Source organism: Lissotriton helveticus, chromosome 6, assembly GCF_964261635.1.
Source record: "Lissotriton helveticus chromosome 6, aLisHel1.1, whole genome shotgun sequence".
NCBI lineage: Eukaryota > Metazoa > Chordata > Amphibia > Caudata > Salamandridae > Lissotriton > Lissotriton helveticus.
This window is the reverse complement of record NC_136067.1, coordinates 1,503,036,935-1,503,109,023: the sequence shown is the minus strand read 5'-3', so window position 1 is coordinate 1,503,109,023 and position 72,089 is coordinate 1,503,036,935.

The following is a 72,089-nucleotide window of genomic DNA, read 5'->3' as shown; positions in this document are numbered from 1 at the left end:
GGCGCTGAAGAATTCCACAGACCCCTGTTGTACAGAGCCAGGTCGTGTTGACCCACCCCTCTGAGATGTAGGTAGATCTGTTGTCTACTAGTTCTCAATCCATCTGACCTGATTACAACAGGGAATTCAATTTAAAAGGCAGTGCAAACGTGAGTTGCAAAGAGATTGGAGTTCTGAATGGGTGAATTCTCTTCTCTTCTATTCATGGCACTTCTAAAGCGCATTGATACCCTAACTGGCCTCCCAGCGCTAAGCAGGTGTACAGGCGCTGTTACGCCGAGAATTAGACTAACAACCAGGATTCAATTGCTTTCTGAAACGCTGTTTCTCTTCCATCTTGCGTGGTCTAACATGCAAAGAATAATTGTGGCACCTAGGAAAAACCTGCTGCAGGTTCTCAGAGGAAAAGGGCAGAAAAAAAGATCAAAATATGTGGTTTTCGAAAAGAAAAATATAAATATTGCATGTTATGCCTCATTTCCAGGGCCAAAACTCAGACTAGAAGGTATCTTAACACACTCAGCAAATACCTCAGGGTAAGAGTAGTCACTGCATGCGGTAAAGATTCCATCACATTCTGACATTCTCATTAAGTGAAACATAGTATTCCTTTTTTGCCACACTTGCAAGGGCTCCTTTTGGTACTCTTATTTGATACTGTCCATCTTTAGTTGTTCAGCCAATGCACAAGCAGAGGATGAAGCTGACTGCAAATGTGTGTGTATTTGTGTGTGTATTTAGAGTTGATTCTGGACAATATTATCACATCATCTCACAATGCATGACACGAAATGCAGGGAGATGCAATATTCCACTGTGGATGTGTGGTTTCATTAGACCACAACACAGGCCAAAGTAACTTATTATGTGACAGAGCTGCGCATTTTTTCAAAATACACATGCATAATATACATGGACCATAACAAATACTCATGCATGTCGACTAAAGCTGGGGCGATCACATGTATTAATAAAAATGTGCATTACATGCAAATTGGTATGAGATGTCCCTCATACAAATTTGTATGATTACACAGTAAAGTGAGTGTTTGAAAATACCTTAAACGAAAACATCAGACATATTCATGCATTAGTATTGCATTGTACAGAATGATATACTGTAGCACTTCAACTAAAAAATAAGAATATTTCTCCATGTACCATGGGTTTGTGAAGAAACTGAAACAGAAATATTTGTCATGTAGTGTTGCTTGGTGTTTAATATTAAACTAGGCGTGCATCAAATGCCGTTGTCATATGAGCCATGATTTCTAGGTCATCATTATTTACTGCTGCAGTATATGTTCATGTTGAGTAGAGTTTTTTTTGTAAAAACAGAACTATACTTGTCATAGCATTCCATTACTGTAATAAGCTGAACAGGGTCTTGTGAGTCAATCAATCAATCAATAATCCTTTATTCGGTACTTAAAAAACACCATGAAAGTTCATATTTACACAATTAAAATGGCACCATAACAAATACAGTTCATAAACATCACATGCCCACTACAGAATAAAGTAAGAAAGCACGAAATTCAGTCAGCACAACCCTCTTGTGTTCCTCAGCCTTAAAGCAACCTTGATAAAATTCATAACACAAATCAGCAAGAGGGGGTCATTAGCCCTTTGCAAGAATAGTCGGGCAACCTTAGCTTGTCGAAACTTGGCCTGTTTTAAAATACCTATTAAATATCTTCGCCTAGGTAATACATAAAATGGACATAATAATACAAAATGAAGGGTGTCCTGCAGAGACCGATTGTCGCAGCCGCAGACACCCTTCTGCTCAACAGTTAAAGTAAAACCTGGTGGGTCAACCAGTAGATGGTGTAAAAGGTTGAGCCTAAAACGGGTGATTAAAAATCTATCCTGGGCGTTAGGCATAAGAGCGAGATAAGGTTCCATGCCCTCCCCTGTTTGAACCAGGTTATACGCGCAGATTGTGGGTTTGCCTCCTTCCAGTGCTGCCCTACGTGAGGCTACCTCCTCCAGGAATATTCGCTTAACTCGGGATTTATCTTGGGGGACGATTTCCACTGGGTTTGTGAAGAGATCCTCACAGCCAATTTTTTCAAAGGATTTTTTTACGTACATTAGCCATGGGATTCTCATTCCCTTGTCCCTACCAAGACAGTCTCTAATAATTTGCCTACTCAGGTCAGCCTCATCATTTGTCCAGATCTTTAGCCAGGGCATTAGGGGTCTAACCTTAACCAGGTCCTCAATATAGGGCCTGCCCAGTTCCTCATGAATGATCAGGGCCGAAGTGCTTTTTGGGGTTTGGAGTACCTTCCTCAAATATTTGTTCTCCTCAAACCTGTAGTTGCTGTGTGTTAACAAAACCCCAGACTTCTGACCCATAGGTCGCTTTAGAGCAACATACTGAGCTATACAAATTCATAATTTGCTCTGGTGACCACCTCCCCAGCCTCCGCCCATAGTTCATTATGGCCCCAGTCGAGGCCACTAATGTGGAACATCGCTCTACAATTAATGTTTTAAAATTTAAAAATCCATCAAATAACAGGCCGAGATAAGTGAAGGTTTGTACCTGTCCTATTTTGTGTGCACCTATCTTATAGGAGAACTTCTTACATGGTTTAGTACCAGCCAACATAACAAAGGACTTAGAAAGATTGACCGATAGATCTAGGGTGTCCATAAACCTAACAAACCCGTCTATCAGACACTGAAGTCACTTGGGGGTGCGGGCTAGCAGTACCTCGTCATCCGCGTACAACAGCACCGGAACAGGTCGAGTATCTACTTTTGGGGAATCCACCTTTAGTTTGCTTAATGCCTGGTCTAAGTTATTTAAATATAGCGAGAACAAAAAGGGGGCCAGGATGCATCCCTGTCTAACCCCACTATTGCAGGGAAAAGATTCTGTGGTGCCCCTTCCAGATTAAACCACACATTGGCAGAGGTATTCCAGTGCAATGCTCTCAAGATGTTTACCAGACCCTGGTCTACTCCTAGCCTAATCATCAGGGTCCATAACTTTTCTCTGTTTACGTGGTCAAAAGCTGAGGTAAGGTCCATGAACCATGGGTATACCGCTTCGTTGCTAGCTATAGTGTACTTGGCCACCAGCAGATAAAGGTTCAAACACTGGTCCGTCGTTGATCTCCCTGATCCAAATCCGTACTGGACGTCAGTAATAATTCGATTATCTTCCGCCCAGTCTGTAAGGCGCATTAAGATCACCCTGCCCAGAATTTTGGCCGACACATCTATCAGTAAGATAAGTCGGTAGCACTGGGGGTTGTCCCTGTTCCCCTTCTTGAAAATTGGGACTATTGTAGCAGACGACCAAGAACGCTGTAGGCCAGTTGCAAGAGCCGCGTTTATCACCCTTGTAAGAATAGGAGCCCATGGCTCCACATTACTAAGGAAAAGGTCCGGTGGTATGCCATCTGGACCTGGTGCTTTGTTTTGTGATAGGCCCTGGATGGCCACTGTAATTTCTCCCAGAGAAAATTCTACGGAGGAAACCCACTGACCACCCCGCTGTATTAGAATTATACAAGCCTTTAAAGTGGTTGTACCATTGTTCGTGCTGGATCGTAGTGCCAATTTCTGGGGTGTTATTGTCCTGGAAACACGGTTTATTTATTGTCTTCCAGAAAGCAATCATGTCTCTTCTCTCTGCTGCATCCCTTAAGTCTTCCCAGGCTTGGAATTGGAGGGAGGTTTTCCTGATTTTAATCGCCTTTTTATAGGCGCTCCTACACTGTGCAATTCTGATCATGTCCCGGGGATGGCTTTTGAGACAAATTTTTAAATCCCTCTGTGCTCCGGAGCAGTCTTTATCGGGTCGTGTGAGTCATTGATAACATCTTATGCTCTATTACATATGTTTTTGTGCAGCAACCTTCAGCTTAGGTGCACAAAGAGGCAATTTGCAATGGTCAATTTCCACTCCTGATATATAGAATAAGTATTGGCAGAACGTTACCCTCACAAATGGCTAATGTATACAGAACTACTACAAACTCATTAGCTCAGAGCATGATGACCCAAGTGCAGCTCCTGGGCCATACTTTGGGGTCCATTAGGATGTCAGGCGGATCACCACCGCCATGCGGGCGGTGGCGATCCGCCCGACATCCACCCAACCACGACATTCACCCATTTCCCCCCGCCATATTACTATGGCTGGGGGGAGCGTGGAGGACGGAAACACCGTCCACCGCTTCTCCGCCCCGGTCACCTTGCGGCCGGGGCGGAAAAGAGTTTATATGGTGGCAGTGTCTATCAGACACCGCCAGCCATATTAGGATGGGCTGTTGCAGATGCCTTTCCGTGGCGGCAATGCTGCCACGAAAGGCAGGCAGGAATTGCTTGTGGGGGCATGTTGCGGGCACCCAAGGACTCCAGGGGGTGGGGGGTCCCCTTATGGCGGGTGGTCCAGATCACCGGTAGGATGCCCGTCATCCTAATGGCCCCCTTGTATGGTTGCAGCCCCATGCAGGTAAATTCTTCACCCTGCCATCCACTGGCTGTTTATTGAATCTAATATATCAAATGTATAATAGATCAACATGAATTTCTAAATCTCACACTGTATTTTTCGTTTCCTATGCCATGGTTCTCTCCTTCTCCTCCTTGCCATGTTACCCATCTCTGTTCATTCTCTTCCCTGCTCTTCTCCAACTCTCATCTTTGCCCCACCTTGGAACCTATTAGAGCCTCCCACTGCACCTCTGCTCCTTATCAATGTTCATCTGTTTTCTGTTCCACATCTAATTCTCCAGTGCAAGCCTTGTTACCAGCTCGTTAGTACTGATTGTGACAGACATGACATCACAGATAGTGAGTACATTGATGACCCCTGGTGATGTGCTAAGTAGCAGAGCCACTCAAAGGAGCTAATATTAATGAATTATTGATAAGCTAAACCAGCAAATAAAAACGGGCATATCAGTATCAAAATACACCGTTCTTTGTTTTTTAGGGGTTGATGTGAGGGTATAGGACATAAAGGGAAGCTAAATAATCTTATGCTCAGGGAGAAATCTCCCTGAGCTGACATGGGGACCATGAACCCTTTAATCTCTAAAACAATTTGCTTTCTAAAACTGGTAACATTACTCTCACCTGACTCTGGATTTGGGGAATGTTTGGCCTGTCATGGGACAGTGGTTATGCTCTGCCCTATCTGTTTGAATGCATAGCAGATTTTGGCAATTCTGCGATTCCAGTTTGCACTTTTCTGACAGGCCTAGAACCACTAGTAGTAATGCAGCCTCCTCTATTACCACCATCACTGATCCTCATAGTTTTTTCTTTCCAAAGTGTGTTTCTCTATTCTGCTGTTCAACTCCTCAGTTCATCTCATCAATGGTGCCAACTTATCATGAGAACTTTTTCTGAGAAGCACAGGTCCCCTCTTTCCTTGAGCACAGGACCAGATCAGTCCAAGAGTGCCATGAGCCCTAGTGCAAGCTAGGAAAACAGACTTCTCTACCTTCTGTCTGAATGTAAACGACAGACTTTGGGCCTAATTACGATGTCGGTCGGAAAGGCTACTAACGGCATTCGGAATTTCCTAACCCGTGTCGGAACCCATGTTTCCAATCGACTCAGTAACATTTCTGACCGACCAATTAAGATAGAAGGTAACAGTTAGGTCTTTCCGAATCGGTTCTGATCGGCATATGGAGACTCTGAGTCACATGGAGCCGAATCATGCAGGTCTATAGACTGTGTATCTGACCGATGTATTACAATGTGGAATCCGGACAGACTTTCCAAATTGGTCAGTCTGACACAAAACAGCTGTCGGAAACTGACTTTGGGGGCCCATAGCAGGCCCCCTTTTACCTGGAGGCTTCCGGTTGGGGTCCTGGGGGTTCCCATGGGACCCCTCTTTACATACCATGCACAGTGTGGCAGGAACCATGAAGTGCCTCCAACAGGGTGCAAGGCTTTCTGGAACCACCCTTTTTTTCAATGGGAGCCTGTGCTGCCAGTCGGAACACAGATTACGAATAATGAAATTAAGAATAATGAAAATAATATAATGAAAATATATTTGCATTCTGTTCAATCAGCAGTCAAGCCAAAACACATCTCATCACAGTGTCACAACAAATAATCATAAACATTTAACATTCTCTATATGCTGCATTACAAATATAAAAATACAGTAATATAGTGAACCAGTTGATCGACATATCAATCATATTAATTTACATTATCTTAAAAAGCATATACAGGTCCTGAAATCGTTATGTCTGACCCACTTGTCTGTGATAACTTTTCGCCTAATCTGCTTCCAAGTGTTAAATTCTAACTGCCAAACCCCAAGGAATTTCTGAGGAAATTAACAAAAATATTGTTCAGCCCTACTGCATTGATTTCCACTATTAGAGAAACTCGACATTAAAATTCTGAAATATAGCTAAATATTTTTTTACCAGAATTCTTACTGATTTCTGAAAGCAACACCCTCCCAACTTTGATAAAAGTCATGCCATTTGATTCAAATCTCCAGGTGCACTGGCCACTATTTGCAAACAGCATCGAACTGGGGAGCATTTTTTTCATCTTCATGAGGCAGTAATAATACAAAATAAAACAGAATGTAATGGAAATCCAAACTCTGAACCTCAGATTGAATTTGTATTTCTACATTTTTATTCTGGTTGAAATATAATTTCCTCTGGACCTGGTATACTGTAAGAAGCACCCATGTCCCAATTCCCTTCATTAGCGGCATCAGTGAAATAATGCATATATCAGTGAATTTTTTTTAATTGCCACATTCTTCAGGACCAATTTCCTCAGACCAGAAACACAGTTGGTTGAAGAAAAGAGAGGCAATGTGTGTAATAGTCCTGTTCTGCCTGTCCTTAAGCATACTGACTCTTCTCAGCCACCTGTGTATCGGTTTGTGATTGACCTTCGAGAGGTCAATAAGATTGTTGTCCCACAGTTTCCTGTTGTCCCAGACATTACTGTTTTATTGACTATGATCCCTGCCTCAGCTGCTTGGTTTTCTGTTGTTGATCTGAAGAACGCTTTCTTCAGTATTTCGATTGCTGAGGAAAGTAGGGATATTTTTAGCTTCTCTTTAGAGGTAGCAGTTTCCGGTTTAAACGCGCTCCTCAAGGTTATTGTGAGAGTCCCTCCATTTATAGTCAGGATTTGAAAACTCAGCTTGATACTTTTGCATTGCCTTCTGGTGCTACTCTTATCCAGTATGTTGATGATCTGTTGGTTGCTGCTGATGATGAAGAGATTTGTAAAGAGGTTACGCTTTCTTTGTTGCGACACCTGTCTGACCTTCATCATAAAGTGTCACCTTCGAAGTTGCAGTTTTGCCGACAAGAAGTGACCTACTTAGGTCCTCTCTTGTCGAATGAGGGAAGACGATTGACCCCAGAGCGTATTCAAGCGATTGCCCAAATGACTGTGCCATGCACACAGAGAGAGATGCGTGCCTTCTTAGGTATCACCTCATATTGTAGACAGTGGATTCCGAATTTTTCTTTGTTAGCGAAACCTTTGTTGGCACTTACTCTTAAGGACACACCACACCCTCTTCCTTGGTCTGACGAATGTCAGAAGAGTTTTTCTGAATTGCGTGATGCATTGTGTTCTGCTCCGGTGTTGGGTACCCCCGACTATAGTAAACCTTTTACACTTTATGTACACGAGAGAGAAGGTTGTGCGTTGTCAGTGTTGACACAACAATTTGAAGAAAAGCAGCGCCCATGTGCGTATTTTTCAGCCACTGTAGATCCGGTAGCTAGGGCATTCTCTAGTTGTCTAAGAGCTACAGCGGCAGCGGCTGTTTCCATTCGACAGTCTGCTGGTTTGGTATTGGATAATACATTGATTGTGATGGTTCCACATGCAGTGGATACCCTATTGAACAGAGCAAAGACTCAACATCTTACCAGTGCACGTTTGTCAGGTTATGAGTTGACGCTTTTGGCTAGTCATGTGCACATCAAGCGGTGCGACACATTGAATCCAGCTACATTGTTGCCAATTTTTGAAGAGACAGATGCTCAGGAACAGCATGACTGTTTTCTCCGGACAGAGGAGGAAACGAAGGGTAGAGTTGATCTGAAAGATACCCTATGGGTAGATGGTTCATGCTTTAAGCTTCCGAATGGAGAGACGACTGCAGCATATGCTGTCACAACTTTGTATACGATTGTTGAAACAGCACGTATTGCACAGAATTCAGCACAGGCAGCGGAGTTGATAGCATTGACTAGAGCGTGTGTGTTGTCAAAAGGAAAGAGAGTGAATGTTTTTACTGATAGCCAATATGCATTTGGCGTGGCTCACAGTTTTTGTCGTTTGTGGAAAGAGAGAGGATTTCTTACTTCCCATGGTACGAAAATTCAGCATGGACAACTAAACGAAGGGTAGAGTTGATCTGAAAGATACCCTTGTTCTGTGCCACCATTTTGTGTTGCCCTCACGTAGGTCTGTAAAGGTAACCTGGCGAACGAAGTGGCCTGGCCTTCTTAGTTCATGTATACATTGACTAGGTTTCTCTTTGACTCTGTAATGAACTGTAAAAAACTGACCTCTTCACCTGAAACTGACCTCGCTAAGCCAATTTCCCTGATCGATCTTTTATCTGAGATTGCCAATCAATGTTCAGGACGTCGTTAACTTTTTAGTTTCCTTGCACGTGCTTATCTTGTTCAGTATCTGTTACTGTTTCTTTTTTTATGTTTCTTCATTACATGGGTTATGCTTTCAATTATAGGTTTGTCCGGCTTGTGGAGATTGAATTTGGGACATTCCTAATAATTCACTTTTGGGTTGGGAAACTGTAAATTGAGTTTTTGCTATGTGATATTTGTTTGAAAATGGATCTTATTGGCTAGAATTTCTGTGCAGTGGATGTACATTTATAATGTGAATATTGGGTATAAAAGGAGACGTCTCGCCTTAGTAAAATGAGCAGTCTCCTGAGTATTTGCACCGTGATGTATTTCTAGGATTACTGTTACTAGCTGCAGCTAATAAACTTGGTCTCTGACGCCATCCAGAAGTATTGTGTGTCTTTGAATACCAAGATAGGTGAACTCGAAGATCTTAGGCGTGCCCCTGACGCCGCTGGGTTAAACCCCAGTTCTTCATTACCTCAGCTATTCCAAAACAGCTGATAATCATTCCATTAGAGAAATCCTTAAACTCAGCACATTCATTGGGAAAAAGTTCAACATGAATGCTTGTTCAATTAAGCATATGTGTGCTCTACTATGGATGCCCAGAATAAGAAAGAATACATTTTGAGGCAACCTAAACTAAAAAACAGTCTCAACTGAGCATGCTCAGAATCACCCAGTCTGACTCCCCTACTGAGTATGCTATTGCGACTAGTGTCTATTCCCTGGGCATTATCAGTCACTCGAGCCAAGACTGCACATTCCAGTGCTGTTGAAACATTTGTACCTGTCAGGATTCCTCAATGGTTATTTGTAAGGGACGGTGTAGAGCCCCTCTAAGTTCTGTGTCATTTGCTCTTTACTATTCTTGTGGTGCGTTCGAAATGTAATTATTTATTGGTGGTGTGGTATGTTAGCTTTGCTATGGATCAATTACATTGATGTATTGTAAATGTGAGTTGATATAAATAAACAGTAGTAAAGGCAATATACCACTTAAATAATGTGTATCAAATTTATTGTTTGTGTATTTTGTATACATAAGATATTCCTCTAAACCTCAAGAGAGAACAGGGTCAAAATGTTACTCTTAAACCCCTATATTAATTATATCAAACAATCTTTTGTTGTTTGATATACATAAAATATTCCTATCTTAAGAAATGTACGTTTAAAAATCTAAGTTTGTAATTTTTATTTACATATTTTACTATAGCTGTTTGAAAATGTTTATCTAAATATTATTTATTAATTACAGAAAAGAAAAGAAATTATTAAACTATTATTTTTGAAAATATAAAAAATAATTAGTAATTTCGTAATAACGAAAAAAACATAATTATTCCTTTTCTTGCATGCAAATTTTATTTTAGAATATATAAATCTTTTTTAATGTAATTACATGTACACATTTAAAATGATTCCTACTTACATAAAAGAAACTAAATATGTTGAACTCAAACCCACACCATCAAATAAACTATTTAATTTTGAGAAAACCATGATGGAAAGTGTTTGATTTTGGGGAGTTCAAATTGACTATTCTGAATCCAACCAAACTGCCATTATGGAAGTGTAAAAATTGGTTCAGCGTAGATTTATTATTCTCACTCTAAATCGTCTGCAATAGAGGAAAGACATTATTTTGGGGGAAATTTTATTAACTAGTCTAACTCCAGCCAAGCACCCATTAGGAAAAGGGTACATTATTTGTTGAGAGCAGTTTTTCTATTATAAAGCCAATCCCCAAAAAATTGGGGAACTTTTTTAATTTTGTGGAGTGCAGATTTATTATTCTTACTCCAACCCACCTACCATTGGGCAAAGTGTTTTATTTTTGCAAGTTTGCATTTATTGTTTGAATGCCAACCTAACTACTATTGGGGACATTTTTTTAAATTAAGGAGTGCATATTTACTATTATTACTCCAATAAAACTGCATTCTTGAAAGTCTTTATATTCGGAGAATATGAGTATACTATTGTCACTTCACACTAACACTGGGGAAAGTGTTCAGATTTTGTTAAATGTATGTTTAGTATTTACAACTCAAACCCACACCAACTGTAAAATAAATACTTTATTTAGAATAAAATCTGTTTTTTAATCCTTCAAATATTCAAAATAAGAAAAATTACTAGTTAATTAATTTATTAGTTTTACAATTTTTAATTTTTTATTTATTAATTGTAAAATAATTTTAATTAAATATATAACAAATTAACATTAATACCAAAATAAAACCTATAAAAATAAACAGAATGTAATTGTCTCAAAAAAACACAAAATATATCTTTATACTGTAAAAAACATTTAATAATAAAATAACACCTATAATATTTTAAATAATATTAATTAGACTGCCATTAAATCAATTATAACAAGTGCAAACTATTATTCCACTTTTACAAATAGTTGATAGATAATTATTTAATAATTTGATATATCTGAAGACGTTAAAATCTATATTTGAATATTCAGGTAATTAAAACAATGTTCACCCTATTATCCTACAAACCAAACAAGCTATAAATATACTTTTTTAACTTATAATTTAATGAATGTAGTTATTAAATTCATAAACCAATGAATGTTGTATTAGACTGTTAATAAAATATACATATCCCTATTTTAATATTTAAAATGTTTCCCATTCTAAACTCCAACAAAGCCTATAGACACCAACCACTAAAAATTTAAAATATATATTATTTACCCACTTAAGATACCAATTAATTAATTTACTATACAGTTAATTACTTTTATTTTAAAACACTTTCCCTCCTATTCCCCAACAAGCCAAACAATGTAAAGAAAAGAAAAGAATTATGAGCAAATACTTAAATACAAAATATAGTTAATTTTACATTAATATATTATAACTTTTGATTAAAAACTTAAAAAATATATTTCCAAAAAAGTCAATCAATAATTAAATGACAAAATAATTAAACATAACACTAGATAAAATTAAATAACAAAGATATAAATATACAATTTACAAAAATAAAACAAGATATCAATATTATTTACAACAAAATTAAAGTGAACCCTATCATATAAAAAAACAACATTCTTACCTTCAATTTTGTGCCTCACAATGTTCTAGACACCACAGCTGTTTCAAAACAATAATATTGTCCAATGATAATCTTAAGTCGATAGTAAGATGGAACACCCCTAAGCACTTTCTGCAGGGGGGAGGGGGCTCATAGTGCGTTACACCATTGTTCTTTGGTAAAACCCTGACAAGATCCTCACATCACCACCTTGAATTGGTAAATGATTATTTTACATCATTTAGATCACATTTGGAGATTGTGAGCTTAACATTTATACTACTGCATCCTCATACAAGTGTTTTAAGTGCCTAAATAATTAAGTGGTTGACCTTTTATTAGACAATTTAATGAGTAGCCATGCTCTGCAGGAGATAAGCTTTTTTCCTGTAAAAAAAAGAAATATTTATTTATTTCAAGAAATAAATTCTAATAGAAATATTGCACATTACCCAATTCATTTACATATAATTACAAATATCATAAAATAAGCAGTGCATAGAACTTAATTAGATCGAGTCAACCAACACATATCTTTGACCTATAGCAATTATAGAACAGTACAAACATTAACATTTCTTTTAACTACAACTCATTAGATAATCAGCAGCTCATTATCCCACATGTATTAAAAAATTTAAAAGAGTGCAAATTAACCAGCAGCAAGCAACTCATTTTGCCAACCAGCAAACATTATAAAGTGCAATGTGCAAAACCCCATTTTTGCAATCATAGCGGTCACATTCAATGTACCCGCACTTTTTACCATCACAGGGCCAATGTCTTAACCAAGGCACCCTCCTAATATAGTCGACATTAGCCTACCAGTTCAAAACATCACTATAGACCTGAGAGAGGTAACAGCAGGGTCTGAGGCACTAAACAGTAGAAGACCTGGCATAAGAAGTAATAATTTTCTGTAGATACTGCCCAATGGCAATGGCTACATCCTGAAATGCAAGGCCGCATATCAGGTTCTCTCGACCGTATCCCATACTTTTAAAAAACAGGTCAAAGAATCATGTTCCTTCCCATGAGTAAGAATACACAATCCATCAGTAGATGGATCACTGGGTACTTTCTACCCGTATACAAGGACATTGACCATAGTTCTCGGCTATTTTTGCTTTTAGCCCTGTCATCCGCCATCCAGGGTCAATTCCAACCCTCAGCCGAACAATTTCATTTTGCATAAACATTTCAGGGATTTTGCATAAGTACGCCATAAGTACGGGAAAAGGTCCTTGCTCTCTTGAGAAATTAGGAAGGGAATGGCTCAGCTCCTGTTCTTCAGATATAGAAAGTCTTCCTCCAGCTAGTTTTGACAGCAGATCTCCTGAGGGTACTCTTTATTTAACTCGTTTGCAATGCTTCACCTACTTCAAGGCCCATGTCAGGAACTCCTAGGCACTTCAACATTACTGTCACAGGGCTCTTCTCACCGAGGAAGATTGACATTACCCCAGGTAAAATTTGCACTGATAATTTATCGTTGGGGATGCCATTTATATTAAATAAATAAAAGCATTTGTTTCTCTTTTATCAGGATAACAACTACACGATACAGCAGTGGGTGGAAATCTCACTAAGATACTTTTACCTCCAATGGTCTCTTTCACTATAGTTAAACATACCTTAGTTTTTCCTCTTCCTGGTAATTTCCTCAACCTCTCTATGCCTTTCTTACCAGACTTCCCCCTGCGAACCGATTTATTACTTATGACAGGGATCACTACTCAGATTGGAGACTCAGGAAGTTGTCTGAGAAATCCCACCACACGCACCTTCAGCAGACCCACCCTTTTTCTACTTCCCCTCATTCTAGGAACCCTCCTTGCCTCCCCACATCTTGGGGACAGAATAAAATCAAACTTTGACAGAGCCTTTTTTCACCCAAAGACTCTCCCCCTTTTCAGGACTAGGTAAGTAAATCTTATATACATCCTTTCATCTACTGTGTGGATGGTAGAAGATATCACCCCTTGGGGGACGTAAAGAGGACGGGCTCAGGGATAACCCCTTTTAATCCCCCTCTAAGGGCAGCATCCTTAGCTCCATCCTTTAGAGATTTGCTGTTAATTTAGAGCAGTTGGATCAGCTTAACATTTTGAGTATTGCTCAAAACCAGGGCTTTTAACATTCCCTGAAGAGTTACTTGCATAAGGGCCAGCATTGGCAGATCTTGCATGATATGAGAAGCATTCCCCAGGGAGTTAGTCTCATTGGTTACCTCATGCTTGTCACCTACACTCCTCCTCATTGGGCCAGCAGTTGATTCCTCACGCTCAGTAAAGGGTGTTTGTTCAATTTGAGCTCTACCAGATGGTTCAGTCAAAACTGCACCCAAACCTGCTTCTCTCATGGTTATTGGAGACTATATTATGTCAATGTATTAGGGGCACAGCTTCAAAGACTGAAAATATCAACTTGTAAGCAACTTTTGGTGAACGTATGTACGTTGCCAGTTATAGCAAAGTAGTAATGGCTGGCATTGAAATGACCATTTGAATATTCTTCGGCTAAAACATTCCAAGACTGAACATATACCCAATCTTAGTTCTTTTAGGCCATCTGGGACTCTTTCTTTTGAAAATATTATTCGCTAGGCCTTTGCTATTACAAGGATGTCCTCTACACTCAACCATATAATTTCAGAGATTTGTCCATAAGATGTGATATGAATTGTTGAGTATATTTTCAGTGAGTATTTGAAGATGACCTCTGTTTGTTGGTGCCTGAATGGGTAACCGTTTCAGACATCTGAGTTTTCTACTACACTATTACATGCATTGACAAGCAGTTAGAGAGACTGAATTGTGTGCATATTCTGCAGGAAACTTTATGGTGGCCAGATCATGCAGTCTCATTTATAACCGACAAGCAACCATTGGCAGTATTGAGGTTGTTAATGCACCTGGACTTGGGAAGCAATACAATCATTTTTGTTTTCCCCAAATTACTGTGCCCAATCTCAGATTATTGAAACACAAATAGAAATGTGAACATGGACAGTTCAATAGATAATTTTCTTCATTAATGACAACTTTGATTAACTGTGTAGCTATATCTTTGGAAGAGTACACTGCACAACACTCTTTATAAGTAATTTCAGCAAGTATATTTAAAAAAATAAGGTTAACAAAAAGAATGCAATATTGAAAAAGCACCTAAAATAAAATTGTTTTCACGGCTGGCATTAAATGAGCACTTAGGGCCTGATTCTGATCCGGTTAGAAAAGCATTCCCACCTAGGGTCTGATTACGATACGGTTAGGAAGGCCTCCTAACGGCATTTGCTCCTTCCATATCGGATCGGGAATGTGTCTTCCCGACCGAGGGCCAGATTACGATGTGTTTAGAAAGATAGGCTTCCAGAAGTCAATGGGAGTCGAACCAAATCGTATCTGGAAGCATCCGGATGCATCATACACGGTCGGTCGGACTCACACGATCCGAGTCGGTCGGGAACCATCTACAAACCGATGAGATCGGGAAGATTTCCTAACTTCATCCGAATCAGGACCTTAGTAGGAAGATCACAGTTTGTGACCTCCTGTGACTGCTGCCATTGTAGTGATGGAGACCTACAGTGCACCGCAGACCGTTAGCACTGCATTTGTTTCCCATTTAAAAAGACATTGGGAGGAGCAGGCAGTGGTCCTATGGACCACTGTCTACTCCCTTGAGGCAGAAGACAAGATTCACAAGCAGGACAGTATCCTGAGGGAACACCTTCTACTTCATGAATCAGTTACTAACTCAGTTTGGGTGTCAGTAGCTCTTCAATAATTTGCTATTGAAATTAAGGGTCACTAACCAGTGGTACACGACTTTCCAAATGAAAAACTGGAGCAGGTTGCCCTTTCACATTCGCACCTATATCCAATTCTAAAATGATTGCCATACCCCTTTGAGAAGTCAGAAACAATTTGCAACTCATAAAATTGCTTTTTTTTAAAGTAAAGTGAAGCCCCTTTGTGAATCACATACCCTGTGATTTTGATAATCACAGGGTTAACATCTGTAAAAGTATTTGTACATCTAGCCCTAGATTTGTAGAAAAACACAATGTTTTCCTTTTTCAGAGAAGATCTACCAGAATCAGAAGATATATCCATCTGCCACCCCAGCTTTTCATCAGGAAAGTTCATGAGTTAAAAAACATTAATTCACAAATGTAAAAGCAAACTACACTCGCTGACACTTGTTTAAATGTTAGGTTCCTTTGATTTGTAATATTTTATTATTTCAAATTTGTGATATAATATGTGGTAATTTTGTTTAATAAATGCATGGTCCTTACATTTTTATTAAATTTGAGGAGTGGAGTGAAATCCAAAGTGAATCTGTAAGATTGCATCATTGCTACTAACTGCTATTTTTTTCTCAACAAATTCATGTTTAATGATTTACCTAGAGCTCAAAACCATGGCAGAGGAGGCCCAATTATGAGTCTGGGCTTTAATGACTTTCGAAAATTCGAGGTTGACAAAACCTTTATTACGGTTAGTCAGAAAATTGTGAGTGATAATAAGTGTATCCATCAAATTACTGCTTTGTTAGCTAGACAGTCAACCAAAAATGTACTGTACACCTTAAGAGGCAGCCAATGTAGCTGAAGTACTATAGCCAATTTTTCTGGTGCCAAATGAGGTGAATCCCCAAGTAAAGAGAGCATAGCAAAGGAAGCAAGTGTTCTTTGGAATTTTAGAATTTTAATTGTGATCAGTTTGCAGAGTCAATCATGAGCCTCACAAAAACACTTGAAAATGCTCAGCACCCCAAACAGCAGCTAAAGCCTCACGTTCTGTTACTGAATGATTCCTTTCTGAGGAAGGATGCACGATGCAAATGCAACAGTTTTCTCCTTTTTCCCATACACTTGAGAAAATACAGATCCTAACCCAGTTGCACTAGCATCTACAGTAAGTACTGACTTCAATTTAGTATCGAAAGCTGTCAAAATACCTGCATCACAAATTACCTCTTTAATATTTTCAAAACGTTTTTGCTGCTCCTCCTCTCACACAAATCTGTTTCCTTTTTGTAACAATTATCTTAGGTTCTCAGTTTTGTCAGCAAATTTCTCCACAAATTTAGCATGATACTCTATAAGACCTAAAATGTATCTAAATTGATCTTTATCTTTAGGGAAGGGAGCCAATCCAATCTCATCCAACAAAAAACGCTGGTTTGTTTTCCTCCATTTGAGATGGTATACCCTAAGTATTCAATTTGTTCCATTACAAATGAAAATTTTTTTTACTCAGAGTCACATGAAATACTCCAACTTCTTTAACACCATTTTCAAAATGATGTGTTGTTCCACAGTTTCTCTGACTAACAGTATATCATCTTGAAAACAGACATTTATCATACCCTCACACATTTGCGCCACCATCCACTGAAACACACTCACAGCTTACGCAAAGCCAAATGGCATACAAATGAATTGGAATGTACCTTCGGTTGTTATAAATGCTGTTAAAGACTTAGGGGCAGATGTATCATCCATTTTTTTTGTCGCAAATGCTGCGATTCGCAAAAAAGCATAGTTTGCGACAAAAAATCAACAAATGCGATGTATGAAGAAAATTGCATCGCAAAATTAAGGAATCGCAAAATTTGCGATTCCTAAATGCTATGTAAGAAGCAATCAAGTTTTGCGATTTCACACTAAGAAATCGCAAATTACCACTAACTTGTAGTTGGTGGTAATTTGCGATTTCGTTTACAAATGCACTTTTTGGCATTTGTAAAGGTGCCATGTGGCGTTCATACATGCCCTTATGTGCGCCATATGCGCACACATGTAAATTTCAGGGGTGCAGCAGGATGTCCTTAAGACACCCTTGCACCCTTGAAATTATTCTCAATTTGCGATTCGCAAATTGCGAATCGCAAATTAAGAAAAACTTCCCATTCCTTCCTATGGGCCTCTTGGGCCATAGAAATTAATGGGAAAATGTTCCTTAATTGCGATTCGCAATTTGCTAATCGCAATTAAGGAATATTAAGAAATCGCTAAAAAATGGCGGTTTTCTACAAACATCCCATTTTGCAATTCTCAAATAGCGATTCTCAAAAAATCACTATTTGAGAATCGCAAACATGGATGTTGATACATCTGCCCCTTTGAATCTTCATGTCACCTAATCGGATGCGAAGCACTTCTCAAGTCTAACTTTTAAAGGTACTTACTGCCCTTGACAGAGGATAACAGTTCATTAATATTTGGAAGTGGAAATGTACCAACAACAAAGTCACGGTTTAATGATCTCAAATCCATACAAAAACTCAAACAGCCATCTGTTGGCTAATTACAACTGGAGAAATCCACGGAGAGGCATCCATAGGTTTTATGATACCTCCCACACACATATCATTTAACAATTTCTTAACTTCATCTCTCACTAACAATCACACTCTTCTCAGTGGGTGCTGTCTAGGCACAAAATTAACAAGGAGGGGAGAGAGAGTATATAGATGGATTTGTTCTCCCTAGTCAGTAGTAAATAAACAAGAGGAATCCACTAAGAAGGGTTTCCCTACTCAGGTGGGGATAACCCTGTGTTGTAAAATACCCCTCACACACCAAAAGGACCCTTGGTGTCATGCTTCATCATTGGGGTCTTCGCACCCCTCTACGGGATGCGGCGTGCTTCGACCAGCGACTACGCGGGAACCCTTGTTTAAACTATGTGTGATGTGTTTAAGGTATCTATGTGCTTGAGTGGTGAGGTTATACGACGAGTGATGTTTAAAAAGGGGTGGGTAAAAAACAATTTTAATCTGCCCACGGGCTGGCGCTATTGAAAACTTGCAGAAAATTGGAGGTGTATTATGCAAGACTATGTGCACTCCCTCCCATGTGTGTGTATCAACATGTTTCGGAGACTAAGCTCCTTCTTCAGGACAGGGTACACAAATCCCCACCTTACTCACGTATCTCTAGTTAAAACATGTAGTTATTTACAAAAGTGAAATCTAGTGCAGGTCTTGATATGTACCTACTAGATGATTCAATAGTCGCAGAATGTCGACCTGTAAAAGAAGAGGACAAAAATATTTTCTGGTAGTCCGCTCCTTTAAATAAACACTAGGCGCAGTGACCTGTGGAAAAAATACAATCATTGTGCGGGCTCCGATCACTAGACAGAAATGTAATTCTACTTGTGAATTCGTGCCTGGCGTGAAAAAGGGACAAGTACAAGACATACAATACACTCAACATAAAGCACACACTCTAAGAACGAGTTCTATTCATTTCTTGTGCCGATAATATTCAGTGTTTTAGATATAGTGAGAGGCAATGAGGAAGAAAAGGAAATGAAAAAGGCATACTGATATGGGTCAAAACCAGTACCTCATGATCCTCAGGAACGTTGGGGTACGCGTGCAGATTCGCTACCTGTAAAAAGATGTATAATAGATGCTTACACTGGTACTTATATCCTCGTATCGATGTTCACCTTTGCTCGTAAAAATACTTACGAAAGTCTAGGAGACACTGCTGCCTGACTGCCCCACACGCGGCTCCGCTGAGAGTGCGTTAGCTGCCGTAGGCTCGTCGTTTTTATACTGCCATTATTTGTTAATTAGGTCCATTGATTGGCCGGACATGCCCAAACATGGGTTTCCCGGTCTGTCTATGTTTAATGGCAGTAAGGTGTGTATGTCTCCGCGGAACACTGGCATTAGCACATGCGCCCTGTCTACGTTCGAAAGTTATTGCTTGCAACGCATGGCTGTTACCGGGACAGTTCTACCAGTTCATGCGCATGCGCACTATCTGTCTCCTAATGTTGTTGCTTTCTGCGCATGGTTGCTGTCGGGACACATTGTCCGATTCACGCTTACATTCGAAGGATTTCTTTCGAGTTTCCAATATTGTTTAGAAATAGTGTTGTTGATACACTCGTTTGTTGGAAAAACATGGTTACCTCAAAGAGGTGCGTATATAGTAAAGTAATGCGCACGTTTGCTCACAACACAAAATTACAGGATGTTTGTACTCGAAGGATGCCTTCTAGTTATTTACAAAGTGTGTTCAAAAGAATTCGTTTGGCGGTGGCCATAACCAAAAAGGACGTTTGTTGAGAAGGCCATCAGTACGTGTAGCCTTACAGAGCATGTTCCTTAAACGATTAAAATGAATCGTTCCAGTGGTGTAGTACACAGTGTAAACCATCCTACCTGTGACGGATGGTCATGAGAAAAGGGGTGCGGTCTCTAGAGTTTATGTAAGTTGTCCCCATGGGATCTCATCGTTCAGGCCTATAACGTGGGTCCCCAGACGGAACACCCATCGTTGTTCTTTTTCGAGTAGACCAGATTCTGATGGTAATTGTTCTATGACTGTCCAACAGATATCGTTTACACATTGTTGTGCTTCCAGAAAGTGTGTAGCCATTTTGGTTGTGCTTTTCTTGCACCGTATGTTGCTTTTATGTTCACTTAGCCGTGTTTTCACTGCTCTCTTGGTCATGCCTATATATTCTAGGCCGCAGGGGCAAGTGATCATGTACACTACATTGCGACTATTACAGTCAGTCATTCCAGGTTGTTCCCATTTGGTTCCATTGTTGAATATTAATTGTTTGCTCCTTTTTGTTAGATGGCAGCTGGCGCAGTTACCGCATGGGAAATGGCCTTGTATTCCATGTTTTGAGAGTGGCGGTGGTAAGTTTGGTTTTGGGCGGGTGTGGACCAGCATGTCCTTGAGATTTCTCCCTCTTCTGTGAGCAAATAATGGTCTCTGAAAACCTAGTGTTCCACTAGACAGAATGCCCCATTATCTTTGATACTTCGTTGGAGTGTGTACTGTATGTAGTTACACATATGGGTCTTGTTTGCTTCGAACTGGGTTGTGTTCTGTTTTCCAAGAGTGCGTCTCTGTTGTTGTTTCTGGCCCTCTTCATGGTAGCATTTATGATTCTGTCAGGGTATTTCCTCTTCTGTAATTTGGTTTTGAAGTCATTTGCCTGGGATTTGTAGGCGACTAGGTCAGTGCAGTTTCTCCTTAGACGAAGGAACTGGCCATAGGGTAAATTCGCCCGGAGGTGACGGGGATGGAAGCTGTCGAACCTTAATAAGCAGTTCCTTGCTGTGGGCTTGAAGTGGGTCGTCGTTTTGAGGACTCCCTCTTCATGAGAAATATTCAGGTCTAAAAAGACAAGTGTGTCTTTTGACACTGTGTGTGTGAATTTCAAGTAGGTGTTCTGGGTATTTAACCATGCCATGAATTGTGTGACTGATTCCAGATCACCTTGCCAGATGACAAACACATCGTCGATGTATCTCTTCCAGGTAATAATGTGTTGTTTAAAGGGATTTTGGTCATGGAGAATTTAATTCGTCTTCAAGTGGTGTACATAAAGTCCCGCCAAACTTGGAGCGAAGGTGCTTCCCATGCTGGTACCATGGCTCTGGAGATAGATCGTTGTCTTATATTCGAAGAAGTTCTTTGTGAGTGCTAGTGCTATGCACTCTAGCACTACTCCTCTGGGTGTTTGATATTGCCAATTGGTGCTGTACAGAACTTCTTCGATGAAGGCTAATGTTTCATCATGTGGCAAACTTGTGTACAAGCTTTCCACGTCCAAACTCAGCAAGAGCTGAGTGTTTGGATCGAAAGTTGCATTTTGTAGTACTTGTAAGACTGCCTTGGTATCTTTGAGATAGGTGTCCGTGGCCTGCACAGGGGGTCGGAGGAAGGTGTCGGCAAACTTTGAGAGACGTTCAAGTATTGAACCAATGCCAGAGACAATTGGTCTTCCGGGTGGATTGTGCATGTTTTTATGTATTTTAGGGATACAATAAAAGTATGGTGTTCTTGGTGACTTCTGTGTTAGGAACTCTGCTTCTTTTTTTGATAGCCAGTCATGTGTCAGAGCTTCCTCCACCATCCCTTCTATCGTAATCCTGAGTGACTCTGTTGGATCCTCTTGCAGGATTTGGTAATTTCGTCTGTCGGATAGTAACCGTAAGCACTCCTGCTCATATGCTGTTGTTGTTTGTATCACTATTGCCCCCCTTTTGTCGGCGGGTTTAATAGTGATCTCTTTGTTGGCACCCAATGTCCGTATAGCTTCCTGTTCCTCTTTGCTGGTGTTGTGGAAGCAGTTTTTTTGGGAAGAGGTTAGTGTCTTCAGGTCGTTCATTATAGCCTTCTCGAAGGCTAGGACCTCGACAGGTAATAAGATGTCGGGGGCGTGAATGTTGATTTAGGCCTCAGTCCTGTGTCGGTTCTTTGGACTGGTTCTTTGTGCTTAAAGAAGTTTTGGAGTTTGATTTTCCGTATAAATTCTTGCATCTCCATATGCAGTTTGAAGGAGTCAATTTTGTTAGTTGGAACGTAGCCCAGGCCTTTGTTAAGGATGGCTTTTTCGATCGGGGTAAGCACCCGGGGAGTGATGTTGACCACTAGGTCCCCCTCTTGCTGCTCAATGGTTGGTTTTGTAGTGCCCCCGTCATACTCCGTGTGTTCATTCTGGGGTCCTCCTGTTCGTGGTCTTGCCATGTTACTGTGTTGCCCTTCCTGCTCCTGCCTCTGCGGGGTCCTGGGCGCAACCCTAAAAAAGGCTGAGGGTCATAATAGCCTGACTCAAAATCAGGACCCCATTGTTGGAACAACGGTCCAGTCTGCGGTGGACCATTATGGTATGGTGGAAAAGGTCCTGGGTATTGGGGGTATTGGGGTTGTGCTGGATGGCCCCGCCATCCTCGTTGTCTTGGGTATTGTTGTCCCTGTCATCTGTAGTTACCTCTAAAGGGTTTTTGTCTTTGGTTACCATTTGAATTCGATCCTGACGACCCACTGTCAGAGCCTTCACTGTCATTGTCGCTGTTATTATTTTTTGATAGATATCCCACCTTGGTATAGGGGTAGGCACCTTCTGGAGTAAATCGTTCCTTGTCCTTTTTGAGTTTATTGAATTTGCTTTGCTTTAATGAGAACTCAAACTCGCTCATTTGTTGATTGAGTTCATCCAGTCTTTTTTTGATTTCGGCAGGTATCTGGTATGTCTTTAATTGCACCTCTATTTTCTGTATCTTGATTTTGTGTTCCTGTGCTAATCTCGTGGCCGTTTTTACTATTGGCACTAGCCAGTCGCGTGTGCAGTGCCACGAGATTAATGACCATTCTTTTTTGAACTGCATGTCTTTTTGAAAGATAAAGGGTTCATTTTTTACCAGTAGTCCCTGTGGTGCTATTTTACTTCTCAAATACTCTGTCATGAGTAATCCGTGTAGGGCCGTTTTTACGGGGGTTTTACGTAGGTTAGTTAGTTCATCCCAGTCTGCTGTACTGGGTCCTGGTTCAGTGCTGCTTAAACCCTCAAAAGGGTTGACTGCCGTCAAGATTCGATCGATCTCGTCTTCCCCGAAGGTGAGGCCATGCTCATCCTCCATAATGTGAATATTATATGAGCGTGTGCTTATGTGAGTTATAGGTGTATGTCAAAATACCTCCCGCAGCTGCACGCTGCCTGAATAACAAAATTAACAAGGAGGGGAGAGAGAGTATATAGATGGATTCGTTCTCCCTAGTCAGTAGTAAATAAACAAGAGGAATCCACTAAGGAAGGGTTTCCCTACTCAGGTGGGGATAACCCTGTGTTGTAAAATACCCCTCACACCAAAAGGACCCTTGGTGTCATGCTTCATCATTGGGGTCTTCGCACCCCTCTACGGGATGCGGCGTGCTTCGACCGGCGACTACGCGGGAGCACATGTTTAGACTATGTGTGGTGTGTTTGAGGTATCCATGTGCGTGAGTGGTGAGGTTATACGACGAGTGAAGTTTAAAAAGGGCCTGGCTCGTGGGGTAAAAAACAATTTTAATCTGGCGCTATTAAAAACATGCAGAAAATTGGAGGTATATTATGCAAGACTATGTGCACTACCTCCCATGTGTGTGTGTCAACATGTTTCGGAGACTAACCGCCTGATTCATCAAGCTAAATTGCACTCGCAAAGGGCAAGATTCTCAGAATCTTGCCTTTTGCGAGTGCAATTTTTGCATTTGGGATTCATCATCCCAAATGCAAAATTCGCTATTTAAGAATTCGCACATTTGCGAAGAATTGAATTTAAGGAATCTCTATTTGAGATTCCTTAAATGCAATTCATGAAGCATTTTAAAATTGCGAAAATGCAATTTTGGGCCGCTCGGTAAATAGCAAAAACGTAGAAAAATGCATTTAAATGCATTTTTCTAAGTTGCATGTTACACACACACATGTCCTTTGGACGTGTGTGTGCACAACACCAATGTAGATTACATTTCAGGGGTGCTACAGGGTGTCCTTTGGACACCCCTGCACCCTTGAAATCGCATCCTTATTTGTGATTAGCTAACGCTTGTTGAACTGTCCCGGTAACAGCCATGCGCAGCAAGCAATAACTTTCGAACGTAGACAGGGCGCATATGCTAATGCCTGTGTTCCGCGGAGACATACACACCTGACTGCCATTAAACATAGACGGACCGGGAAACCCATGTTTGGGCATATCCGGCCAATCAATGGACCTAATTAACAATTAATGACAGTATAAAAACGACGAGCCACGGCAGCTAACGCACTCTGAGTGGAGCCGCGTATGGGGCAGTCACGCAGCAGTATCTCCTAGACTTTCGTGAGTATATTTACGAGCAAAGGTGAACATCGATACGAGGATGTAAGTACCAGTGTAAGCATCAATTATACATCTTTTTACAGGTAGCGAATCTACACGTGTACCCCAACGTTCCTGAGGCTCATGAGGCATTGGATTTGACCCATATCAGTATGCTTTTTTCATTTCCTTTTCTTCCTCATTGCCTCTCACTATATCTAAAACCCTGAATATTATCCGCACAAGAAATTAATAGAACTCGTTCTTAGAGTGTGTGCTTTATGTTGAGTGTATTGTATGTCTTGTACTTGTCCCCTTTTCACGCCAGGCACGAATTCACAAGTAGAATGACATTTCTGTCTAGTGATTGGAGCCCGCACTATGATTGTATTTTTTCCACAGGTCACTGCGCCTAGTGTTTATTTAAAGGAGCGGATCACCAGAAAATATTTTTGTCCTCTTCCTTTACAGGTCGACATTCTGCGGCTATTGAATCATCTAGTAGGTACATATCACGACCTGCACTAGATTTCACTTTTGTAAATAACTACATGTTTTAACTAGAAATACGTGAGTAAGGTGGGGATTTGTGTACCCTGTCCTGAAGAAGGAGCTTAGTCTCCGAAACATGTTGACACACACACATGGGAGGTAGTGCACATAGTCTTGCATAATACACCTCCAATTTTCTGCACGTTTTTAATAGCGCCAGCCCGTGGGCAGATTAAAATTGTTTTTTACCCCACGAGCCAGGCCCTTTTTAAACATCACTCGTTGTATAACCTCACCACTCACGCACATAGATACCTCAAACACACCACACATAGTATAAACAAGTGCTCCCGTGTAGTCGCTGGTCGTAGCACGCCGCATCTCGTAGAGGGGTGCGAAGACCCCAATGATGAAGCATGACACCAAGGGTCCTTCTGGTGTGTGAGGGGTATTTTACAACACAGGGATATCCCCAACTGAGTAGGGAAACCCTTCCTTAGTGGATTCCTCTTGTTTATTTACTACTGACTAGGGAGAACTAAACCATCTATATACTCTCTCTCCCCTCCTTGTTAATTTTGTTATTCAGGCAGCGTCCAGCTGCGGGAGTTATTTTGACATACACCTATCACTCACATAAGCACACGCTCATGTAATATTCACACTATGGAGGATGAGCATGGCCTCACCATCGGGGAAGACGAGCTCGATCGAATCTTGACGGCAGTCAACCCTTTTGAGGGTTTAAGCAGCACTGAACCTGGACCCAGTATAGCAGACTGGGATGAACTTACTAACCTACGTAAAACCCAAGTAAAAACGGCCCTACACGGATTACTGATGACAGAGTATTTGAGAAGTAAAATAGCACCACAGGGACTACTGGTAAAAAATGAACCGTTTATCTTTCAAAAAGACATGCAGTTCAAAAAAGAATGGTCATTAATCTCGTGGCACTGCACACGCGACTGGCTAGTGCTAATAGTAAAAACGGCCACGAGATTAGCACAGGAACTCAAAATCGAGATACAGAAAATAGAGGTGCAATTAAAGACATACCAGAAACCTGCCAAAATCAAAAAAAGACTGGATGAACTCAATCAACAAATGAGCAAGTTTGAGTTCTCATTAAAGCAAAGCAAATTCAATAAACTCAAAAAGGACAAGGAATGATTTACTCCAGAAGGTGCCTACCCCTATACCAAGGTGGGATATCTATTAAAAAAAATAACAGCGACAATGACAGTGAAGGCTCTGACAGTGGGTCGTCAGGATCGAATTCAAGTGGTAACCAAAGACAAAAACCCTTTAGAGGTAACCACAGATGACAGGGACAACAATACCCAAGACAACGAGGATGGCGGGGCTATCCTGCACAACCCCAATACCCCCGATATCCAGGACCTTTTCCACCATACCATTATGGTCCACCGCAGACTGGACCAATGTTCCAACAATGGGGTCCTGATTTTGAGTCCGGCCTATATGACCCTCAGCCTTTTTTAGAGTCGTGCCCAGGACCCCACAGAGGCAGGAACAGAAAGTGCAACACAGTAACATGGCAAGACCACGAACAGGAGGACCCCAGAATGAACACACGGAGTATGACGGGGGCACTCCAAAACCAACCATCGAGCAGCAAGAGGGGGACCTAGTGGTCAAAATCACTCCCCGGGTGCTTAACCCGACCGAAAAAGCCATCCTTAACAAAGGCCTGGGCTACGTTCCAACTAACAAAATTGACTCCTTCAAACTGCATATGGAGATGCAAGAATTTATACGGAAAATCAAACTCCAAACCTTCTTTAAGGACAAAGAACCAGTCCAAAGAACCGACACAGGACTGAGACCTAAATCAACATTCACGCCCCCCGACAACTTATTACCTGTCGAGGTCCTAGCCTTCGAGAAGGCTATAATGAACGACCTGAAGACACTAACCTCTTCCCAAAAAAACTGCTTCCACAACACCAGCAAAGAGGAACATGAAGCTATACGGACATTGGGTGCCAACAAAGAGATCACTATTGAACCCGCCGACAAAGGGGGGCAATAGTGATACCAACAACGACAGCATATGAGCAGGAGTGCTCACGGTTACTATCCGACAGACGAAATTACCAAATCCTGCAAGATGATCCAACAGAGTCACTCAGGATCACGATAGGAGGGATGGTGGAGGAAGCTCTGACAAATGACTGGCTATCAAAAAAAGAAGCAGAGTTCCTAACACAGAAGTCACCAAGAACACCATACTTTTATTGTATCCCTAAAATACATAAAAACATGCACAATCCACCCGGAATACCAATTGTCTCTGGCATCGGTTCAATACTTGAACCTCTCTCAAAGTTTGCCGACGCCTTCCTCCGACCCCTAGTGCAGGCCACGGACTCCTATCTCAAAGATACCAGGGCAGTCTTACAACTACTACAAAATGCAACTTTCGATCCAAACACTCAGCTCTTGATGAGTTTGGACGTGGAAAGCTTGTACACAAGTTTGCCACATGATGAAACATTAGCCATCATCGAAGAAGTTCTGTACAGTACCAATTGGCAATATCAAACACCCAGAGGAGTAGTGCTAGAGTGCATAGCACTGGCACTCACAAAGAACTTCTTCGAATATAAGACAACGATCTATCTCCAGAGCCAACGTACGAGCATGGGAAGCACCTTCGCTCCAAGTTTGGCGGGACTTTATGTACACCACTTGGAGACGAATAAAATTCTCCATGACCAAAATCCCTTTAAACAACACATTATTACCTGGAAGAGATACATCGACGATGTGTTTGTCATCTGGCAAGGTGATCTGGAATCAGTCACACAATTCATGGCATGGTTCAATACCCAGAACACCTACTTGAAATTCACACACACAGTGTCAAAAGACACACTTGTCTTTTTAGACCTGAATATTTATCATGAAGAGGGAGTCTTCAAAACGACGACCCACTTCAAGCCCACAGCAAGGAACTGCTTATTAAGATTCGACAGCTTCCATCCCCGTCACCTCCGGGCGAAACTTCCCTATGGCCAGTTCCTTCGTCTAAGGAGAAACTGCACTGACCTAGTCGCCTACCAATCCCAGGCAAATGACCTCAAAACCAAATTACAGAAGAGGAAATACCCTGACAGAATCATAAATGCTGCCATGAAGAGGGCCAGAAACAACAACAGAGACGCAATCTTGGAAAACAGAATACAACCCAGTTCGGAGCAAACAAGACCCATATGTGTAACTACATACAGTACACACTCCAACGAAGTATCAAAGATAATCAACAAGAGATGGGGCATTCTGTCTAGTGGAACACTAGGTTTTGAGAGACCATTATTCGCTCACAGAAGAGGGAGAAATCTCAAGGACATGCTGGTCCACACCCACACAAAACCAAACTTACCACCTCCACTTTCAAAACATGGAATACAAGGCCATTTCCCATGCGGTAACTGCACCAGCTGCCATCTAACAAAAAGGAGCAATTAATATTCAGCAATGGAACCAAATGGGAACAACGTGGAATGACTAACTGTAATAGTCGCAATGTAGTGTACATGATCACTTGCCCCTGCGGCCTAGAATATATAGGCATGACCAAGAGAGCAGTGAAAACACAGCTAAGTGAACATAAAAGCAACATACGATGCAAGAAAAGCACAACCAAAATGGCTACACACTTTCTGGAAGCACAACATTGTGTAAACGATATCTGTTGGACAGTCATAGAACAATTACCATCAGAATCTGGTCTACTCGAAAAGGAACAACGATGGGTTTTCCGTCTGGGGACCCACGTTATAGGCCTGAACGATGAGATACCATGGGGACAACTGACATAAACTCTAGAGACCGCACCCCTTTTCTCATGACCATCCGTCACAGGTAGCATGATTTACACTGTGTACTACACCACTGGAACGATTCATTTTAATCGTTTAAGGAACATGCTCTGTAAGGCTCCACGTACTGATGGCCTTCTCAATAAGTGTCCTTTTTGGTTATGGCCACCGCCAAACTAATTCTTTTGAACACTCTTTGTAAATAACTAGAAGGCATCCTTCGAGTACAAACATCCTGTAATTTTGTGTTGTGAGCAAACGTGCGCATTACTTTACTATATACGCGCCTCTATGAGGTAACCATGTTTTTCCAACAAACAAGTGTATCAACAACACTATTTCGAAACAATATTGGAAACTCGAAAGAAATCCTTCGAATATGAGAGTGAATCGGACAATGTGTCCTGACAGCAACCATGCGCAGTAAGCAACAACATTAGGAGACAGATAGTGCGCATGCGCATGAACTTTTAGAACTGTCCCGGTAACAGCCATGCGCAGCAAGCAATAACTTTCGAACGTAGACAGGGCGCTTGTGCTAATGCCAGTGCTCCGCGGAGATATACACACCTGACTGCCATTAAACATAGACGGACCGGGAAACCCATGTTTGGGCATATCCGGCCAATCAATGGACCTAATTAACAAATAATGGCAGTATAAAAACGACGAGCCTACGGCAGCTAACGCACTCTCAGCGGAGCCGCGTATGGGGCAGTCAGGCAGCAGTGTCTCCTAGACTTTCGTGAGTATTTTTACGAGCAAAGGTGAACATCGATACGAGGATGTAAGTACCAGTGTAAGCATCAATTATACATCTTTTTACAGGTAGAGAATCTGCACGTGTACCCCAACGTTCCTGAGGCTCCTGAGGCATTGGATTTGACCCATATCAGTATGCCTTTTTTATTTCCTTTTCTTCCTCATTGCCTCTCACTATATCTAAAACCCTGAATATTATCCGCACAAGAAATGAATAGAAATGGTTCTTAGAGTGTGTGCTTTATGTTGAGTGTATTGTATGTCTTGTACTTGTCCCTTTTTCACGCCAGGCACAAATTCACAAGTAGAATGACAATTCTGTCTAGTGATCGGAGCCCGCACAATGATTGTATTTTTTCCACAGGTCACTGCGCCTAGTGTTTATTTAAAGGAGCGGACCACCAGAAAATATTTTTGTCCTCTTCCTTTACAGGTCGACATTCTGCGACTATTGAATCATCTAGTAGGTACATATCATGACCTGCACTAGATTTCACTTTTGTAAATAACTACATGTTTTAACTAGAGATACATGAGTAAGGTGGGGATTTGTGTACCCTGTCCTGAAGAAGGAGCTTAGTCTCCAAAACATGTTGACACACACACATGGGAGGTAGTGCACATAGTCTTGCATAATACACCTCCAATTTTCTGCACGTTTTTAATAGCGCCAGCCGGGGGGCAGATTAAAATAGTTTTTTACCCCACGAGCCAGGCCCTTTTTAAACATCACTCGTCGTATAACCTCACCATTCACGCACATATATACCTCAAACACACCACACATAGTCTAAACAAGTGGTCCCGCGTAGTCGCCGGTCGAAGCACGCCGCATCCCGTAGAGGGGTGCGAAGACCCCAATGATGAAGCATGACACCAAGGGTCCTTTTGGTGTGTGAGGTGTATTTTACAACACAGGGTTATTCCCACCTGAGTAGGGAAACCCTTCCTTAGTGGATTCCTCTTGTTTATTTACTGCTGTCTAGGCACAGCATCCTTTTTCATACATACCCTTATAAACCTCCTAAGGATTTATTGAATACTCTTCATGCACCCTCCAATATATCTTCTAATTCTACCTCTTTCCCCAGCATAATTTGATTAAGTGCCCTGAGACTAACCATTATATTGAGATGTAATTGGAGCATCCAACCTAAGATGGAAGGATCATCAACCGATACATACCCCATTCGTTCTATTTGATGTGTTCCAAACTGTATGGTAGCTACCATGTATCCCATAATATCTATTGATTCGCCTTGATAACCCCCAGGATTTATGTCTTTGGGTAACAACGTTACATCCCTCCAATGTGTTGTAAACAATTTTCCAGGAATTATTGTGTACATAGATTTTCAGTCTATCATTAATTTTATCTTACACCCACATACATCAAATTCTGCCATGGGTCTTAACATTCTTTTTTTGTCTCCTTTAAGATTCTTCTCTTCATTACCCTCATCTACCATCAAAATCCTGTCACAATACTTAACTTCTTCGCCCACCTCAACTACACCTACTCTTGATTTAGCATTCTCTTTGATGGGTTTGTTGCCTTCCTTATATATTTGCACATAATGACCTTTGCAATCACATTTCCTGCAATCCTTATTCAATGCAGAACATTGTTTGAAATCACAAGTATGATATGTGCTCCCACATCAAGTACACTTTCACTTTGTTTCTCGTCATGGTCAATGTAACCCCCTTTACTACTACTTCTAGATACTGCATTGACATATGTCTCTGGACTCTGTCAATCACTACTTGAGATCACCACTTTTCCACTACATTTCTCCCTTTTGATTAACTCCTTCATACATTGTTGTGACCCCCTCAATCCCTTTTGCCATGTCCACAGCATCTTTAAGCTATGGATCTTTAGCAGCCCATAATCGTTTTTGTGTCTTTTTCTCCCTACACTGCATTATAAGTTGATCTTGAATCAATTCACCAATCATTGCTTCATAGCAACACTTGACCAATAACTCCATACGTCTAGCTACAAAGTCATCTATTGATTGATGGTCAGCTTGTGGCTGTGTGCAAAATTGGTACTGTGCCATTACTAGATTAACTTCTTCAGAAAATCTTGGGGCATATTTACAAGGGCTTATCGCTACAAGAACGTCACTTTCTGGTGGCAATAACACCTTTGTCTTATTTACAAGGTGGCATTAAGACGTTTAACATGACTTATCGTCGCCTTGTAAATAATACTACTTTCACACAGCACTTAGAGTGACACGGGCAGGCAATGGGTGTTGCTTTTTGATGCTGCCCCCTGTTTACAAGGGCGGCGTAAATATGGGGCAGTGCCAAAAGTAAGACCAGGGAAAACCTGGTCTTAACCTGGCGCAATGAGGAGAAATTATTTATTTCTTCTCTTTTTGCTGTTTTTATGTGTGTTGCATTCTACAGCACACATGGAACGATAAAATAGTGAGTGTTCATCTGCTGGAAAATGATGAGTTGAAACTTCTATATGTGCTGCATTCTGCAGCACTCATATAAGTTACAAATTGCCATTATTGATTGTTTATGTGCAGGAAGGAACACCTTCCTGCACATAAAGAATCATTCCCTGCAACACAGGCACCCATGCACTATGGTGCAAGGGTGCCTGCATTGGTGCTAGACAGCTAAATTTAGCGCCAGTGCTTAGGCCTACTCATGGGTGCGCCATATTATTGTAAATATGGCACATCCCTGCATTTCCAGAATGTCGGAGCACGGAGTTACCAACTGTAGCGTAACACCTTGCTCGGCCATTCTGTTATACATATGCCACCTTGTTTCTAATATTTTAAGTGCCTCTTTGTAAACATCATCCATGGGCTTACCATTAGGTCCTATTGCCATCAGCATATACTTAAAATGCCTGACCTTAACTACCCAAAGCACTTATTAGTAATTCTTTTTTCCTTGCCAGCGAAAAAATCTGGCCAACTACTGCTGTGATGTAGTATTCCAACATTTCTACCCAGTCTTCCCAAATTAATACAGGCACCTCTGGCTGTGATAAAAAGGAAGATGGAGTGATAATATTACTTTGGGATGCCATCTCACGTTCACTGTAATGTACTGTCTAAAATCACTTGGCACGTACAGACTTTCACCAAATGGTGAGTGTATCATCGTGCACACTCTTTGAACTCCAGACTATTCAAGATGAATTGTGCATAAACCTAGTCACTTAAACACTTACTTACTTTTCAGGTGTGCAAATCACTGCATGCTGCACAGAAACCAAGGCTTCCAATGAACGCACACTGCCTGGAGATAAGGAGGTGCTGGTCACACTCCCCAGTACTGCTGATGGTGTCAGATGGGGGTAGGGTTGTAATGCTACCTAGAGACCCTGCCCCTACATCACAAAAGACAGACCTGGTGCCTGTAGACCCCGAATTATTGGGCAGAGAGTTAGAGTTAATTATGGCTCTGGAGAGACTTACAATTGCAAGTAGCAGGATTTTACCCAGGGCTGTTGGTCTAGGTGAAATTCCTCCACTCATAATGATGGCCTAAGTGCTACATGTCAGTGAGGAGGTCCAAAGTCAAATATAGGAACATGGCTGAAGGCCAAGTTCCTTAATAAGATCACTGATCACTCAGATGACTTGAAATATCCTTTTACAGTAGTCATTAACTAATTCTTCTAAAAGATGGTATCATTGTTACTCTCCCACTCCCTATCAGTTACTTTATGAGTAAGGCCGAGCAGTAGCTGAGGGAGGCATATTACCTTGTCAACTTTTTCCAGATGCATGAATGCACCCTAAAAAGGCAAATGTGTTTCCGCTCGGAGCAGGAGGAAAATTTGGGAGGCAAATGTGCATAGAAATTGCCCCAGAATCAGAGCATACATGCAAATTGGACCTCTTAATCTGTGTCCCAAATCGGTTGCCATGTTCTGTGCCCATTTACATTCAATGGTACCTCTACTGCTCATTTTTTTTACGTATCTGGTATCAGATATGTGAAAGCTATACAATAAAAAATAAACACACTAATATCTAGCTTGTACCTTGTGTTAATAAATTGGATGTAAGGAGCAATGAAAGTTTTGTGTTTTCGAATATGTGGTAATGTGTACATACATTACTGTTCTACAGTAGTGAAATCCAGCAGTCTTACGAATAAACATGCTGCCATAAATGACTCCTTAAAGCAAATAACTATGCAATTTCAGGGACAGAATAAAAAGAAATGCCACTAAAAGGCTTTTCTCCTATCTAATTAGCAGGTGGTAGATGTTCTTCTCGTGAAGCAACGATAATACATTATTCCATTAAAGTATTAGTGGCAGTAGTGAGTAATAATGTCACACGTAAATTACTTTACGAAAACTAGAGATGGGATTTAAACTGGAAATTGAGGCTTACTTGTGGTATATGAGCCCTCACATCAATAAGTTTATGGCAATATCCACAACCCCAAAGGTAGCCATCACTGTGCAGCATACGGAACAAACATTGGACTAACATGATTGGGTTAGATCACAATGTTTAACATGCTGTTGCAGTTGAAGAGTAACCTGGTGTACAGCCTAAAATTATTTGCAGCAGCTTAGCGTAAGCCCTGGAGGGCTAGATCTAAATCAACATTTCAGGGAAGCCATTGACAATGGAATTCAGGACCATTTAGATTAATTGTATGAAAATGTATCGTATGTGGATATCCTGAAAATCTGGCACGACTCTGGCCCTTATGGGCCTATCTATATACGCCCATATGGCACACACAAATTCTTATGTGGAACAGAATTTAGTAAGAATGTAGTCTCCAATAGATGTTCCTTCAAACGTGTTCTTTACAAGCAGTTTATTGTATTCCAAACTTCTGGAGAGAATGCTGTAACTCTCCGTGTACTTGCAGCGAAAAACTAAATGGAGCTCTTGATTGCATGGCTTTACCTGGACCATTAAATGATCAACCAGCAATCCGTCGCATATTTACATGGATTTTTTCCAAGATAAGTCATTTTAACTTGGCCTACCACTATTGGAACTGAAATATTTCCACTGTTGCATTTATTCTTTCGCCGTATAACGTGGAGTTGTGGCTAATGCCATTTGAAAGCAATGTTGCGCTTATATAGGGAATTGTGATTCGGAGCCCTGATGAAGTTGTGATTACGACGAAACACGTGCTGGCTACTGTGAAGAATCATTTGGGATACAATAAACTGCTTGTAAAGAAGAAGATTGAAGGGACAACAACTATTGGATACTACATTATTACTAAATACTGTTACATTTAAGAATTTGCGTGTGCCTTTTGGGTGAATATAGATTTACTTCGAGCCTCGAGTGGTGCTCCAATTTGTGAATGTTGGGTGAACATTCTTCACTCCTGTGTACCGTATTTACTTGGACTATGTCAAACTCAAAATACTCTGTGGTAATTCTCAAGTGAGCACTGAGGAACCCTATGTTCACCCGTTTTTTTCTGCTCAAGGACCTATGCTGATCGACCCTTGATTAAAATCGTCCACATTTGTGTATTTAAAAATGGAAGGATCTGTTCAATTTGAAGTGCAATGGAAAACGTTTCTTGTGTAATATGTTAGAAAAAGTACCCCCTGCAGTAGTACATTATAAGGATATTGCAGATCACATGGGAGTTCCTTTACAAGACAATGGATGTTGAGGTGACTTGCAAAATGCTTTTAATTTATGGCATAGGGTATTTTAGTCCTTATAATACATGGCCACATCATAACCACTTCTACAGTCAGCTTAAATACTTGGTGTCTTGTTCTTTTATATGAAAAATATAGCATGATTGCAGATATGAAGAATAAAATCACACACCTGGAGAATGAAATTGAATACACCAAAAAAGCATTTATTAATTTAGTGCCAACAAAATTTAGGTATCAGTTTAAAATAAGTCAAATTTTAAAAAATGGTAATGCTGAGCTCAGAAAGTGTAGAAAGGTGGAGAAATTCTATATTTCTTGTAAGACCTACAGCATGCAAAAATTGACCTGTTGCAATAATTATCTCTTACCTGCCATTATTTTTGTAAAACATATCAGAATAATGAAAAGTTATTTCTTGTTTTATTGTTTAAACTGCAGATGCTGTTGTGCCCTGTGACCTGTCTTTACTTTGACGGTGGGCTCTGGTAGGAGGCATTATGTCATCACTAGTCAACTGTAATAACTTATTACAGTTGAGCAGCTATGCCATTTCATTATTGTTGGTGACTAGAGAGGACAGGCTAACATACAGGGATTGAACTCTCCAATATGTATTGTGTGTTACTTCCATTGAACACATGGTTTTAATTTTTTTTAATAAGACACCACACATATGAATCGAGAACGGAGTTCTAGGAACTTTTGAGGGTTAATTCACTGCTTCACCTCTTGGAACACAATTCTATATTGAGTTAAGACCACAACAATCATAATTCTGTTGAAGGAGATTTTAACTTTCAATGAGTAACTTTCAAGTAGTGAAAGGCTTGTTTAGGGTTTGGAGTCAATCAAGAACAAGAAGCTCAAGCACTTTTCCGTTCATGAAGTAAGTGTGTGTCATCCTGAACCTCAGCCTACCAGAGAGCCGCTTTCTATTTCTTCTACCCTGGAAGGGGTGGAGTTTGCATAATTTCTTCTTTTGAAGATATGGTTGGTGGACCACGCTGTAAAATCCATTCATTCACTGGGGGTGTACCAACAATCTCTGAGACTTTTGTTTTGTCTTCCTAGTTGTTGGGGTTGTTGTTTTGGGGTTTGGACAGGAAAATACCCACATGAGTGTTATATATTTATCATGTTAAGGGGTGGAGATCAAGAAGATCGATTCGAAACGGCCTTGACCATAAGAGTGGAAAGAAGGAAAGAAAAATAAATGAGCAAACAAGGAAACTCCCCATATGCCCTTTGAATTTGGCATGGTTTGTGTGCTGAAAGCTTTATTAGTACCAGTGACCTGCAGATTGCACACAGATGTCTGCAGCTGGCGCATTGCCCATCTAGGATTTCTTTCTGGACTTGGTATACATGATCTGACCCTTCCACACAAACCTCCTGGCAGGCAGTCTACTCTGAGCTATTTTAAATACTTAGCAGAGTTAATTTTGATTCCATAATGGAGGATGTGCTTTTATTTATTCTAATATTTGTGTACAGACCTCCTACATTCATCAGTTTGCTTTATTCCATACGTGATTGGTACATGGGATATCACAGAAACATTCCAAATATATCTGTAAACCGCATTTCAACATTTTGATGCTTCATAACAATTATTATTAGCAACCAAAACAACTGTACTGAATTAAATCGACCTCCAAATGATGAACGGCACACTCAGTCTCTTATCAGTAAACCTCTAACACACACAGATCTTTGCATTAGATGTTTACTTCAACTTGTTATTTGTATGCCATGAGCTGAATGAATTTGAGGAATGGTGTGAGTATCTCACACTCAGAGACCAGTGCACACTGCTAGTTAGGACAGTGATGCACCTTGTCAGCAGTAACAGAAGATACATGTATGTCTTAACCTACATAACTCATACCTTAAAACTTGCATTCATCACATTATTAACATACACACATTTAAATAATCTACAATACAACTGTGCTAGGCGACTAAGGCCGGATTTGGAGTTTGGCGGATGGAGTTACTTCATCACAACGTGACTGATATCTAGTCTGCTTTGTTACAAGTGCATTAGGATATAATAATACATGGGTCCCTGCAATACCTGCGTAAAAACCTGTCTCCGATTTTCTTTTTACATGTGACTTGTAATGCAGCTAGTCTCCTTTAATACAGAAATGGCATATCTGCTCAACTGCAACAACTGTCATAATGCCTGCTGCCAGAACCAGCAGCCAAGGGGAAAGGCAGGACATGGAGCATAATTAAAATGCAGTTTTAAAAAGACAGAAACAAAACCTGGCTTATCCTTCTAATGCTCTGGTTTTCTAGATAAACAGTGATAAGCAGCAAAGAGACATTTATGGTAACATGTTTACTTTTTTAGACACCTCAGGTAATTAGAGAAAAGATCAAATCATTATGCATGTCTAATAGCTTTTTTCAGCAAATATCTGACTGCTTTATTGGTGTGGATAATTTCCACTAGAGATTCCACTTTTATTCTTCGTGTTTGCAAACATGCTATCTCTTTCATATGAAAGAGCAGCAAACCAAGGATTTAAATGCGGGAAGAAAAAGAGTGTGTCCATGTACCATGAGAACTAAAGTACCCCTGCCTTACAGTAAATAGGGGCTATCCTGACGTACATTTTAAGGATTTTACAAGCCAGGCAGTAGTGGCTGCTCTTCTTAAAATGTTTTGAGGTGGGGTGGGGGGGTTTAAATAACAAAAAAACAAAATAAGCACTTACCTGCCACATCGGGTTCTTCTGCTCCAGTCGTACTCCGATTCCCAAGGGGCTGGTGCACACTGCAAGACTCCTAGATGCCAATCATAGTGCTGCTCTCATACTGTTAATACAGCATGAGAGAGCAGCACTGTGATGTGCCTGAGTGGGCTTGTTTAACACCCACTCAGGTCCTAGGACATCTACTCCATACAGCTGCATAACAGAGCGCGGGTGGAGAGAGATCAAAGTGCGCATGACTATTTGGCTGGCATTAGACAGCTGGCCAAACCGTCATGCGCACTTACAGTACAGTATGCACTACTAATCCCCGTGCTCTCATCATGGCCCCGTCCAGACTTGGCTCACTGACTCAATTGCACAAAGAACAATAAAATGATAGTAAAATGGTTTTATTATCATTTAACTTTTCCCTCCCTCAGCTGGCTCACAGCGGGGGGGGGACGCTCCTCCGCCATAGCGGAGGAGCCACCACTGGTCACAGAAGAGTACCATGACCACATAGAGGAACATGGTCATTTGCCAAGTTTCTTCATAAGATCATGGAATGCTGAGGCGACCTGCAATATTCTTATATTGTGCAGCACAGGGTACTTTATTCCTTATAATACATGGTCCAATCATCACCCTTCCCACAAATCAAGTACATTTTTGGTGTGGTGCTCTTTCATGTGAAAGAGATTCCATGTCTGCAAACATAAAGAATTGAAGGTAAATTTTCCAATGCAAAATTAAACACACAAAAAAGCATTTTACTATGAGTTGCTAAAAGATGTTGGAATCAGTTTTATAAACCGCTGTAACTCAGATTGTGTAGAAATATACATAGAGATTCTATATTTCCTATAATTTCCTATAGTTGGGAAAAAATAAGCATAGTGCCATAAATATCTCCTTCCTGCTTATCACTGATCATATAGAAAAACAGTGTAGAAGAAAGGAAAGCCTTGTTTTGTTTCTGTTTTTAAAACTTCAGCTTTAATTATGCTCTGTGACCTGCCTTTCCCCTGATCTGCTAGCTCTGCAGCAGACATTGTGATGTCAGATCTCAACTGTAATAATTTATTACAGTTGATTCGCTACTCATTTCTTTATTACAGGTGAATAGGTGCGTAACAAGTCAGCTGTTATAAAGAAATTAGAGACGTTATTTTACAAAGGGATTGCAGGATCCCATGTATTATAAGGGTATTACAAGTCACTGCAGAGATCCATGACCTTATCGAGGAACTTGGCCTTCGGCTTCACTCCTCTATATGACTTGCAATATCCTCAAAATGGACAGCAGAGGATATTTTATCCCATACATATTTTGAATGTACTAACCCTAATTCACTTATAATAAGGCAGACAGGCTGTTCACCATGTTGTAATGGAGTAACCACTTCCTCTCAGTGCAGATGCAACATATATGCAGAGCATTATCTTTGCTCTTCCACCAAGAGAGGAAGGCAGAGTTGGGTACTATATGTGTGTGTGCTGGCAATGTGGACATAGCTGGGCCCTGATTTGGATTTTGTTGCATCTGTACCTTTAATTACACTAAGGTTCCATAATGACATACTCTGTGTTCTACATTCTGTTACGAGTGTTGGCTGTCGTGTCATTCTGATCTTTAAGATTTGCACAGTATTGATGAGGTGCAATCTCTACACATGACATTAACTCTACTGGCAGACTAATGGAACTTTTTCAGACCCAGTTTTACCTGCCACAACTCTGCACAGTTTTTCCTGTTCTTGGGGTCTTATCACTCAAAATTACCACCTTCTTAGAGCAGATGATAAATGTGAACTGTGGGGCAGGTACAGTACAGGGGTGGACGGAAAGAGTTGGGAGCTTTAAGGAATGGAAGAGAAAAAAGGTGTCCTTGCGGAAAAAAATGCTTGGGCTCGGTACTGGGACAGTAGAAGGCTGCTGTTGAAATCATAGTCTCAAGCAATGTTGTTGGATGATTGTTCTGGCTGGTAAAATTGGGTTTGGTGTTCTGAAATCGGCACCCGGTTGTTGCCGGACTGGCCATAGCAGGCACGGGTGTTTTCCCGGTGGGCCAGAAGGGTGGGGACCAGGTTTGGACCGGTGGGGGCCATGCAGTGTTTCCACCGGGCCCGGTCTGATGTAATTGCCAAGGCTGTTTGAGTTCCCAGTCCAGCCCTGGACATCTGTGAAATCCAGGTGCAGAAACACCAGCTCATGTATGATCTGCAGAGCAGATTTCGACACGAGAATTCCACTTCGCCCAACTCTTAATTGGACCCCAAGGATGCTATCGCGTCTTCCACCCACAAGGCCCACTCTTGCTGGGCTCGTGTATGTGCCACATCCAGCTGAAAATCTTTCTAACTGTGGTCAGTGTCAATGAACAGACATTTCTATGCTGCAAAGGCTATTGTACCTACAAATAAATTCGATAACATCTAAGTGTTTGTGATATTGACCATAGCTTTATGTTTCTTACCATGCAGTCTTCACTTGGAGCCATATTTATAAAGATTGTAGCGCAGGATAGCTCAACAAGTCACCTTGCTGCGCTGCACTGCTTTATAGGAAAAGGGCAGGAATGCACCGTATTTAAGGCCTGTCCTTTCACCTTGTGCTGGCTCCCAATGGGTCACCTAGCGCCAATGCAGGCACCCTTGCATCACGGCGCAAGGATACCAGCATTGCATGCAGAATTGTTTTTGTGCTGGCTGGGGCTCCATCCTGCACAAAAACAAGTATTAGAGGCATTTTCCTCTTGCTGAATGCAGCCCATATACCAAGAGGAAGTAACGAGGAGAAATAAAGATATTTCTTCTCCTTACGCCTCTACGGGGGAGGGTTATTTTTTTGGCGCATTCCCAAGATTACCAGGTTTGGTAAATATGGGAATGTGTCACAAACCATGGGAGCTGCAATGGAACAAGCACCGCAATGCCCATAGAACCCCTCTCTTGCAAGGAATAATGCATCGCGTCAATTTTCACTGCATTGCATTACTCCATATTTTTTAGGCCATTTAAACCCACACACAGTGGCTTTCCATGGGTTTAAAAATATCACGTATAGGTTTGTCTCACACATGTACCATGTTGCATGATGCAAGCATGACGCAAAGCTCTCATGAATGTGCCCTTCATATTTGCAATATCTATCAAGTAATACTTTTGCTGTGTGAGGAAGAGAATGGTTGCTCTATGTGTGGTAGTGATATATTTATTTATTATATATTTCAAGGAGGGGATTGAAGGGTTATTTGAGAGGTTGGGAGAGTTGTGTACATGTGTGTATATGGGTTTGTGTGTGTGTGCGTGTGTGTGTTTGTGTGTGAATTTTTCTGTAGGTTTATGTTTTTATTTTTTGGGTGGGTGTGTTAATGCATATAATTCCATATTTGACCGTGTTTGTCTCCTTGTCTTATCTTTATGAAGGTGTTCTCCATTACAACTCTAAATGTGTTTGAATGACCTTAAGTAAATGTAACTTTTCTGTACCCTTTTTCTCGTTTTTGCACATATGCATTTTTGTGTTTTGGAATATATATTGTGGTTCATTGTATGTTTTTGAGTGCTTGAAATTAGCGCTGTAGGTTCATACCTGTATGCCTGCATTTCTATAGGTGTATCATTTTGTGACTGTGTACCCTCTAGTGAGTATGAGGTGCACTACTGTAAAGATGGACGCTTTCAGACTACATTCACGCGTTTGTGTGTGAGGGTGGGAGATGATGGAGGGGGATTTATGAGCTCACAGCGTTAGACACCCCCTAATTATCCCCCCTAACTAAAACTCGTATCTTTATCCTATACATATTTTAAACTTGAGACGCTTCCATGACTACCCGGTGTGCCATTGTGCCCTAATCTTGCTTTGTTTTCCTAGCGCCCTAAGCGTTTATGATTTTTTTTTTTTTTTTAAATACATCAATGGATGGCAAGGAGCAAAAAAAAAGCACCGCCGGTCACGCAAAGCTCATGGGTCACGACGTAACTGCCGATCACTCCACACAGAGAGTCCTGCCAAGAGGCCGGCTTCCTTCCAAGGATGTTTGTATGTGTTTTGTACAACTCACAACCGTTTTGGGGTGCGTGAAATAGCTAGACTTCCTGGTTAGCAAAATAAACAAGCGAAAAAGACCCTGGCCGCAAACTAAACACAGACTTTGCCCCGCGTTTCCTCCGAGCGTGTGTTGCTGCCTCGGCAAACATAAAGGACTTCGGCTTCGGAAGATTAGAATGTACTTGTCACTTGAGAAAGAAATAAAGAGTCTGGGGCAGTGTGTGGTGTGGCTGGGAGGCCATGCGGGCATGTGTCTGAGTATTATTGGAAATGAAACTTTGCCGAGTCTTTGGGGAAGGGAAGGTGGAACCAATTTGCCAGAGCACAGTGCAATGGGAAACTCACAATGGTACAGCTGTAGCGTGGGTTCAGGGCTGCAGGGCAAGGTGGACTTTCAGACTGAAGAGGCCTTTTTCTCTGCCTGTCAAACACGTGAATGCTCGGTCGAGGCGAGGTCTCTTTATCCCACTCGCCATGCAGACATACCCTTGTGCCTTTGATATGTCTGGCTTGCGAAACAACACCCGACACTTATCTGCTTTCCTCTGTCTTCATTTTTTTTCAGTGTGGACACTGAATTTTTTTTTACGTGCTGTGAACGTTGTATTATTCTTGTTCTCTCTCGACTCATTGCAGTCTTTCTGTGCGTCGTGAATCATTACATAAGAGATGTGTTTTCCCTGAGCAGAACCCTATTCATTCAGGGATTTTTTTATTTTCCTTTCCCCTGGCGTTTCCTCGGATGTATTTCCAAACAAACCTGCTGGTTGGTGTTAATCACTTGCAGTTTTACTGCCACTTTATGTAACAAGGCTGGGTCCTGCTGCTGAACTTTATGTTCCGTCCCGCTTTGTTAGTCCGTCTTCAGTGGTGACTATTGAAGTCCAATGGCCAGAGAGCGGGGGACTAGGAGTATTTCTGTTGGTTGATGAGTGTCTTTAATAAACCACTCCACAAATGTATTGCCACTGCCAGTACCATACCATGCCAAGAGAAGACATGCCATACAATGTCATACCGCATCATCCCATAACTGCAGATCACATGTTATACCATAACATAGCCTAAAATGCAAAGCCGCCCCACTACATACATCCAATCACATAGTGTCGCATAACATACCCTTTGTCAGACTACTTCCTGCTCTGATGGGTAATATCTCATTAAGTGCAGGCACAAACTATCTGTTACCTATGTCACCCAACAAAGCTCTCTCTAACTCTTTGCAGACAGCAGAGCTATCCCGCATTGATTACAGATAACGGATCAATACTTTGCTCTACTGAGCTATCCGTGGATACGACTATACCTGGGTTTTTAGATGTCTACATGTCTATTCGGGTTGGGGAACCAGGTAATAGAGAAAATAAAAGCAAGGAACAGGAGGCCTTGGGGAAATAGAAACTCAGAGAGGAGTCTGGTGAGAAGAGAGTACCCAGATATTACTTTGGTGAGACAGCAAAATTAAGGAGACATGGAGAGTGGAAGGGACACTAGGATAACTGGGACTGATGGACTCTCGCAGCTGAGCAACATTGAGCTGCCTAATATCATACAAAACAATGCTGAAGTTGCCTCCAAGTTCATTGGTCACAGGGCAAGATAAGGACAGACCTGTTCCAGCTATGGGAGAAAGACCTAGGGCATCATGATCCCATTATAACATAAATTAGGAACAATGGGCCAGATGTAGGAGCCCAAATACCGGTCGGTAACGTCCGATTTCGGCCGTTACCGACCGGTATTTAGGATTTGGCATGTAGGGGGCATCTCATTTACAGAATCGGTAAATTTACCGATTCGGTAAATATACAGAATCGGTAAAATACCGAATCGGTAAATTTACCGAATCTGTAAATGAGATGTAGGTGGCACTTCAAAGAGTGCCACAGGCGCTTAAGAGTCGGTATTTTACCACCCAATCCTATTGGGTGGTAAAATACCGAATTCAGGTGTGCATGCATATCTGTGCATGCACACCTGTGCAATGTGACACACAGACATGCCCTTAGGGCATGTATGTGTGCCACATGTTACACATGCCTGTACTTGGGGTGCTAGAGGGTGTCAAAGTGACACCCCCTGCACCCCTGCAGGATTCGGTATTTACCGATTCGGTAAATACCGAATCGGTATTGCCCATTGATTCCTATGGGCTTCAAGGCCCATAGGAATCAATGGGCAATACCGAATCGGTATTTACCGATTCGGTAAATACCGAATTTTACAGATTCGGTAATTCAAAAAAGAAATTTACCTACATCTCCCTCCTTCTAATTTACCGATTCATAAATACCAAATCGGTAAAATTCGGTATTTATGAGTCGGTAAATTAGAATTACCTACATCTAGCCCAATATATCCTCGATGAGAAACAGAAGATCCACCAGCATCACACTAGAAAGACCGACACACACCAGCCTAGATTGCTTAGAAGGTCACAAGACCCACTGCCCCTATGCAACAACACGCCCGTGAGAGACACAGGTTAGGCAGCATGCCTCGAGGCCAGAACCACCACAGCAAAACAGCACACAGAGATAATTTAATACACACTAAACCTTCACAGGAGTGAAGGTCACAAGATCCTCGCCCCTTTATGGAACACTTTTTTGAAAATAATCCACACCTTCCAAACCACACCAATGTGGTTCAGGAACAAAATCCAGTTGTGAGAAATCTCGGCAAGACGAAGCACTACCGCAGACCAATTGTCAGACTACTTTCGGGGGCCTACAGGGTAGACGGGCTGCTGGGCAAACCATTTTGCATGAGGTAGTTTGCCACTCATGTCCGTCCTACAAAGGCTCTGCAAAATGGGCCAGGAAAAACACTTGCTGCACTTTACTAGTAGTTCAGGGCTTTTCCGGGAGATAGTGTGGGCGACAAGAGCTCAGAACTCAACAGTCATCCAAAAGGCACAATAACATATTGCCCAGATAAGTGCTTATCTTATATGTAAAAGAAAATGCTTTAACCAGACAGCATACCAACTACACCCCCGCCCTTCTCATGTCCTCTCTCCCTGCTAGGGTCAAGATCCTATGTCTTGGGGCCCCAACACACTACGCCTAAGGAATTGATTAGCCACAGGTGTAGACAGTGTTAAATAATTTCACTAGTCAAATGTGCAACTCAGTGCAATATCTTTTACCTTTCTGCAAAAGTCTCAGTTGTGCACAGGAGACTCGTCCATGCATGCGTGTCTCTTTTCAGGGGTGCAGGCTAATATGGATTATGCCACGGAGGCTTTTCGAGAACCCTGTGGAGCACTCCCTTCCTTGATTAAGACCGGAAGAAAGTGGGTCTGTTTGAATCCAACTTTTGTACACATTTTCCAGACAGGGGATGTCGATCTACGGTGTAAAGCTTCAGAACCGGTTTGAGTCCGTTCATTTTCAAATGCCATTTCCAGGTTGCTCCTCAGACACAATCTTTGTGCAAAGTGATGGTTTTCACGACAGGTAACAATGGGTCTGTCTACAAGAAGGAGTATCCAAAACGTGGGTACAGTGAAGCGTGAGATCTATACACCTGGCTGCCATCAGCTTTTCTGTAGCAGTAACCAGGGACTAACAACAGGGAAGCTGAACTTGACAAACAGAAAGCATTTTTCAACTCCTGCACCAAAAACCCTACCACATACCAAATGGCAGTGCTCAACAAGAACTAATCAGCAGTCCTAGCTAACATGGCAGTCTTTGAATTCATAAAGATAGCCTTGTCTCCATCTGCCACATTTCAGTGTCAGGGTCTCCATCCTCCTTTCACAGGAATTCAGCAATACACTTCCTCTGCCTGGGGAAGCTATGCTCATCCTGCATCTTGTGCTAAACATGCAAAACCATGGCCATTCAAATTGAACCACTGGACCCAGTACTGAAACTCACACAATAAACAGAGTTCTACTTTCACATGTGTGCTACACGTTCACTGCATGCACTTGACATGCACACAAGATGTCAGCATAAGGTTCTGGGTTTTACATAACAGTGGAACGTTACATGAGGTACACCTCTCCTTGGCACAGAGAAAAATGTATTGTCATACTACTGGTTTACCAAACACAATATGATGCAACCACTGCTTTAATCGATAACCCCAGGTAATTTACAGTTGTCCAATGCCCACTATCAGAGACATGCTTTGAGTGCCCCTCTAGATTACAGAACAGGTTGTGAACCTCTCTTTGGCATGGGCAGACTTAGACCGTTATGCATATGCTAGGTTTGTGTGACACAAGGGTCAAAATAAATGTCAGGATACCAGTTTCATATGTAGTTGGGCACCCAGGGCAGCTGTGACAGCCCTTTAACGAGGAAGGGGACATTCCAATCTCAAAAGACTTACCCACCAAATCAGAGTACCTCAACCTTACTCTACCGTTGGAGAAGTATGGTCATTGGATGGGCACCACACTCAGAAAAGTCCACATGCATTCTTATGATTCATTCCGGCTTTGTGCTCAACCGTGAAATCCAGCTGTGTAATGAGATAGACCCTGTCAGCAAGTTTGGATTTTTATCCTTAATTTCCATAAACATCTTAAGTGGCTTGTGATCTGTCTGGATCACAAACGTTGACCCAACAAGTAAGGCTGGAGTAGGACCCAACCTGTCATTGTGAATTATGTTTCTATGGCTACCCTGTTCTGTTCCTTAGAAAGATGTCTGTGGCTGAGAAAAGCCTCTGGAAACTCTCTAACCTTGTGTTGGAAATGGCCCTTTTTGCAGGGTTATCCCCAAATATTTAGCTTCTTCCTCTATTTTTCCTGAACTATTTTAATTGGCTTTAGGACTTTGGGCACTTTATCACTGCTGATCAGTGCTAAAGTGCATATGATCTCTGTATAAATTGTTATCATGATTGGTTATCCATGATTGGCATATTTGATTTACTGGTAATTCCTTAGTACCATGCAGCGAATGTGCCCAGAGCCTGCAAATCAAATGCTACTAGTGGGCTTGCAGCACTGACTGTGCCACCCACAGGAGTAGCTCTATAAATCTGTCTCAGACCTACCACTGAAGTGTCTGCACGCACGGTTTGAAACTGCCATGTTGACCTGGAAAGCGCACCCACTTGCCAAGCACTAACCTTCCCTTTTATTACATGCAAGGCGCCCCTCATGGGCAGGGTGCAGTGCATGTTAAAGGTAGGACATGTACTGGTGTGCTGTACATGTCCTGATAGTGAAAAATTGTGTATTTCATGTTTTACTATTGAAAGGCTATCTATCCCATAGACTAACATGGGAGATGAGTTGTAACATCTTACATGTATAAATTTCCATTGGGACAAGATAGAGAAATAAAGTTAAGGCTCTCTGAACTCAGAATTTAATACCATATATTTTAGCAAAGATATTTTTTTAATTGTGTGTTTGAAAATGCCACTTTTAGAAAGTGTTTAAATCATGATATTAAAATGTAAGGGAGGGGCCGTCTGGGAAATGGGAAAGTGTAAAGATGGTTCTAACTGCTTTGTGCTCGGAGATTAACACAAACTAATTACTAGAATATGGCGAAAAATGGCATTCAGCAGAAAGCGCAAGATATATTTGAAGTATGCTCCGTTTAAATAGAGGGCCTTAGCACAAAACCACTGGGGACATGGGGTAAATCTCTGTTTATTTAGATTATGTGATATTGTCGAGCTTGCTGGGTGGATTCATGATGATGAGTCACTATTTTAGCATATTAGATTTTGGAACACGAAGGGGAATTTTTTTAAAGTGAAAATACAGTTTCTTGTGTATGCTGTGGAAAACGTTATTTACTTGGCAATGATGAATGTTTCTGTAATTAATTTTATAGTGACCCCCGACGAAGGGCTGATGTAACAGCCCGAAATGCATTGGGTTTGAAATAAAGAGATGCTGCTTTGAACTACCTGTTGTCGTTTGGATCATATTTATGAAGAAGTCCGGATGGACACACGCAAATATGAAAAGCCTCCAAAAGGCATTTTGTTATGGATGTGGCGAAAATGAAAAAAACTTTGAGAAGATTTTCTATCATTGGATTAACTTGGAGCAATGTGGAACGTTAGAAAATGTGTTGGATAGTTTATCCAGTTATGCAGTGCACCAGGGAGTGGAGCGTAGAATCTGCGCTCCCCATATTTGTATACTTTTAGAAAGTGGGCATTTTCTTCTATAACCATTCTGTGTGCCTCTACTGTGTATTCACTGTCTGGTTTTGGAGTGACAGGAGTTGGGGATGTGCACCCACTGTAGACAGTCACAGGGGGGGTGACGTGTGTCCTGTCTTTCCTGCGTGACTCATAGCTGTGCGGAATAGACTTTGACTTCATTTAGAGTTGTGGGAGGAGTTTCACTTGCACCTGAATAGGCTGTGTCTCCTTTGCACAATGCTGTCTCCACCTCGTGTGGTCATGCTGCACCAGTTAGGACAGAACTGGTTTGGACTGGGCTCAGAGACCCTTGCCACAAAGAGACCAGAAAAGAAAATGGGTATAAGTAATGGACCTTGATCCTCAGAGACTTAGATCTGTCAAGGAGAAGAGCTGGAGAGATGTAAGGAGTAGTACTGCCACCTTGTTGTGTGTGCTTTGCTGTGTTGGCCTGCAGCTGCTGTTTCTGCCAAGGAGAGGACAAAGACTGGAACTTTGCTGTGAACCTGCTTGAAGAAGAATTATCAATGGCCTGGGTGTGCTGGCTTCCTGTTCTGAAGTCTCAGGGGCACAAAGACTTCACCTGCAAAACACAGACCAGCACTTGGACTCCTCTGTGAACTCCTACATTGAGAAGGGCGCTAATTCCAGTTCCTGCGTCCTGAAAATTGTGTGGTGGTGCTGCAAAGGAAGAAAAACAACTCTGATGCGACCAGTGAGGACGCAAGTGATGCTGCGACCTGCACAGAACTCGGGGCAAAGCTTGTAGAGTGCACAATGCACCGTCCGCCCTGCCTACACTGCAGCTCCAACACCCTTTGACATCTGCCAACGCCTACAGTTAATGGCCTTCCCAATGCCAGCGCTCGCACCGATGCCTTTACCGCCAGCGCCTGCATCCTGATATCATGGAGCCGCTAACTGACGAGGGTGACTTCACGAAGTCTTGGACTGCGCATCGCCTCACCGGAACCGACTCCTCTCTGTCGACACCGCCTAAGTTCCCCTGTCTAAAATTCGATGCCTTGCCTCCTCCAATGCTACCAGGATACCGCTGCACCTCGGCACTGACGTCTCACCTCCACAATGCCGTGCATTGTCCATGGACTTTGTTTCCATGGTACTGTTATTTGGGGGTCCGAGTGACTCTATGCCCGACACCGCGCACCTCGTGGTTGGCGCTGTACCTTAGATTTATGCCTGTCACAATGTCGTATTAGCCCTAGGTGGAGCTATTTGTTTCTACAAGTGCTATTTTTGAAGTAACTGTTCCAAAAGTGATATTTTTATACATGTATGTTGGAATTTTGTCATTTTGTTCTTGTTTGGTTTAGGTAAAGATGCTTTATTTTTCAAACCTGGTGTGGTGCCATTTGTGGTGTTTTCACTGTGTTACTGTGTGTTTGGAGTACAAATACTTTACACGTTGCCTTTGGGATAAGCCTGTCTGCTAGTGCCTAGCTACCAAGGGGGTGAGCAGGGGTTATCTAAAGTGTGTAACTCCCTTCCCCTGACTAGAAGCATGGGTCCCTATTTGGACAAAGGTGCATATCCCTTCCAACCAGAGACCCCCATTTCTACCACCTTGTCATCAAGTTGAGCCTGTCTCACTCCATATTCTTTGTCTGAGGCATCAGTCTCTACAATGGAGCTCTCACTCTAGTCAGAAGTCTTAAACACAGGTACATTATATAATTCTAGATTAGATCGTCAAGGCCGTTTGACACTCCACAGTCTAAATCATTTTCTTAGGCAGCTTCTTAGACATCAGGACTGTCAAGGGTGTAACTATAGTCATAAAGGTGGTGTAGGAAGCTGGCTCTGCATATACTATACCAAAAAGAGGTATAGTTTGCACAGAGTCCAGTAAGTCCCCAAAGGTATGGCAGAGGTTAAAGTAGATAATATCTTACTCGTAATTTAGTAGTAGCTGGGCCTAGCAGTTAGGCTTATCAGAGGATAGCGTGAATGCATTTTAGTGTACATACTCATACAAGGCAGGAACATACTCAATGAATGACTCCAGGCCAATGTTTGTAGAAAAATATTACTTTGTTTACTTTTATTTATATGAACCAAGTGGAACTCAGTTACAAGTAAGTACTTTTCAATTGCAATACTTTCAAATACTGTCATTAGATTTGTATATCATCAATCAATACTTTCCATGTGCATGAAATGCTTTTTAGTACAGAAAATGATACTTTGATTTCAGGATCACACTTAGTACATTACAGTGAGAGAACAATGCAGTGCTATGGGGAAAAAGACAGGTCAGTAACTTACAGGTAAGTAAGCGGTTCTTGAGTTCGTTCTCCAGGGGTTCGGGCCAACATTGGGCCAGGGTCTGACAAAGGTAGGTACTGCACCACCAGTGGCACTGGGGCGGCCGGGTGCCAAGGTCATTAGGCTCAATGTTATCCTATGGAGGCTGGGGGCACCTTGAAGAGGCACTGGTTACAGGTAAGTTACTGCGGGTCAAGGACACAGGCCAAAGGGGTGAAGATCAGCACTGGAGAGGACACCAAAGAGCACTGAGACTGCACCACCAGGGGCACAGGGTTGACCGGGTGCAGATTGCAAAGGAGGGGTCAAGAGCCCTATTGAAACTCATGGAGATCCTAGGTCGCACAAAAGGGCTGCAGGCTAGCTTCCGAAGGTTGGCTGAAGGAATCCCATGACTGGAGAAGTAAGTTGGATAGTGGGAGGATGCCGGGACACCTTCAGTTGGGCAACCCAAGTCCGGGGGACTGCGGGTGCAGGGATGTCTTTTGGCGTCAAGTTTTCTTACCAGCTCCGGTCACGGTCAGGGGGACCCTTCAGGTTGAGTCTGCAGGGGTCGAGGGGGAGGTCAGGAGAGGTCATACAACACTGGATCCCAGGTAGGGATTGCTGAGGAGACTTTACTGGGTCGGTGGGCCACTTGGACTCAGGTGGAGAGTTGTGCAAGTGTCATGGATCCACCGGGATCCAGAGTCCTTGTGTTAGTTTCTTTGCTGGACAAATCCAGTGTCCTCGGGAGACAAGAGTCTTTGTTGAAGACAGCACAGGTTCTCCGGGGTTCTTGAGGTTGCTGGCTGAAGGCCATGCCAGTTTCTTGGAGCAGGGTCACTGGAGGAGGGGACAGGCCGGTAGGGCTGGGGCCAAGTCAGTCGTCAGCTTCTTCTCCACTGCGGCACGGCTCGTCGGTCCTTCCTCTTCTTAGGTCATGGAATCTGAGGAACAAGGTTCAGGGTAGCCCTAAAATAGTACATTTAAGGGCATTACTGAGGTCAGGGGCAGTAGCCAATGGCTACTGTCCCCTACGGTGACTACACCCATTGGGTGCCCCTCCCTTTGGGTAAAGGGGCACATCCCTGTTCCTAGTGGGCCTAATTATCCAATTTACGGTGGAGAATTTTTAAAAGAGGAGTTCACCTCAGCTCCTGGTGATCCTAGGGGTGTGCCAGGCTGAGGTAGACACTCCTACTCCTCTTACTAATTTTACCACCTGTCCTGCCTCCAAAAGTGGGGCCTGGACAGGTGAGGTGGGCATTTTCACTAGTTGGAGCTGCCCTAATCAGCACATCCCAGTGTTGCTGTTCCTACCAGAGGGAGGTGTAAAGCATCTCCACCTAGAGCAGGCTTTGCTCCTGACCTCCAAGAGCACAAAGGCTCTCACGCCATGAGGTCAGAAATCTGTCTGGTGGTGGCTGGCTTGCAGGGATGAGTCAGTCAATGCACTAGAAATTGGTCATTTTGCAGGGGGCATCTCTAATATGCCCTCTGAGTGCATTTTATAATAAATCCAACACTGGCATCAGTGTGGGTTTATTATGCTAAGAGGTTTGGTACCAAACTTCCCAGTTTTCAGTAAAGCCATCGTGGAGCTGGGAAGTTCGTAATGACAAACTCAGCCCATGTACTCAAAATGGTTTCACTGTGCTTACAATGTCTGTAAATGGCATTGTGTGTTAGGTTACAGTGGGGCTGATTTATCTGTAGACGGTATTCTAAAGAATTTTTCACATAATGAATTGATATATGGAATTATATATAAAAAAGAGTTCTTTTGATAAATAAAACATGAAAAGAATTGTTTGTGGGACAATGATGTTGTGTCTTATTTGGATGTACCACCAATGGTTAAGTAATTGATAGGGAGATGTTTTATGTTTTTGTTCCCTGCTCTAGTTACTATCCTAGTAGTCGGCCTTCTCAGAGGTAATGTCTTTGAAAACCTGGTGACGTGATGTCACACAACCAAAACATACTTGTAACCTGATGCTATGGGGAGGGGGGTTAAATGGATCAACAATGTCTTTGGTCACTCACTCAAATGGAACACCTACTAACGGAAGTGGCACTAATGGTCGCTTGGTCATACCTCATGACTTACCATTCATTTGGCAAGTGAGACAGATTCTACAGAGCCTCTCTAAATCTATGCTCATCCCTGATCATTAGAACAAAGAGTACAAAATATCCTGTGTCTTTTTTATTTTCAAGGCCCTGCAAAAGGCACTTTTTGGCCAGTGACATCAGGAAATTCCTGTGCACTAGGGGAGCCGCTAATCTCTTATCTCCTTGACCAGGATTCATGGGCTCCCTATATAGCAGTCCATCCTTACAACCAGCACAACACCTTACAACCACTCCCTTGCTGACCTATCCTGGGCTTACTTCTGAAGTCTAACAAGTGACGGGTATTCAACTTTTTCCTGGTGGAGCAGCCCAGAAGGAAAATCTACATTAGGATTTACAACGTCAGGCTAAGCCTGATTTCTATGAGTTTGTGTGGCTCTATAAAAAGACACAAGTAACACATTACCTTGTTTTTGCTTCCGTCAGTGAGGCATTACATGGGTGGAGCATGGGCGTTCCTATTCATCCACCAATGTATTTTGAAGCAAAACCATATTCATAAAGAATTTTAAACATGGGGTTGCGCCAAAATGGTGCGCTTACCCGTGGCTAACATAAGTCAGAGAAATATTTTAAGTTCTCCTTGTTTCTTCCTCTTTGCATTCTGAAGCACATATACAAAGAGGAAATAGCATCAATGAATAGTTTTTGTGACGGAAGGTACCCCTTTCTCCACTAAAACTATCCTGACTACAATGCAAGCAACCCGTGTGGCATAATGCAATGGTTCCTGTATTGGGTACAAGCTATCTACAAGTGCACCAGAGCTACGAGAACAGAACTGTGCTCAATATTTGTATTTTGGCGGCAGTTCTGTTCTCCCCCTTTCATACTACGCAGCACAGCAACTTCCTTTGCTGCACTGCGTTGTGTGAAATCTTATTAAATTTGGGCTCCGGTTTGCTGCAAGTGTACATCTTCCTGTTTCCCTCGAGCAGGGGCGAGGGACGCCACTGACTATTCCTTCCTAGAGTTTGCCTTGGTCCATTCGCTATCCTTCTTTGGCCCTGACAAATCTAGGTTATTCCCATTCTCTTCCTGAGACTGATTTGCCACCTGTGCTCTGCCAATACAGCTAACATTATCCAAGCACTATAGGCTTCATACTCGGGCACTAAACCAGGGGCAATCAAATCATTGACCAAGAAACATGCATCTCCTTGCTTATTTCTCAACCCTATATCAACCATGGCTGACTTGCCTTTTTTTTCTACTTCAGCTCAGGCAATCGGGTACTCCATGCCATCCCTCCAGCTATGAAGCTTGTACCACTGGTGCCAGCAAAAATCTCCTTGGGTTTGACGTACTTCCTTTCAACCATAGTCCCGCAGCCAGTTATAGAGAAAGTATCCTGCTATACAAACTAACTTGAAGCACTGACCTCATGGTATTTTAATGGCCTGTCGACCCCTTGTGCCAAATGTCCATTGCTACTAGATTGAGCGTCACAGGGTCCTCTGGAGTGCCTTCACCCAGTCAACACGCTAGCTATAATGGGTGTGACTGGTACAGGATCATTTATTAGACAGCCCCTTCTTTAGTACCTGTCTTTGTGGCTTCTATAACAAGTAATCACTTTGAGATTGAAAGAATCTCGGAATCCTCCCTTTTCCTTGTTCTGCTATCTTGTAATCCAGTTCACTTTCTGCTTGTGTCCTCCCCTGGACAATTGCAAATTGCCATGGTTCTTACCCTCCAGTTTTGAGCCAGTCTGTTGAGAGTCTCTCTCCTTTTAGCTTAGAGCCTTACTTCTCCAGTTCTTTATTAAACCTATTAACTAACCACTATTGGACAAGGCTGCAAGCTTCTCTAGATCCTTTTCTGTCAGTTCTGACAGTTATTATCCAAGTGGGTTAGAGCATGCCTCTTGAGTCTTTGTATCACCATTAACTGTTTAAGGAAATTAAAATCCTTGGCCTCCTACCCTACCGTCTCACCCACTCATTCTAATCATGCAACACACTATGAATCACATTTTCAAATATAAATCCATCTGCTTTTTTGCTTTCTTTTAATCTATGAAGGCACTGAACTGGCTTCTGACAAAACCATCTGATCAAAATGTCTTTCATTCACTAATAGTTCATTTTCACAATGACTTCACTTTCCTCTATGGGCAAACAGCTCATTAAGGTACCTGACTTATACGCATCAGTCAAAGCCTGCACTCTACAAGTGAACTCAAAGCTCCTCTGGAAACTTGGCAGGCCCTTCTGCAGAGTTGGTGGTGGAATCACCATTCGAAGATGTAGCTATCTTTGTTGCCATCATTACATATTTCTTCTCTGACGCTATCTTCTCTCTCTCTCTCCACATATTTCTTTTTTCTTCTCTCTGTCCTTCTTTTCTACTCCGGGGCCCATTCCTCTGCCAGTCTGCCTCCTTTCCTCTTTTTTCCTGACATTCTACTCTCAGTTTTCCATCGCATGCTCATTGGCCTGCTCCTCTTCCTCAACCTTAGCCTTATGGCCAGTCAACTACAAATTCAGGGCCTCAGTCAGAGTTAACCCAACTAAAGAAATAAACCATGGTGATGGTGACAATGTTACATTTGAAATCAGGGATAGGAAGAATGTCTTGGGGAAACTATTGAAAGCATAAGTGGAGAAGCACTTGAGGTGGGTTCTGGGCAAACCTGTGCTAAGAGGCTAAGGTAGACAGACACTATAGCCCCCCCTTCCTAGGTTTCTATCTTGGTCCCATCCTGAGAGCTCATCAGTTTTTGTAAGGTCTCAGTTTCCCTAATTGGTACTTAACAACACTTTCATGGATTTCCCTATTCTGGTTTTGGGGAACCCTCCCTCTTGCTCGAACATAACATAGACCCACAACTGATCTAATTATGGGTTGTTATGGTCTACCCTGCAACCTTGTATCTACAAATGCACTGTGCAGATAATGCTGAGTTCAAAATTAATTTATTGTTCTTTTAAAGACAGTTGGAAGTGGAACTTGCAGACCACACTCTACAACACTCACCGATAATTGTCATACCCATTTGGGGAACCACAGGGCAGCCAAGGCTGCTGGGACCCCAACTGTGGTAGTTGAGGTCTTTTGCCACTAATGTCTTTGGGTTCATCCTACTATGGCTCTGCAAACTGAGCAGAGTACAGCCCTTTCTGTATTTGACCCGCAGGATAGTGAGGACTAGCAGTTCAAGGTTTCTCGGAACAGTAGTGTAGGGGAGAGTGCTCTGAATTCAACAGTTAACCAACAGACACAAAATCGTATTGTTCAGTCCACTGCTTATCATTTATGTAAAGGAAAGAACTTTAATGTCACAGTAGAACTAAATACTACGCAATTCAATGGAAATATAGTATACAGTTATGATATACGGCACATTTAATAGTGAGGCGCTACACCCCTCTCCATGGAGGCCCTCTCTCCCTGATGGGTAGGAATGCTAAGAATACAGTCCCCAGCACCCTATGACTTAGGTGATGTCAAGTGGAGTTGGCAGAAACAACTACCTAGAAGGGGACTCTACATGAGTGCTGGAAAGAGAAAAATCAAGAACCCATGACTTATGCTCACATTCAGGGAATGAAACTGCTTTTCAAGGGTCAAGCGGGTGCCCTGCTATGAGCCTGCTCCACAGAGTGAAAAGGCAGAAGGGCTCCTAACTCCATGAGGACCCTGCAGTAGCCCTGACTAGAAAATGGACCTTTTGCCTTGACGCTTGCCCTAAGGACTTGAAGGATTCAGGGGGACTTACCTACTCTTTGGTCCCATTGAGACTCCACTTAGGTGAGATGGGCTCTGGAAATTCCTACAGAGAAACAAAAAAACAAACTCAAGGGGAGCAGAAAGGGAAGACAAACTAGAGAGAAACAGAAAGCGAGAAGAAAGACTAACAGAGAGATAGATAAGACAGACTATCAGGTTATAAGAAAGCAGGGTCTGAGTCCAGTGAGGGTCAGGGCGGGGCCTGAGGGATGAGAGGTCTGAGTCCGGGGAGGGTCAGGGCCTGGGGTCTGAGGGATGAGGGGTCTGAGTCCAGTGAGGGTCAGGGTGGGGTCTGAGGGATGAGAGGTCTGAGTCCAGTGAGGGTCAGGGCGGGGCCTGGGGTCTGAGGGATGAGGGTCTGAGTCCAGTGAGGGTCAGGGCGGGGCTAGGCCTGGGGTCTGAGGGATGAGAGGTCTGAGTCCAGTGAGGGTCAGAGTGGGGCTAGGCCGGGGGTATGGCTGAGGGATGAGAGGTCTGAGTCCAGTGAGGGTCAGGGCGGGGCTAGGCCGGGGGTCTGGCTGAGGGATGAGAGGTCTGAGTCCAGTGAGGGTCAGGGTGGGGCCTGGGGTCTGAGGGATGAGAGGTCTGAGTCCAGTGAGGGTCAGGGCGGGGCCTGGGGTCTGAGGGATGAGAGGTCTGAGTCCAGTGAGGGTCAGTGCGGGGCCTGGGGTCTGAGGGATGAGGGTCTGAGTCCAGTGAGGGTCAGGGCGGGGCTAGGCCTGGGGTCTGAGGGATGAGAGGTCTAAGTCCAGTGAGGGTCAGGGTGGGGCTAGGCCTGGGGTCTGAGGGATGAGAGGTCTAAGTCCAGTGAGGGTCAGTGCGGGGCCTGGGGTCTGAGGGATGAGGGTCTGAGTCCAGTGAGGGTCAGGGCAGGGCCTGAGGGATGAGAGGTCTGAGTCCAGTGAGGGTCAGGGTGGGGCCTGGGGTCTGAGGGATGAGGGTCTAAGTCCAGTGAGGGTCAGGGCGGGGCCTGGGGTCTGAGGGATGAGGGTCTGAGTCCAGTGAGGGTCAGGGCGGGGCCTGGGGTCTGAGGGATGAGGGTCTGAGTCCAGTGAGGGTCAGGGCGGGGCTAGGCCTGGGGTCTGAGGGATGAGAGGTCTGAGTCCAGTGAGGGTCAGGGTGGGGCTAGGCCAGGGGTCTGGCTGAGGGATGAGTGGTCTGAGTCCAGGGAGGGTCAGGGTGGGGCTTGGGGTGTGAAGGATGAGGGTCTGAGTCTAGTGAGGGTCAGGGCGAGCCTGGGGTCTGAGGGATGAGAGGTCTGAGTCCAGTGAGGGTCAGGGCGGGGTCTGAGGGATGAGAGGTCTGAGTCCAGTGAGGGTCAGGGTGGGGCTAGGCCTGGGGTCTGAGGGATGAGAGGTCTGAGTCCAGTGAGGGTCAGTGCGGGGCCTGGAGTCTGAGGGATGAGAGTCTGAGTCCAGTAAGGGTCAGGGCGGGGCTAGGCCTGGAGTCTGAGGGATGAGAGGTCTGAGTCCAGTGAGGGTCAGGGTGGGGCTAGGCCTGGGGTCTGAGGGATGAGAGATCTGAGTCCGGGGAGGGTCAGGGCCTGGGGTCTGAGGGATGAGAGATCTGAGTCCGGGGAGGGTCAGGGCCTGGGATCTGAGGGATGAGAGGTCTGAGTCCAGTGAGGGTCAGGGTGGGGCCTGGGGTCTGAGGGATGAGAGGTCTGAGTCCAGTGAGGGTCAGGGCGGGGCCTGAGGGATGAGAGGTCTGAGTCCAGTGAGGGTCAGGGCGGGGCCTGGGGTCTGAGGGATGAGAGGTCTGAGTCCAGTGAGGGTTAGGGTGGGGCTAGGCCTGGGGTCTGAGGGATGAGAGGTCTGAGTCCAGTGAGGGTCAGGGTGGGGCTAGGCTGGGGGTCTGGCTGAGGGATGATAGGTCTGAGTCCAGTGAGGGTCAGGGCGGGGCTTGGGGTCCGAGTCCAGTGAGGGTCAGGGCGGGGGTTGGATTCTGGCTGATGGATGAGGGGTCTGAGTCCAGTGAGGGTCAGGGCGGGGCTAGGCCCTGGGGTCTGGCTGAGGGATCTGAGTCCAGTGAGGGCCAGGGCGGGGCTAGGCCTGGGGTCTGGCTGACAGATGAGGGTCTGAGTCCACTTAGGGTCAGGGCGGGGCTTGGGGTCCGGAGTGTGGGGGGCCCCCTCCATGTACATTGCAGGGGGGCCCCCTCAAGTATCGTTACGCCACTGTCTCTCTCCTTTTAGCTTAGAGCTGTACTTCTCCAGTTCTTTATTAAACCTATTAACTAACCACTATTGCCAAGGCTGCAAGCTTCTCTAGATCCTTTTCTGTCAGTTCTGACAGTTATTTGCCAAGTGGGTTAGAGCATGCCTCTTGAGTCCTTGTATCACCAATAACTGTTTAAGGAAATTAAAATCCTTGGCCCCCTACCCTACCGTCTCACCCACTCATTCTAATCATGCAACACACTATGAATCACATTTTCAAATATAAATCCATCTGCTTTTTTGCTTTCTTTTAATCTATGAAGGCACTGAACTGACTTCTGACAAACCATCTGATCAAAATTTCTATCATTCGCTAATAGCTCATTCGATCAGCTATAGGCATTCTCCCAATGACTTCACTTTCTTCTATGGGTAAACAGCTCATTAAGGTACCTGACTTATACACATCAGTCAAAGCCTGCACTCTACAAGTGTACTCAAAAGTCTGAGTCCAATGAGGGTCAGTGCGGGGCCTGGAGTCTGAGGGATGAGAGTCTGAGTCCAGTAAGGGTCAGGGCGGGGCTAGGCCTGGGGTCTGAGGGATGAGAGGTCTGAGTCCAGTGAGGGTCAGGGTGGGGCTAGGCCTGGGGTCTGAGGGATGAGAGATCTGAGTCCGGGGAGGGTCAGGGCCTGGGGTCTGAGGGATGAGAGATCTGAGTCCGGGGAGGGTCAGGGCCTGGGGTCTGAGGGATGAGAGGTCTGAGTTCAGTGAGGGTCAGGGCGGGGCCTGAGGGATGAGAGGTCTGAGTCCAGTGAGGGTCAGTGCGGGGCCTGGAGTCTGAGGGATGAGAGTCTGAGTCCAGTAAGGGTCAGGGCGGGGCTAGGCCTGGGGTCTGAGGGATGAGAGGTCTGAGTCCAGTGAGGGTCAGGGTGGGGCTAGGCCTGGGGTCTGAGGGATGAGAGATCTGAGTCCGGGAGGGTCAGGGCCTGGGGTCTGAGGGATGAGAGATCTGAGTCCGGGGAGGGTCAGGGCCTGGGGTCTGAGTTCAGTGAGGGTCAGGGCGGGGCCTGAGGGATGAGAGGTCTGAGTCCAGTGAGGGTCAGGGCGGGGCCTGGGGTCTGAGGGATGAGGGGTCTGAGTCCAGTGAGGGTCAGGGCGGGGCTAGGCCCTGGGGTCTGGCTGAGGGATCTGAGTCCAGTGAGGGCTAGGGCGGGGCTAGGCCTGGGGTCTGGCTGGCAGATGAGGGTCTGAGTCCACTTAGGGTCAGGGCGGGGCTTGGGGTCCGGAGTGTGGGGGGCCCCCTCCATGTACATTGCAGGGGGGCCCCCTCAAGTATCGTTACGCCACTGTCTCTCTCCTTTTAGCTTAGAGCTGTACTTCTCCAGTTCTTTATTAAACCTATTAACTAACCACTATTACCAAGGCTGCAAGCTTCTCTAGATCCTTTTCTGTCAGTTCTGACAGTTATTTGCCAAGTGGGTTAGAGCATGCCTCTTGAGTCTTTGTATCACCAATAACTGTTTAAGGAAATTAAAATCCTTGGCCTCCTACCCTACCGTCTCACCCACTCATTCTAATCATGCAACACACTATGAATCACATTTTCAAATATAAATCCATCTGCTTTTTTGCTTTCTTTTAATCTATGAAGGCACTGAACTGGCTTCTGACAAAACCATCTGATCAAAATTTCTATCATTCGCTAATAGCTCATTCGATCAGCTATAGGCATTCTCCCAATGACTTCACTTTCTTCTATGGGTAAACAGCTCATTAAGGTACCTGACTTATACACATCAGTCAAAGCCTGCACTCTACAAGTGTACTCAAAGCTCCTTTGGAAACTTGGCAGGCCCTTCTGCAGAGTTGGTGGTGGAATCACCATTCAAAGATGTAGCTATCTTTGTTGCTATCAATACATATTTCATCTCGCAGGCTATCTTCTCTCTCTCTCCAAATATTTCTTTTTTCTTCTCTCTGTCCTTCTTTTCTACTCCAGGGCCCATTCCTCTGCCAGTCCTGCCTCCTTTCCTCTTTTTTCCTGACATTCTACTCTCAGTTTTCCATCTTATGCTCATTGGCCTGCTCCTTATCCTCAGCCTTAGCCTTATGGCCAGTTAACTACAAATTCAGGGCCTCAGTCAGAGTTAACCCAACTAAAGAAATAAACCATGGTGATGGTGACAATGTTACATTTGAAATCAGGGATAGGAAAAATGTCTTGGGGAAACTATTGAAAGCATATGTGGAGAAGCACTTGAGGTGTGTTCTGGGAAAACCAGTGCTAAGGAGCTATGGTAGACAGACAGTATAGCCCCCTCTTCCTAGGTTTCTATCGTGGTCTCATCCTGAGAGCTCATCAGTTTTTGTAAGGTCTCAGTTTCCCTAATTGGTACTTAACAACATGTTGGACTTGGCCCGTCTGGCAGGTCCATCCCTGAAGTTGTGCTTAGTATATGTGACCGGGGGATGGTGAGTCCCCTCCTGAGTGTGTGCGTGGTGAGAGAGACCTGCCGCCCATAGGAATGCATGGGGGATGTATGTGGCTCTGGCAGTTCCCGATGCGTGGGGCGTGCCGGGCCGTGTTTGGTATGTGTGCGCTCGTGAGGTTGAATGCTACAAGATGACATATGTGGCATGCGTGTGGCTAGAAGGGAAGGGCCCCTTCTAGACCTTGGTGTGTGTGTGCAGTAGGTGTGCTGGCGCGTGATTGGCTGAAGCCGGCTGGGCCTTCCCCCACCAGGCTGGCCCCACCCCCCCGGGGGTGCGTCCAGTGTCCCTGGCCTGGCCAGCACCAAGAAATTCCTTATAACCAGTTCCAGCTGGTTCTCTCCCTGCCTGCCCCTTTTTGGAGACAAAGGGAGCTCCTGTATAAAAGGAGGGTGGGCCCTTTTCTCTCTCTCTTTTTCTTCCTGCTTGGGACCCTACCTGGGTCGTGCTGCTGCTTGGGCTCAGGGAAGGGCGTGCCTCCCTGGGCCCTGCTCTGTTCCTGATCTGCTGGGCTCCTGGGCCTCCTGGGGTCTCTGCTAGCTATGGCCCTAGCGCTTGAGAGCGCTTTCCTGCTAACCTAGCGCCTTGGGGCGCTCATTCCCGCTTCTAGCGCTTGGGAGCGCTTCCCTCTGACCCTAGCGCTTAGAGCGCTGCCTTCTGTCCTGTTGGCGCTTTTGGAGCGCATCCCTCGTGGCACTAGCGCTGTGCGCGCTACCTTCACCAGCCGGTGCTACCCGGCCTTTGCCCTGTTCTGCGGGGTTCTACACCCCCAGCGAGTGCCTACCTCGCGACTGCCCCATTCCCGAGGGGGCCTGACCCTCGTCAATTCCCCCCAAGTCACCGCCGCCGGCCCGGGACCCCTCCGTGAAGCCCTCCCCCGGGCCGCGCTGTGATTGGATGGCGGCCCGGGCTTGGCTCCTGACGTCTCCCCGGGCCGCGCTGTGATTGGACGCCGACCCGGGGAGCTGTGGAGGCGAGGACCGAAGAGCCGAGTAATGCAGGGGGCAGCGGGAGCCTACTCCGCGCCCCTGCTTGACCCAAGGACTGCCGCGACTTCCCCCCCGGGGCCCCCAGGAGCGAGAGGGAGCCCCGGAGAGCGGAGAGAGACCGGCGCGCTCGGCGACCGGTGAGTAATGCCGGAGGGGAGGCGGGGCATCGGGCCACATTGCCGGTGGCCGCCCCTCCCCTCCAGCGCGAGCCGAGTGTGCCCAGAGGCCCCCGGGGCCCCCAGTAACGCCGGGTCCCCCGAGGGGGGACCCCGCCTGGCCATACCTTGCCCCCCCTGAGCCCCGAGAGGCTTCCCTCTACCTGTTTGGTCCCCCGAGCCCGCGAGGCTCCACCCAGATAGTCCCTGAGCCCGAGGAGGCTCCACCACGTGCCCCTGACCCTGCCTGGGCCCCGAGAGGCTCCCTCATGGCCCGAGGGGCCGCCATTGATGTCGGGTCCCCCGAGGGGGGCCCCGCCTGCCCACAGTTGTCCCCCTGAGCCCCGCGAGGCTCCACCACGTGCTCCCCTGTTCCCTGAGCCCCGAGAGGCTCCACCACGTGCTCCCCTGTTTCTCTGAGCCCCGAGAGGCTCCACCATCGCCCTCCTGTCCCCCTGAGCCGGCAAGGCTCCGCCAAGTCCCTCAGCGGCCCAGCACTTCGTGGGCCGCTGCCACGTTTAGGTTTGCCCGGGCCCTTTCAGGCCCCTTTGGACACCGAGACTCTAAGGCGCCCCTGCCCCAGGATGGTCATCTGGCCTAGGGGGTGCTACGGACTAATATGCATGTGATGCTGAGGATTACTATGTGTTGCCCTGCTGATTGACTATGTGTAGCCCTGCTGATGGGGGCCTCTGTTGTGTTATGTACCTTGTCCCTTCCAGCCTGAGTACCCAATGTCTCATGTATGTGATCCCTGGTCAGAGTGAGTCTACTGCTAGTTCTAGGAAGCTCCCAGGAGATATGTGTTCTAATGCCAGTTCCATCAGATGCGTACCACTGGCAGTGGTCCCTTGGCCCTGCCCTGTACCTTTTCCCTGGTAACCCCTGCCGTGCCTTGAACCCCTTGTAAAGTGTGTGTTCCTATGTGTCCTGTCTAATACAAAGACTATTTTCATATATACTTCGTGTGGAGTTCCTTTTGTGGGAGGCCTGGGATGTTGCTGTTGGTGGGTGCGTGCGCAAATGCTTCACACATGTCCTCCGAGATAGGCCTGACTGCCCGCGCCGCGTTACCTAGAGGGCGAGCAGGGGTCGACTTTATATAGGAGTGGCGGTCTCTGACTGGCTGTGGCGCAAGCCCTGGCCGGCCGGGGGTCCCATTTCTTACACAACACTTTCATGGATTTCCCTATTCTGGTTTTGGGGAACCTCCCTCTTGCTTGAACATAACATAGACCCACAACTGATCTAATTATGGGTTATTATGGTCTACCCTGAAACCTTGTATCTACAAATGCATTGTGCAGATAATGCTGAGTTCAAAATTAATTTATTGTTCTTTTAAAGACAGTTGGAAGTGGAACTTGCAGACCACACTCTACAACACTCGCCGATAATTGTCATACCCATTTGGGGAACCACAGGGCAGCCAAGGCTGCTGGGACCCCAACCGTGGTAGTTGAGGTCTTTTGCCACTAATGTCTTTGGGTTCATCCTACTATGGCTCTGCAAACTGAGCAGAGTACAGCCCTTTCTGTATTTGACCCGCAGGATAGTGAGGACTAGGAGTTCAAGGCTTCTCGGAACAGTAGTGTAGGGGAGAGTGCTCAGAATTCAACAGTTAACCAACCAACACAAAATCGTATTGTTCAGTCCACTGCTTATCATTTATGTAAAGGAAAGAACTTTAATGTCACAGTAGAACTAAATACTACGCAATTCAATGGAAATATAGTATACAGTTGTGATATACGGCACATTTAATAGTGAGGCGCTACACCCCTCTCCATAGAGGCCCTCTCTCCCTGATGGGTAGGAATGCTAAGAATACAGTCCCCAGCACCCTATGACTTAGGTGATGTCAAGTGGTGTTGGCAGAAACAACTACCTAGAAGAAGACTCTACATGAGTGCTGGAAAGAGAAACATCAAGAACCCATGACTTATACACACATTCAGGGAATGAAACTCTACAGGGAAACAAAAAAACAAACTCAAGGGGAGCAGAAAGGGAAGACAAACTAGAGAGAAACAGAAAGCGAGAAGAAAGACTAACAGAGAGAGAGATCAGAGAGACTATCAGGTTATAAGAAAGCAAGAAGACTGATTAGTTTTTGGCAGCCAAGGGGAGTAAAACAGGGACTGCATGATACTAACTGGAACCACCCATAGCAGTGTTCTAGAGCCCAACCTTGCTACCAACCTGCACATTCTGACACCATGACTGGAAGAAGGTGAGAAGTCCAGAAGGAGGAGTGGGGTAGTCCCTTCCCCAATCGTGAATCCTGCTGATCCACCACAGTTCAGGAGAACACTGGGCAGTCCAGGTGGATGATTGAGTATATGCACCAATTATAGCATATTTGAGGGAAAGAGTCTTGTATCCGCAGGTTAGACAACCTCAAGCTGGTGGCACAAATAAGACAATCTTCTCTTTCCTCTAACCTCCTGTCCCACACTCCAGTTCAACCTGGGAACAGAAGAATGACATATTACCCTAAGAATTGAAGTTTGAAAGAGAAGTGTTCATATATGAGAAAAGGAAATAGAAATCGAGAAGTGCTAAGTAGAATTGTTTTTGGTTTGTTGTAGTAAGACTTACCAGACATCTATTCCCTCCCGAGGGTCATTGCCGGTGGGGAAGGAGTTTTGTCCCCAAAAGAACCAACCAGTAATGAGGAGGAAGAGTAAACGAGGATTGTCTGGAGAACATTCATAGACCCTTTCTTAGGATAAAAATGTACTTTTACGTTGAAAAATAAGAGGATAATAAACTTTTGTGAATCATTACCCAGTCTTAACTGTTGTGTTTAAACCCACATCTGCAGTCCGAAGGTAAAACGTTGGACCAGGGTGAGGCAGCCAATCTATCCCAGCAACAAAAACAACTTTTTTGGCTATAGGAAATTCAGCCTTACCCCACTCAGAGTTTTTGGCACCAAAAACAACAGCTTAATGGAAGCTTGACAACTTTGACACACCTTCACAAGCTTCACCTTTAGACCTTGCCTCACTGGAAGACACTGAGCTCCAAAAAGTAAACTAATCCCCTAGGTAAAAACTTTCACTGGCAAGACCTGCTTGAAGTAGCTGATCTCCACTCCTTCGCACTCAATCTAAACTGATAATTTTCATTGGAGCTTTTTTTTTATTTAGTGCTTTTGGTCACAAAAAGGTAAAAACTCATCTCTCCAGTTACCCTTATTTTTATTGTTTTGGTGTATTGTTTGCTAATAATAATGTTTTCATCCATCTATTTTTCTAAATTGAGTTGGGATTTTGTTTTCCGCTGTTTTCCTGTCTTTAAATTTTGTTGGTACTGCTAGAACTTAACAGGTATTTCTCTAAGGATTTGCCTGCTGCTTGTGCCACAACTACCAGGCTACTCTCCAAATTAGTAACCCACATTTTGTCAGTCGTGCATTTACTTTAAACCAATTATGTAACACTTGTTCCTTTAATTTACTATACTTTCCGATTTTGATGTTGTCTACTCCACTCTGCAAGAAACCGCTGTGGCTTGGTAAGTCTTTTTGCAACCATTTTGGATTTATCTTTTTTGGCTGTCTCTAATTTCATTGGAACTCTGCCAGTCGTTTTGGGATGTGTATGTTTTTGTAGGTCAGGGCTTGCTATTATATTACTGGCTTGCAGAAACCCATGCTTCCAACAATTCGGAAAGAATATGAGTTTACTTTATGTCATCTGACTTGGTGACTCACCACCACCAAAGGAAACTAATGTGAATATAAAAGATCTGAGATATTGTTTTGCTGTTACTTGCTTAAATTTGGTGAGTCTTGCGTTCTTTTAAAATTAGTATTTAATAAATGTACTATACTTCAATTTTGATATCATGTCACTTTTCCTAGATATCACATTCATGTTTAATTTTTCCAGGACATAGTTGAGCTCAAACTCCCCCTTTGAGACATATTTCTTCCATCATGTGAAATATAGGCATATCTTCACCTATAACAATAATTCACCATTATTTATAACACTATTTGAGTGCATTGTTTTTTGGGGGGTTTTATATAGCACAAACTCGACCCGAAGGTGTTAGAGGGCTTTACACGAGCACCAGTTGCATTACAGATTGAGACATTAGTTTTGTTAGGCATGAGGAGATTAAATGACTTGCCAAGAATCACAGGATGCTGAGTGTCCCTGCTGAGACTAAAACCCGGTTCCCCGGGTTCAAGGACCAGCGCTCTGCTCGTTAGGCCACATCTTCATGTGCATTTTATTTAATTTTTTCAGCTAATCTCCACTCCATAGATACCATGATTTACTAAAGGGCACCTACATCCATGTTATGAGTCTCTTTTGTATTTTAGTCCTGATAAATCTGTGCTGAAATTCTCATAGCAGTCGTATGAAGATTCAGCAAATTAGTCCACACATGCAAAGGTGCCTATTTTGAATTGCACCAGAATGCCACTAATAATATTTAGTGTGACTAGACAGAACTACATGTTTTCAGGTCTCACACACCTGATAGCGCAAACTGTCTGCTTGAGATTAACTATTGTGGGCTTAAAGTGGGCTCAAAATCCACATTTTGCTTACAGTGGTTGGCTTTACTGTCGCTCTCATTTGCTTGCTTTATATTCATAAGCTGGTGTGGTCTTACCTTCCTTTTCTTATGCTTGTCCCTCCCTTGAAGCATTTCCTAATTACCTGTGTCCTTCCACTGCTTACTTTTCAGGAACTGTTTTTTTTTATTTTTGGTTAAGCACACCACGAGAGTGCATGTGTTTTCCATCTATCTCCCTCTTGTACTTTTCTTCCTCCCTCTGCTGTGCTCTGTCTTGTTCTTTCTCTCTGACCTGTGTGCTTCTCCCTAACCCCTTCAGTGTTACTCTAGCCCTCATGTGCTTTCCCCCCCACATTCCTTTCTTGCTCGTGTGCTTCTCCTTAGAGTGCTGCTTTTCCCTCCCACCAGTCCACTCCAGGTTGCTGTCCCTCACACCCACCGTCTCTCTGTTGCTGCTCTATCCCAACCTCTCGCTCCCCATTGGTGGCCCGCCTCCTCACCGCTGCCTTTTTTATTGCACTATGTTTTGTCATTTTCTTTTCGCGCAGAGGATCGGGCAGCAAATTGCTGCCAGTTCATTGGCCTTAAAAGTGATTTGCTCTCCTTCTATTTCTTTTTTTTCCAAGATAGATGGGTCAATATAAAAATGGTGTCTGTGTCATTTTGTAGCTGTGCATGCATAGTACAGCATACTTGTGCCTACAAAATGGTGCGGGCACATATAGCCTAGGTAAAAGCATTGAAGAAGCCAATAGGTCCCAAAGGTGCGGGCTATTGGCATTGCCATTGCTTGTTTATTCTCCTTCCCTTTTACTTTGAGCTACTTACTGACAATTATTCCCCTTATGGGGTCAACCTATTTATTACACATTTGATGGTAAGCAGAATGGTCTAGAGCCTCTTTCTTATTCTTGCTGGCCACTTGGAAGAACAAATGATGCTAAGCCAAGAGGTGTTCTGGAGTGTGTCTTGGACCACAATGTGGTGTTCACAAATGTCCCCATAATATTATACTCTTGTAAGTGAGTAGTTATCGCTGGTTCCTTTTTTTCCCATTATGTAGTTATTATGGTTTGGACACCCCTGTGAGTGTTACAGTTAGTACATTTTTTATTGAATTACCATCTTCTACTGATAGATGTAGGACTTTTCACCTCACAAACGTTTATGGTTTATGTCTTCACAGGATCCCTTTTTTTCTTTTGTGATATGTATATAGTAACACAAAACCAGGACACTTCCCTGTGGGAATTTCATAGTTCTTTTCAGTGACAACCTGGGATATCTGTTATTGCAATTCATAAATTTACACTGGTTGAAATACTAATGCAAAAGTATGTATGTGAACCTCATTGTCACCAGTTATGAAAAATCGGCTCATTATTAAAAAATTACGAGATAATCCAGTTCATTCAAAAACCAGGTTTTAGTACCACAACTCTCTCCATCCTAGCACCAGCCAACACAGAGGTTTAGTGCTTCTTGAGCAGTTCAAAAAGTATGCAAAAAAACAACCTGTGAAACAAGCGATGACACAATAGCCCCAAATACACTGTACTGCTGCACATACAACAAAGCGAATACTGGTCATGCTCTTATTTAATCATCTGATGAGTCTGGAAAGTTCACACCTAAAAAATCCTAGAAAATACAATCTGACAATCTGCTCTAAAGCAAATACAATCTACTTTTAAAAAAAATCTGCATCGCCATACCAACTATTAACAAGCATTGGAAATGCAATAGGTCTCGCAGCATTAGAGTTTGTGCTTTTAGAATTGTTTATGGTTTTTTTTTTTTATCTTTAGCATTTTTGTTTCCTGTAGGCAATGCTAAAGAATTACAAAGAAAAAAAGCCATAAACAAATCTAAAAGCTCTAACTCAAATGCTCCGAGACCTATTGCATGCACCCATTCAGTTGTTGGCCTCTCAGCTGAGTCTGCCAACTAGACAACAAAGTGGAGGTGGGGCGGTTAACTAATGAGGCAGTAAAAAAACAAGACGGAGGGAAGGCAGAGAAGGGGAGGGGGGAGGCTAGATGGAGAGCTCTATTCCTCAGCAGATTGGCTTGGTACACTGTCTGGTGATTAATGTACGACCTGACCTCCGTTTTTTGGCCGTCATCCTTTCCGGTTGTATGGGTTGCTGATAGTAGAGTCGATGTTGAGCCGTGGACATGAGCCACTCTGGGAATTCAAGAGCCTACTTTTCTTCAAGTCGGTAACCCTGGTGACCGAAATACCTAACCGACAGAGGAAGCCTGATATTGAGAAGACACACAGGATACAATCCATTGCGGGGGCGGGGTGCTCTTTGGCGAGGGAGGAGGAGGGAGTTAAGCACTGCAGGACTGTCGAGTCACGGCCTGCGGCCGTGAATAAGTCAGATGGCTGTGAAGCAGGGGGCGGGGCAGCGCTGGGGGAGGGTGATTGATGCCGGGTCAGCGGAAGCCTTTGATGTGGCTTGGCGGCCGTGGAGAATGACTCTTACCCCAGAATGCGGGTTTTAGATTTAACAGTCTTCAACCTCCTAGCTGATAATTGTACATGTTCTCTGAACATTTAAATGATTGTTGCAACCCAGCTCATGGTATCTGCGACAATACAGTTGTAAGAACTGAAATACTGTAAATGCAAGCCCCAGTTGATGGAAATACTGACAGTCAAGAAGCGATTAAAATCTCCGACTAGGTGATTCAGTTAGATGGCACGGTGGCTAAACGTTGCACATCATTCCCCATAGTAGCTCACTAAGTTGGTAAGGGTGGTGCTTAAGTTATTCTGTCAATGTAAATGTGTAGCCCTACTTATATCCTTGCAGAATGTCCCGATATCGTTTTTAAATTCTGGTCAACGTACATAAGAAGTAGTTTAATTAGCCAGAGACACCAAGAGTGTCTTCCGTCGACGAGCTAGGCATGTTCCCGACTCTCGGCAGTTCATTCCAAGTGAGAGAATCACATGAGTCCTCGAAAAACAAAAACATTCACATAATAAATCCGGATCCAAATCAAGTCCTGCAGCTCTGAATAGTGCAAATACATTATTATTTTATTGTTTTGAACGTTTGTGCATGGCGTTTCAGCATGCTTGCTGCAGTGTTATGTGTACACGCTGTATCCTCTTCACGGTCCTAAGATAGCCTGTACTTTGAAAAGTAAATCCCCAGGAATGTCGTGTAACAAAACAAGCCTTTCACCGTAACACGGCTGGCAGGGGAGGGGGCGGAGAGGGGAGAGGTGCGACACGGCAGTAGGAGGAGGAGGGGGGAGGAGAGTAGGGGAGGCACGGCCTAGCGGCAGGCAGGCAGGGGAGGAGAGGAGGAGGGGGGAGGAGAGTAGGGGAGGCACGGCCTAGCGGCCGTGCAATCAAGTAGTGAGGGGGCGGAGCTGGGGGAGGCTGTGAGAGAGAGTAGGCAAGGCAGGCGGCTGGGGGCATGTGCACGCGCTTTTAAGCTCAATGCACATGCGCATTGAGCTTAAAAGTCACGGGCACTGCAAGGAATCGCCACGATTCCTTGCAAGTTAGATAAAGTCTGGATGAGCCCCTATAGTCTCGCTTGCTCGATGCGCATGCGCATCGACAGGCGAGACCTAAAAAGCCGAGCATGACATGACACCAAATGGCATCGGTCAACCTAAAGGTCGGGATCAATTCCTTATAATGCACATGCATAACAACAAAATGCTGTGCATCACTGCTTCCCTATCGGATGACATTCACTCATATGCAACAGTGGGCTCAAACACAAGAGATTGACTCAGAGGCACATACAATGTATAGTAAAGAATACCAAGGGCTGTATTACGCGTCTGGCGGTCCATGGGCGGTCCATGGGCACAGTGGTGGTGGTTTTCCGAATGCCCCATTTTAACCAGGGCGGTCAGGCCACTCTGGGACCACTGCAACTGCCAGGGATCAGAGAACCCTGGGTGGTGGCGCTGCGGTATTGAGGCCGCAATATGCTTGGTGGGGCCGCTGCATCCCCACCAAGCATATTACGAGTTTCCTAACCACCACACTTTTCATGGCAGTGCAACTGACATGAAAGTTTGGTGGTGAGGAAACAAAGGAGGTCCTACAGGGCCCCCTTGTCCCTCAAGCTATGTGCATGCACACCAGTACCTGCACGGCATAACTTTGATGGTTCCATTGCGGTTCCTATTTCATAGGCACTGCCCTGGGAACGCCAAAGACCCACCTGCCAAACAGTAGAAAAATCCTTATCTGGCAGGCCGTTTGTACATGGGTTTGGCGGAGCCGGCGGTCCCGTTCCTGCACCACCAGACTCATAATAAGGCCCCAACTTCTTATCAAAATCACCCTGTAAAACCAACAGCAACAAGGCCCAATTTCAAACACACACCTCTACTGGAGTGCAGATGCAACCAGCAACTCAAAAATATCTACTCAGTGTTCAGAGAGAACAGAAACCCACACCACGCAAAATCTAACACATCTGTCATAGTGCACTTTATTTCGTAGAAGACCACATCTCCTTTAAATCAAATGAAGTGTGGCACATCAGTGATCCTTTTACTCATTGTTAAATGCTGCAGGGTGGGACAGCACACTTCCTTGCACAGATGAGTTGTTTAGCTGTAATCATGATGTGCATTTAGATGTACGCCATTCTCTGGTTTCATGAAAGCAGTTAGAGGCAAGTGGTAAGATCTTGTGAAAATCACTCCAAGCACCATTCTCGAGTCTCACAGATCGGCACAGCGCTACTGGGATAGGTAAGCGTAGATGTAACGCCTGTTCTCTGCTGCTAGGTGCTAACCAAGCAGAAATTGCCCGAATGCAACGCATCCAAAATGCGGCGGCTCGAGCCTTAATAGGCCTGCCCAGGTTCAGCCCCATCTCTGCTACCATCCGGAGACTTCATTGGCTCCCGGTAGTTCAGCGGATACAGTTTAAGACCTTATGCATTTCATTTAAAATCATAAGACTTGACACCCCCAAAATGCTTGGTACTCTGCTGAACATGTATGTTCCTACCCGTGCTTTACGCTCGGCTGGCCAAAACCTGGTCAAAATACCCCGGATCAATCGAAGCCGAGCGGGCGGACGTTCATTCCGCTTCCTAGCAGCAAAACTTTGGAATGCGTTACCAGCCCACATTCGCGAAGTGGAAGGTCTACTAGAGTTCAGGAAAGCTATCAAAACATATTTATTCCCCTTGATCTAATCCCTTATTGTATGCCTCCCTGCTGACTCCCTACCTCCTTCTTTAAGCTGAATTCAGCGCAGGGACGCCCCTTTGCTGGGGCAGCTGAGCGCTTTACAAGACTGTGTAACATAACATAACATAACATAACCTGGCACATCCCAGTCACTGGTGCCTTTGATCGTGTTGTTGTGGTAGGATGTGTTTGGAGTCTTGCATCTGGTATCATAGACAGCAAATAGTTGCTTTGGATGATTTTGGTAGATTGGGTTGGTTAGCCAGAGCATCCAAGTAGAGTATCAGCAGCATGGCAGAGCTGTTACAGCTTGCTACTACTGTGACCCATGTGCCAGCCAAGCTATTGCACGTGCTGGAGGACCATTTTGTAAAGTCCTGCCCAAGCCATGTGGTGACCAGTCCAGGTGAATACAGTTTTGGAACTTGTGACTTGAAGTTAAAGGTGTGTGCACAGCTGGTATG